At 36.9% G+C, this 72,089-nt stretch overlaps 1 protein-coding gene and 1 non-coding gene across 2 annotated transcripts; both read right to left on the minus strand.

The window, feature by feature from the left end:
* Window positions 1-6,014: 6,014 nt before the first annotated feature.
* Window positions 6,015-6,085, minus strand: TRNAG-CCC (transfer RNA glycine (anticodon CCC)). Its single transcript has one exon. It is a non-coding gene; the product is annotated as a tRNA-Gly (tRNA).
* A 30,646-nt stretch (window positions 6,086-36,731) lies between these two features.
* Window positions 36,732-37,253, minus strand: LOC149562182 (uncharacterized). The gene has a single exon (XM_089827940.1). It carries the CDS (start codon window positions 37,251-37,253, stop codon window positions 36,732-36,734), a length of 522 nt encoding a protein of 173 aa, XP_089684066.1.
* Window positions 37,254-72,089: the final 34,836 nt, after the last annotated feature.

The raw sequence follows: 72,089 nt of genomic DNA on the forward strand, positions 1-72,089 counted from the left end.
ATATAATATATACTATAAAAAAATTAAATTATAATTACTATAATATATACTAATATAATTTAATATATACTAGATGTAAAATAATATATAATATAATATATGCTATGTACTATATAATATAATATAATATAATATAATACTATCCTATAATATATAGCCTATAAACTATATATTAAATATATATATGCAACAATTTGTAATGAAAAAGAGAATTAAAAGACAAATTATTGATTTGTCTCATTCTATGACAATAAAATTTCAACCTCTAATCCATAAATCACATGGAACAAAGAGGAGAGAATCTCAACCTCTCACTATATTTGAATCTAGACCCTCTAATTTCCATGGGATTTTCCTCACAAAGTTTGGGCAATAAAGGATCAGATACCTGATAAGGCTTGGTAATTATTTTTTTGCTTTGGTATTAGGATTGGGGGGAAAAAGTTAACACAACATTTTTAGATTTGTTTGTTTTCACATCACCATTTTTTGGCCCACCATGATCCTGCAAGTATATATACAATGTCCAAGACAATATATTTCTATAGATTCAGTCCTTACACATTCTCTTTCTTTTGCATAACCTACAATTTGATTAGTTAAAATGACACCCTCTAAAACTATTTAACACTTTTTCAGTATAGTATGTCACAATGTCTATGCAAAATTGGAGCCACCCAATACTTGCATCCTAATTGTGATCACAACTTCTTTGCTTCAACCCTTGCTCGATTCTCCCTAGAGCTCAATTTTATGGTCCTTAGATGCAACGCTCTTTAATACTGTTTAGTGGAATTTTGAATGAACTTACTTGGTAGTTTCTTATGTACAACATCAATTCGTGCAAGTTTTATTCCAACTAATATGCTTGTAGTTCAGGAAAATCAAGTCTAAGCTCAGATCTTGATAGTGACAAGTCTAACAACTTAGGGGAAGATCCATTGGCATCACTCAAGAGACTACTAGAAGAAGCACTAGACACCATGAAAGATATGAAAGATGGACTAAGAGAGTTTTTAGAGAAGCAAAAGAAGTCAATGAGAAAGTTGGGAGAAAGTCAAGAGCTAATAGAGAAGCTCAAAGAGGAAAGCTATTCTGAAGAGTTAGAAGAAGCAACAGCATAGCTTATGGCTGAAAATGATAAGCTAAAGAAAAAGGTAAAAGTTCTAAAGAAGGAGAAGATCTCTCTACAATAAGATTAGACAAAGCTATGGATGAAAAAGGAAATTCTATCTTCACAAGAGACCAGGCATATGATGAGCTAAGATTGGCTCAGGAAGCCAACAAACAAGTTGAAGATCTGGTAAAAGAAAAAGAAGATGAGATAGCTCTCATGGAAAAAGAGAACATATATGTAGTACAAGCAAACAATATACTACAACAGTATGATCACGAGAGAATAAAACAACTGAGTTCTCTAACAAAGGAAGCCAAACAAATGAAGGAACAAATTTGATAGTTGATAGTCAAACTCCAAGAAACAAAAGAAGAGTGTAGTAGACTTGCCAAGATAAGGAAGAATAACTTAAAGAAAGAGAAATTAATGGATACCCAAGAAGAAATAACTAGTTCAACCAGTTTAGGATTTTAGGGAATCCATATAGCTGAAAAAGGAGAATCCTCAAAGGAAAAAGATACAAGGATTACAACAAACAAAAGGAAGGCAAAAGGAGGCATGTCACCAAACAAACTCACCTGTCTCTATTGTGGAAAATAGGGACATATGTTAAAAGATTGTTGGCACATACAAGCAACAACTAGTAGAAAGAGCTATGTAATATTTATTCTTAGGATTGTGGATTGAATTATGGATCACATCAATCATCTCCTATTAATAGGAGGCGGGTTTTCTTCGCCTATGGAAATGAAGGTCACGTTGAATCATAATGAAAATGGTGGATTTTATAACAAAATCAAGAAAGACCATGGAACAACATGAGGAAGAAATGCTATAGATGTCACAAGACAATCCATGTAGCAAAAAATTATTTGATAAAACAAAAACTCAAGCAGTACAACAAAGACAACAAAGGAAAGGGCATGACCATTGATACCAAACAAGTCTACAAGGATTTTTCCAAGTTATGGATATAGAAAAGATCAAAAAAATTAGGAGTAAGGATTGGGAAGTAGTAGGCTCATTGGAAAGTGGCGAGTCCTCCCAATCAAGTTAAGAAAGAGAAAGCTTAATAGGGGTCATGCAAATAAGGAAAATCTTGCATTGGTTCCGTCATGCAAACTAGTAAGCCACGACTAGTGACTTGGAAAAAGGGGAAAGAAAAAGTGCATCTCACTTGAGAGAATAAAACATTTTATCATCAAAATTCGGTCATTGGTTCATTTGTCAGAAAACACTTATTGCACCAAGAATGAGGTAGGCAAGAGAAAAAGTTACCATTTATAGTGCATCATCACATTTTCTATCAAATCTACAAATAGATGTTGTGACAACCAAAAGTTTCCATTTACAATCTCAAATTTGAGCTCTCAATTGTGAAACCCTAACTACCTAGAGCTATTACTAGAGTAAGTTTTGTTCGAAAAGTTGTCTGTTGATTCAAAATCCTAAGTTTTGTCATGTAAAAAAGATCAAGAGATAGAGCTAGAGCCGCAAAATCCCAATGGAGCAATATGATAATTTTTTTGATGTTGAACTGATGGATGGATAGGATGAGGAACTTATTGTCTATGAGTCGATCTAGTTAAATGTGGGAGAGAAGAATGTGAATGGAGCCCTATCGTCACTTCCAAGAAATATGATACTGTTGGAAGATGTTGGAGAGTATATGGAGGTGAAGATGGTCAAAATGGGAAATACTTTGATCAGAAAGATATATGAGGAAATATGAGAAAAAATACTAGGAAAGATGACCTCAGGGTACTAGGGACCACAATCCTAGCTTGTGCCATAGATTTTTTAGCTTTCTTCAAAAAGGAATGGGTGAGATTTGTGCTCAACAGAGTGCATGATGATTATATGTGGTTGGACAAGCACTACAAAATCACAAAGGAGGTAGTCAAAAGTGTAATAGGGTTCAATGAAACCAGAGAAAATCTAACCATCAGAATACACACAATAGTGGAAGTGGCTAAACTAATGGGATGTCACCCAAATGGTAGGATGTGTACCTTGAAGACAATTCTAGATGATAAGGTGCAGTTTGCAACAAGGGTAATAGCACATAGGCTTTACCAATCTAGTTGAGAAAACATCATACCCAGAAGAGCAGTATATGGAGCACATCAAATAATAGTTAAGGGAACCAAGATGGATCTTAGTGACTAGTTATATGGACAAGTGATGGGAAGTATTAGGAAGATCAAGACAGACTATGTAGCCTAGACTTCAAATTTGGTGCTATATTGGTATGCATATTTTTTATTTCAAGGGTGAATACCATGGATATAAAGAATTCCAATGGAAATCTAGGAGTAGTGTTACTACACAAATAACAAGCATGCACAATAGGTCTCAAGAGACAAGGGCCTAGAAAAGCTTGATATCTACTTCAAGAAGTACCAAGAAGACATGCAGAAAAGAAGAAGAATACCAACAAATCTGTTAAGTGAATATAGAAGAAGCAGTTTCTTCTTAGCAGACACATATAACTCCATGGTGCAAGCAGTCGAACCAAGAACTCATTGGTTAATAGAAAATTCTTATGAGATTGAAGAGGGACCAAGTAGACACCTGATCAAGGAACTATTAGAAAAACCAGTTGACAAGGAACAACAAAGTTTTGGAATAGTTGAAGAGATAATATTTTCAACAAAAGTTGCACGGTCTAAGGTGAGTTAACTTTCCTCTAACCTCGTAGTCTCCCAAACCCTCTAGGTCACCCTAGATGCCCCACTTGTTCCTAAACCTACTTTATAGATTAGTCTTTGTTTATGTTTTCTAAATCTAATATTAGAATTGGATCTTACTTTGTCAACTATTTTTGTATTGAGAAAAATCCCCTCTCTACCTAACATTTCTCATTTACATTTACACAATCATCCTTCATAAAAGTGAAGGAGCATTGCATCCACTTAGTGCTTAAAGTCTTCTTGAGTTTAGTGGATCATCCTTCCATGTAAGAGGAACCTTCCATATAAGGGGAAATAGGTCTATACCTTTCATGTCCTAATTGTAATTTGGATGTTTGGATATAATTTGTATGTAGTTCATTATCTTATATTTACATAACATCTTTTCTAGACATTTCATACATTAGACAAATAGTTAGATTTTGGATTGTATGTGTCAAAATAATAAAACAAGTACAAAAATATTTCATTTCATACATTGTTGTTAAATTTCATGTATCTCAATTGATTTGTATGTATTTGCACCCATTTCATGTTTGTGTACCTTATTTTCATTCTAGGAATGGAGTTCCTATAATTATGGTGTACTTAGTGAATCACACATTTCTTTATGTTTCTGTATAATTTTCCATATCATACATTTCTTATCTCTAATTTACAATAGTTGTTCCCTAACAAAGAAATAATTTACTAGTCAAATATTACATCTTTAGATGCTTCTATCTCCAAGCAAATTGTTAACATGTATGTGTTTGGAATATCACTCTTAACTATGATAGATATAGTGTAATATTATGTTATTTTTCTCTATAACAACTTGTTAAATTTTTCATTTCAATTTGCAAAATAATCATGGATTGTTTACCTATATTGGCATATAGTGTATTTCTTTGTTGTTTGATTTCGTTTGCCATGGAAATGACTACCACACTATCTCTCACTCTATCTTACAATAATTATTTTATCATTAATCAACTATTTTATTACATTCTTTTTAACTACAACAAGTGCTTATATTTCTTTATTTATGATGATGAAAAATTACACATAAAATAAACTAATGTTTGTGTATCAATTCCTCCATTGTTTAAAACATTATCACCACATTACATATGACAAATTTTAAGGTTCTAACACATGACTAATCATTAGCAATTAAAAATGTGCTTCAAAATGCAATGTCATCTACCCTCTATGTTAATGATGATATTTGTCACTCTTCAGTATAGCAAACAACTTTGTAATATTTCCACATTAGGAGACATGTTTATGATAATTGTTAAACCACTTTTCCTCATTGTACAAAAATGGGCAAATGCTAATTATCATATAGTATGGTAGTCATGGGACCATTTTACTTCAAAGCACCTATTTCATTTCTTTTCAAAATTTCCAAAACCTTTCAACATATTTTTTCTACTTATATTCAGGTTCTATTCTTAAACGTTATACGCTTAGAAAAAAATTAAGCTTGGAAAAAATTTGTCAACTCTAACTATTGAACACTTTTATATAGAAATCAAAACTGATGTTTAAACCATCCCATATATTTATAAAGCAAAACATTTGGTCAAAGCGCTTTAGAACAGTTTACGAGCCTTCTCTGTATAATCACAGAGAACTTCTGTGTGTGTCCTAATGATGCAGCTGCATTTATCTGAAAGTTCCAAAGCCATTTTAATTAAAACCTTTTGATGTATTACCAGAAACATTTCATCAGCAGATTGCATGGACACTGATGTCCTTGTAAAATGACTTTCACATATATGTCCACCATTTTTAACAAATCTATTTCTGCATTTCTACCAACCATTACAACATAGGAACACAAAAGGGAGTGGCCTTAACATTAAACCTGCCAGAGGAAAATGAAAAGTTTTCTTTAAAAAATCATTTCAACAGATTCATAGTTTGCAGATCCTGCAGGCATTGTTTCGACCGTGTTCAAGTGCCGAATATTTCCACATTTGACATAAAAATCTGCTTGCCCAGTTTGCATTTTGTGTATATTATGCAATTTGTAAAATCAGAACTCCTCTTCGGATACTTGACATATAACTCCATACATTCATAATTTAGGAAAAACTGTTTATAAGACTCCATATATTTCTAACACCTGATAGCTTTGAATAATTTTCGAGTTCAGTCGAAATTACAGAAAACAAGCACTTTTCTACCCATCGTAAAATTTTATAATAGAGCTTTGCGCATCCGGGGAATCGAACCCCGGTCAGTACCGTGGGAGGGTACTATGATACCACTACACTAGATGCGCTTCTGTTTTGATATTTCTAATAAAAGATATGTTATTAGCGCTTGCATCAAATAGTGCACGGTTTTATTTAGTAGATCAATTATGAAGTTCCTATGTCTAATAACGTGAATTACGAAGAATTACTTAAACATATACAGCTGTAAATGCAGATAGCATTGGATGTTCCTACTCCTCTTGAATAAATCCATTTCGAACAAACAAATATGAATAGAAAACAAATAAATTAAACTTAGAAGACAATATAAATATTTGTGAGATCGTATATGAATGTAAAGATGCGCCCTCTACGATGCAACATATATGCACCACTATTCAATGGAAGTATAAAAGACTTTCACTATTTTAATCAATGCAAATTGAGGACTAAATACGATAATTGGGTGTGCGTACCTTGAAAGGTTAAACATTAAATGGAAAATCACTATGAATTTGATAATTTATGAGCAAACCTCTTCCGACTGTGTTATGTGACTTATTATTCTTTATTGGTTGCTGCCATTTGCATTCTGATTTTACCAGTGTATTTTAAAATTTATGATGGAAATTAAACTGGCTTTGCTAAAAAAAAATTGTCTTCCATTTGAATTGTAATGTATCAATTCCTATTCTTTACCTTTCAAAATTCCCCAAATATACTTCAGCAAATTCCAGAGCTTTTGACGTGTTTCCTCCCAGAATAAAATAGTTAAGTAAAATTCCTAAATTTAAGTAGATCTTTTCCAGTGTAATTCCGAAATCAAGCCATCTGTTGGACTCATTTGTTCAGCTTAAATTAGTAATTAATATTCTTTGCGAGAGCTAAGTGAGAAGCTTCATATCAAAGAAGCAGCTAGAAGTTTTGAACCTTTTCTCCATTTCCATGGCAATGAAGCTTTTGGGAACAATCTATCACTACAACCAGGCCTGGAATTTGACGGGTGCCCCTGTCTGTCGTATAATTTTTTCATAACGATTAAATTTATTTCTTACCTTTCATTTTACGTTTTAAGAAAATGGTTGAGTGTCAAATTTTTTGTTTTAACGTAAATCATTTTAAGTTTAACTATTTTATATTTTAGAAAATAATAAATATTAATTAGTAATATATGTAAAATTTCTATCAGTAACAAATAATTATAAATTAGTAATCTATACAAAAGTTTCAAATGAAAGAAGCAAATTTCTAATTTAATGTATTATTAAAAAAATATTAAAAATATATATCTAATATTGTAAATTATTAAAAACAAGTTTTTTAAATTTATTATATTCTATTTCAATAAGTTTCTAAATTAATATAAATATGGAATCACCAAAATAAGAAAAAATGAGAAATATATAATTATATTATATTTCAACAAGTTTCTAAATTAAAAAATAGAAACATGTCTTTAATAGAAAGAAAAAAGAGAAACATATAAATATAAAATAATATATATTTGAAATTACATTCATGGATATTAAATAAAATACTAAGTTGCCTATAACAAATATTGATGGTTTAGTAATAAATTTACTTGTCATATTGACAGTTCTAAAAAAATTTAACCTATCAATTCATACGGCCTTTCAATTTTTTAGCCCGTCATATACAGTTCAAAAGTACAAAAATGACCAATACGACCATCAAATTCAAGACCTAACTACAAGGAAGGGCTCACTGCACATGAACTATCTGAAATAAAGCCTACAAGCTTGCCAATCCTGTGATCTCTCCATGCTTGTGGCAAGCAGGAACACCAATATTTGACACGTGGTAGGAGAAAAATCCAAATAAACTTTATTATCTGTGGGGTTATAGGAATACTTATGGGTTTGATTTTTTTTATCACCTTCCCCCCTATTGACATATTAATAATGTTACAAAACATTATTTAAACAAAGATTTATATAAAGTACACAAGCCTCATAATCTTAGGAAAATTCAAAGAAGTCCGACACTAGGGGGTCTAATGATCATGAGGGTTTTGTGATAGATATTCTCAATTACTGCTTTAAAAAAGTTCCAAAAAATGATAACATGTGTACTCATAGCCGATCACACATGTACTAATAGCTCATCACACATTTACTAATAGCCAATCATTATTTAGCTTTCTTGGTTGTTGATTGGTCCATTTGTGCCTAAAATACTATTTTTTCTTGGTGAGTGACTATTGGGAGTGAACATAACACATATTGCGGAGTGCTTTAAAATGATACTTGTTTACCACTTTGCACTCCACGACCTCTATAGAGAGATCTATAAATGGCCAAATGCCAAAATATTAGCTTTAAGTCTTGAGTCACCTACGACGTTACACCCAAAAAATCCGCATAATTCAACTTATAGTTTAGGAGATCTAGGTGCATGAAGTTAGCCTAGGTGACTACTGATCTCTTCCCCTAGTGCCTTCACCATTTACATGGGCCCACCCCTAAATATTTATTAATGTTTTTTTTTGAATTATGGTATAAATAGGTCTTATAGGGACCAAAACCCAAGAGTTCGAGATACAAAGATAAAAAATCATGATGTCCAAAATTACAACTATGTTGGATTAAAATAAAACATTTCAAAAAACCAACATCCTAAATCCAACAACCTGCCAGACATCACTAACTAGCACAAACCAAACCAACCAGAGCAAAATGACCAAAAAATAAAATAGAGAGCTAAGGCTAGGCAAACTCCTTAAGGAGCTTGGCCGCCTAGATCTCATCTACCTCTAGATTGTCCTCCATTGCCTCCGTAGCCACAATAACCTTTCTATTCAACTTCCCTCTTGTTCTTTTACTAGGTTCACCCGCTGCATCCACGTACTGACCTTTATCTTCTCTAGTCAAGTCCACCCCAATCTTAATCCCCTCGACTTCCACTTTGTCTTTGCCAGTGATGAGTTTTTGGACCAAACCTTGGATTTTGGTATCAATATCTCCAATGACCTCTTTACTTCTGAATTTTCCCTGGGATACCATCTTCCAATTTTTTTCTTGCTTCCACCTCTTGTTGGAAATCTTTGGTTGTTTTACCCAGTTTCTCTTTAATGACTTTGATTCCATTGATGATCCAATTGTCAAAGGAAATGGAGGCCTCCACTTTATCCTTCACCTTGCCAATGTTTTCAAGACCACCTTAGATAGAAATCGAAGGGATGTCGATCTTCCCCTTCACAGTATTGTCTTTAGGGTCATCTTTAGAATCAGACACTAGATACCCAACTAGATAGCCATCTTTCCCAACTTTCTCTTCTCATCCTCTTTGGAATTCTTCCTATCGGAGGGGGATATAAAGGAGTTCTTACTTCTTTTGGTGGGAGGGGTGTCTTCACTCTCTTCCCCTATTTCCATACCCTCTTCATCTCCAGCCCATAAGTCCTCAAAAACCCTATCGTCCTGATAGTCCATAGACTCATCCTCCTCACCCGTCTCCATACTTTTATCATTACCATCCTCATATTTTTTCTTCTTGCTAGCACAGAATTTTCTTTTTCCCCCCAGCCCATTTTCCAATTTCACATTAGGGCTTGTAGTAAGGGTTTTGGCTTTACAATAATTTGCGAACAAGATAATGTGGCCCTCATGAAGAATAGGCTGGGGGGACTTCTTCCTATGGCTAGCAATGTTATGGTTCAAGAAATGAAAAATATAGTAGGCCAAAGAGATTTTGTCCCCATAATGGAAATGATTCATAAACATGACATAAAACCAATATGTGCTTTCATTAATTAAATCATAAAGACTTATATTTTCAGTAGCTATTAACTTTAAAAAATAAATTAAAAGGTGAATACATAGCTAATATATAAAGTGTATGTTGGTTATTTTTATTAAACTCAAATTTTCACATTCAATACATTTTTTATTTGTTCTAATTTTTTCTAGTTATTTTAAACTTTTTCTAAGATATAGTTTGTTGAGTTGTCTTTCAAAAAAGTTTACAATGCATGTTTTTATAATTCTTTGGCAGTTACATGTAACAATTATATCCAGAAAAGTGTAGAATCCAAGGGCAAGTTCAATTGAAGCTTCTTGTGAATTTTTTTTAACTAGTCTGATCTATTTGATTTATTGCTCTCAAAGTGAATAATATATTTATATTTTTTATGGATACATTTTTTCAAATGACTCTTAGCTTTGTGCTCCAACATTCTACTTGTAAGTATACTCAATCTTCATTTTTATTCTCTTCATCTTATTCCTTCCTCTACAATAGATTTTCAATTATGTCAAGTTTAAAATAGTATGTTGCAAACTTTGATTTATTTCAATGTTTTATTTCAAATTCTACTTGTTCAACAATAAGGATTAACATTTATTTATTAATTATAATTAAAAAAAAGCTATCAAAATAATTATCATTAAAACAAAAACCATCCAAACAAGGGAAAGTTCAAATTAGATATCTAATTATGAATTAGTGTTATTGCATATTAGTTTTCAAAAAGAATAGAGCTGATGGAAATGACATCTCTCAGTGCAAGATTGTAAGAACCATGTCCTCTTTAAATTTGTCACATCATCAATTGCAAAAAAAGCGGAACACAACCAATCAAAACATAGTGGAATAGTCAAACTATTTAACCCTTGACAATTAGTTTATTCACATAACAAAAACATTAAGATGTTGATCAGCAATTCCACTTTTATGCATATTCAAAAAAGTTTAATGTTACATCAATAATGGTGACGACTAATTACTCATCAAATCTCATTATTTATCAAGTATCATTAACCAAATTGCTAATCCAACATACAACAATTACAGTAATTTTACATAGTTTACATATCCTCATTTACAATGTACATAGTTCAGTTCATCTCATGGATGAAACTTACAATAGTATGAAATTAACCTTTCCTATTGTGTTCTTCAACACAACCTGTCTCCAAAGTCGTCGGATGTCATCCATCTACTAACTGAGACAGTAGTGTGGCTCGGGCACTTTAACCTCGCCAACCATAGATTGAATACTCCCTCAGGATTCTTCCTAACATTAAGAATTCCCCAACCATGGCACGAGAAGCCTAGCTTCCTAGAAAAAGATGGGTCGGATGGATCTGGTGCGGCCGTAAAACACACTACATGCAACCATGTGCTTATTAGCCTAATCACAGAATGTAGTAGGGAATAAAATAAAACTACACATCTACACATATGCAGTAAAACCAAATAAGCATAGCCACATACACACATATGCATTATCTGGAAATCAAATAGCTTGGCCAAGCACTTATAAAGCTAGATTTAATGATAGAAGAAACAAGAACAACATGTATCCATTCTATAGAACTGGTAGATAGAGAAACTAAACATGAAGTATCCATCTATCTTTCCCATGATTGCTACATTACACCCAACCATGAAGGAAATTACATGTCTCAACATTGCTCTACAACAAGATGTTCAAACAAAATCTTATTTACATCTGAGAAGAAAACACATATAAATTCTTTTGTAGATGAAACACATAACACATTTGTTCATTCTTTTCTATGGTTCAACCATTCATGTTTAATTTGAAACTAATGAAGAACACATAAGATTTTCATTTGCACATGGGACAATCAAACATATTCATGCTATATTTAGGCTTCAAATATCCAGCAGCAATGTATTTACACTGTTATGTAAGAACAAAGATATGAAAAAGTCTAAATTCTACTTAACCTTAAGATATACTAAAATTCACTGGTGAAATCATAACATCAACAACAATACATTTGAAGCTGAAATTCTTTAGACATCAACAATTTTCCAAGTATTATCTTATTACTGGTTACTATATATAAAACATTAACAGAACTCTTACAGTCACATGCCACAATTCATTTATTTTACTCTAAGCTTTCATGCATTAAAGAAGACTTTTGTAATGATAAGAAGCTCAATTGTCTACAAGAGTTTTATTCATGTTACATCACACATAGTTCAAACTATAGAAGGACCAGTAGGTCCCCCCCCCCCCCCATTCAGATATTCTTCTCCATGATTCAGGTATCTTTTGTGCAATCTACAATTCATTTCAAAACCAAATCTTTGGAAATGATGATAAAAACCCAAAAAAAAAAGAGTGATATTTCTGTGGGAAGGTACACCAACTAAAAGTTCACTCTAATTATATCTTGAACTATAATCTTCAATGGCTTTGTTTGGATAAATCCAACAAAAAGATTTGAGTATGTGACTTTTCAGATTGACTGGATTGAAACTCTAAGATTTGAACAACAATTTATAGTAGAATGGGCCATCATAAAGCTTTGTGCCCTTCTATGATGACATTCACACATGGATGTATTAGTGTTTTGTTGTATGTTCAATGAGAGTCATAGGGTTTCACCTCATTTTTCATCGATGTGTACAAATTTCATGAGCACATTAGTGTTGTGTCATAACAGAGCTATCACGAGATTTTCCAAGGGTTTATAGTTTCCATACAATTGTTAATAGCAAAGCTACCCTATGCAAGAAAGAGTAAACCGAGCTATGCCTTGACTTGACCATGACTTCGACTAAACTAATCTCAAGATGTTTCAATGAGCAGCAAACAAATAACATTCTAGAAATTGGAAACAAGCATACAGAAAAGAGTAATATAATAGTCAACAAGTTTCATTTCGCTCAATGCCATATTTATTTCCTTAATCTTTCAAGCGATAAGTTTTAGAAATCAGAGGATAAAATAAGGAAAAAAAAAACATGGTAATCTTGTTGTGATGTCTTCTCTCCTTCTTGCCTCTAACATTTTCTTTTGCCATAACTGGTTCCTCGAGTTTGTTGTCACTGTCTTTCCAAAACCCGCAACCCCCACTTTTTAAATAGTAATCCCCCAAAACAAAAATAAATAACTGACCTAAAAAGAATTTCTCCCCTGTGCAATGATCTAATTTTCTCTCTAGTCCCCTTATAATATAATAGTTTTTTTTTTTTTTTTTTTTCATTTTTTGCTATTTCAGAAAATGAAGGAAATAAACTTTGTCTTTAACAAAAACAAGTTTTTTTTTTAATTAACATACATATATATTGTTTTAATGAACAAACATATCTATATTCATTTTGTTATTTTTATTTTTATTTAATTTTTTTTTGAAATACTTCTAAGTTTCTATTCAAATCAAAATAGAACTTTTTATTTATATATATCAAAGTCAAATGTCAAAATTCTTCTATTATTGTTTCAATGTAATAAAAATCTTCCTATCCGTCTTTCACAAAAACCAATCAATTGCAATATCCAAATTCCACTCTATACTTTCAAGAAGAACTTAGTAAATGTAATGAAGAAAAAAGTAGGCAACATGAAATTCTATGTGATGTGTGTGTGGTAGCAAGACATCCAATGCATCCCCTTCTGAGAGGCTAGCTCTCTCTACCTCAACCACACTCTCATTGTGATGATCGTTGCATCCACTCATAAACTCACAACCAAAAAGAGTTAGTATCCATCATAATCAATATATCACATCTTAATTATATCAGCATTAAGAAGTAAAAATATTAGCATAATCACATTATTAAATCATGACATTTAAAACACTTTAATGACGTCATCATCATAATGTAATATCTCATGTATATCCATTAAATAACTCATTTAATTTTGGTATAATCTAAGATTTTAACTTTCATTTATCTTAAATTAAGATTAATCCATTTTGACCAAGTCAACATTTTCCACATAGGAAAGAAAAGAAAATGATTCTAGGGCAAGACATGACATCCTTCCCCACTAGGAAAAAAACATCATCTCGATGTCTTTCACAACAAAATTTAGTATACACATACCAAAACTGTTATCCAATCTGAAATAAAACAACTATACAAAAAGATGGGGAAAAGATTTCTATAAATCCTCCGCATCTTCCCACATGGCACTATCTCTGCCAAATTGGTCCCATTGGACCTTATGTTGAAGTACATCCCTATCTCGTACCCTGAGGGTACACTACTTAATGATTTGGGTGGGCTGAACTACCATCACCCCTAGATCCTATACTTGCAACACATGCCATGTTGGAAATATAGATGGAGTAATTGAGAGGGGGGTGAATTAGTTACCAAAAAAATAAATCCATAGATCCCTTAGATGTTTGATGAAACTAGTTACTATCGTTGTAGACACCCAAATCTGATTACATCAATAAGTAATCATATTTAGTCATCTCCTAGGACATTATTGATTAAATATTTACTATTTAATTAATTAATCATCATCCCCTAGTTAATTAATTAATTAAATTAACTATAGTCCAATTGATAAAATCAAATGATCACCCAAAATCAATTTATCAATTAAATCCCTCTTCCCCTATTAAATTGAATAAATCATCAAATCTATTCAATTTGACTCCATACTCCCCATTTTATTAAATAAATCATTTAATAAAATATCTAAAATCCTAAGAGCCTCCCTAAATCCTATCCTAACCCCTAATCCAACCCATTCACCCTTACTAAACTCACTTAGCCACCTAACTAACCCATCCCATCAAAGCCAAATCACTCACCACCTAACCCCCCTTCTAAGCTAATCTTAACCCTCTTCTAATCATGTGCACAATCATAAACATGGGTTAAGACTTGCTAACCCAAACTAAAGTCAACAAATATCTTCTCCTCACCCTCCAACATAAATGACCCTCAAATATCTCTTACACTCCTCTTAATGGGTCTTACACCTTCATTTATGAGTCTTGCATACTCACCCTCCCTTCATTACTCCCTTTGACCACCTCATACCCTATCCCCTCACATGCACTCTCCTTGTGACACTTGTCACCTCCTCATTGGTGCTAAATAAGCACAATCCTTGTGCTCCCTTTAGAGTTCATCCTGACCCTCCCTCACCATCTCATCATCTTGACATCTTGGCCATCCATTCCTTCAATCCTTGGCCTATAAATTGAATCTCCTCCCTTCACAAAATCATCCATCCTCCATGCAAAGTTATAATGATATTTTGAGAGCACACACACTACCAAAATACGATTATAATGGCAAAATCACTCCATGACTCCATTGTTGCAACCTTATTTCACTCACCCCATCCATCCATTTGAAGCTTGAGCTATACTTGTGAGCACACATACCTTAAATCAGGGATAAATCTATTGCATCATTGTGTTATACCATTTGGAGCTTACCATTCTTGGTTTGCCTTCATTTGTGGTGATAAAAAATCAGTCTTATCTTAAATGTTTACTCATTTTAGTATTGTTAATGCTTTCCTTAATAGCTAGTATTCATGTTACACTACTAAATTAGGTGATACAATCGTCACTTGGTAAACATACTTAAAATGCTATAACTCGGTAAATGTAGTGTATATTATCTTTAACAGATTCTAAACATTCATAGTGATTAACATGTAAGCATAAAAGAAATAAGATGAATACATGAGACACCAAATTTAACATGGAAACCCAATATGAGAAAAATCACCAAGTAACTAGCTACTAGTTTTCACTCTTCTGAAGTGAGCCCTATTAGGAGCCAACTTGGTTAAAGGTTACAAAACACACTGTTAGGTGTGACCTTGTTAGAGGATTTAATCACCTTGTAAGGAGTGGCCTTGCAAGAGGTCTTTAGAATAATTCAATGGAATTGTTTCCTTCTTAGAGGATTTACAAATGGCTATTAAACCAACTCTGCTAAGAGATTTTGGAATCACTACTACAATGGTAAGAAAGTAACAATGAAATGACCTAAATGAGATGCAACTAAATTGCTGATTAGAAATCTCTATTGTGCTTGACACCAGATCCTTCCTGATCAAATATTACTTTGCTACTCCTCAAGGATATTTTCCCATCCTTCAATGTTCGCTCACACTTTCCTCTTCAAACAATCAATACACTTGCATACTCGCTCATACATTTTAGAATTTTAACTTGACCTTTCATATATACCATTCAAATTATCAAGTCAGCTTATTTACAACTTACAATTACTAATAATCATTGTCTCAGTTGGCTAGAATCAATACTTCAAATAATTACACTTTATTTCTCAAATTAACAAAATCCTTCATTTGCTGATCGTGCTCGGTAAACACTATTCCTAAAAATATTTCTTGTGTTAACCAAAAAAGGCTTAGTTAACACTGTGAATCCTACAAAATCCTTTGGAGACCTAGTAAATTCGGTAAACACTAACTTTCCTTCGTTAACCATGTGAGCTCAGTTAACACTACTTTCTTCCACATTTTCCTTCGATGCCCGTATGAACTCAGTGGACACTATGTATGCAGAGTAATTTCTAGGAATGCTCAGTAGATACAGAAATTTTCTTTGCTGACCAACTGAGCTTAGTAGATACTGACTGCCAACTAATATGATATTTGTGTAACATCAAAGAAAACATAGAATTAGACAATTGTATCCAACATGCTAGTCAAGAATGTGAGATATCTCAGGATGATAGGGCTTAAGCAAGGACACATGGAAGATGTTATGAATGCGGGTGAAAGAAGGTGGCATAGCAAGTCAATAAGCAACTAGGTTGATAACTTCTAAGACCTCAAATAGACCAACAATTCTCGGGGCAAGCTTTGAACTCTTGCTAAACAAGATTAAACTCTTGTTTGGCCTAACCCTCAAAAACACTTTATCCCCCATTTGGAACTGGTGAAAAGTACATTTCTTGTCTGCATAACTCTTCTATTGATCTACTACCTCCTTCGGCCAACTATGAATTAAGATCACCCGCTCTTCCATCTCTCTTAGCATCTCAGGACCCACAATAACCCTATACTCAACCCTATCCTAGTTGATAGGATTCTGTCACCTTTCAAACCCGCCGAAATAATTTCTTGTGGGAACGCGTTGAAGTATACTTGTGGGATTTCTTGTCTGTGGGATTGCCCTGTGTTTTTAAACCTATGGCCTCAATTTTTATTGTCACCAATTTTCTGTCCCGCATTCCTGCTAACTGTTTTTGCATTTCGTTGACCGCGAGATCACTACATTAACCCGTAGGATCACCTTGCCTTTCTGACCAAAACTCTGCTTCACATTTTCCGCATTCTTGCTAATAGTTCTCACATTCTCATGCCTATGGGAATGCGTTCTTAACCCACGGGTTCTCTGTGAGATTTGTTTTTCTCAAAGTTCTAACAGTTTTTCATTTGCAGGTTTTATGCTGTGCTGTTTTGTGTAGATTTTATCATCATCAATCATCTTTTGAATGGCTTAAAATTGAACAAATCTTGCTTTTCATGGAATGAATGATTAGTAATTAACCATTGTGATGAAAACTTTATTTTAAGGCGTTAAAGAACATTATGTGCAAACACTTCAAATTTGGGGCTTAAAATAAACTTGATCAAATCTTGAATGCCTTAAAGATTTAAAATGCTCTTATTCCCTCCTCTTTGAAGCTTTGGCGTGCGATTTCCCCTTTGTTGACTTGATTTAATTTTGTTGGCGACATTGTGAAGTTGGAATGATTCTTATATGCTAAACACGTGTGTTTTCAAAAGTTGTAGAGTAGAGCATTAAAGTGTCCAAATAACAATGAACCCCATGTCTTGCGTGTTTTGAGATTGTGCATTTTCACGCATCTTAGACTTCTCTCTTTTCATGCAAAGTAAGACCATTAAAGTATGTGATGCATGTACCAAAAGTTGTTAGCAAGATCATCCGCAACAACTTAGGAGTGCTTCTAGAAAGTTCATCCACCTCTGGGAAGCGCATCCCCTTTGGTGAGAAACTCAAACCGATAAATAGTCTGGCCGGTATATAAATGAGGGGAAGGGTAAACCTTCTCGCTCCATCTCTTTAGTTTAGGCAGCATGTTTCTGGGGGTAGTCTGAGGTTGGAAACCTTTCCCACAATTTCACCATGTCTGAAATAGACCCTTAAGTGGATCACAACCATTAACAATTGTTGCAAAGACTCCACAGACCCATTTACAACCCTCTTAGTCTAAAGTATCTCACTTTCTTTCATGGTATGTTATTCACGGTGCAAGGGAAACAACATCCCTCAAGATTACTCACCATTGTGCTCCCTTGGTAGAGGCATAAGGCCACTTGGGTTTCATCTCCAAGGGTTGTTGTTCCCATAGAAGGGGAACTTCTATTTGTCATGCCTTGAAGGTTCTCTGATGTGTATCCTTTGTCAATCGATTCTTGTATCAAATCACCTCTTCGATTAGAGGGAAATATTGCACTAGCACCAGGAGACATCAAGCTATGGGCCGTTGAATAACATATGACAATCAAATTCTGACTTGTAGGGATAAAGTGTGTGTTTGAACTGTCTTAAATTGTGCTCAAGACCTGTGAAAACAATCTCGTGAAAACATTTGTTGAACATACACAATTCAGTGGTTACTATAAAAAAAATCCTTCTGCTAAAGAGATCAACTGTTTGTATTTCTCAAAGTTGCTTTGTCCTTTGAGAAATTGTTTGCTCATTTATCCTTGTATCAAAAGAAAGAAAGTTTCACCTTCGTCATTTCAAAACAACGGTTGTTAGTAAGTCCATTCGCAACAACTGCTTGTCTCGTTGGTCCAATTTGTCCATTTGTTTCAAAGCGATCTACTTATTCCCTCAAAAATCACCAAGAAGAACCTAAGTTATAAATCCTTTTGTTGGCCCAAAGTCTTGCTCTTTTTCAAAAATACTTTGCCATTTACCCTACTTGATTGAAAATATCATAAATTTTATCTTTGAGAGACCTCACCTTCATATGTAAGAAATGGTTGTTAGCAAGCCCACTCGCAACACTGTACTTTTAAGTTTACCTTTTGGCTACACTTATTACCTAGGAAATACCCCACAAAAGTCTAGTTACCAACGAACCCCTTTTGCTCTAAAAAGATCCAACAGTTGCTCTTTTCAATATACCTTTTGCTACCAATCTACTTGACCGAAAAAGACACAGTTTTCCTTGCCTAGAAGATAGTTAGCCAAATTCATCATGAAAAAGATCCAAAACTTGCTATTTCTCAATTGATTTATGTTCCAACCCAAGGTCTAGAAGGTATACTAAGCGTAGTCACTACCTCCAAAATCCCCATGGTTGTAATTTTAATCCTTGGAAATATCTCATGTCAAGCCATCCCGAGACTAAGTTTAAGAAGGCTAAGCTTCCTCAAATACTAACCTATAAGGAAATCGAAGCAGAGCATAGGAAACATACCCCTAACCCTAGGATTGCCAAATTGGATCAAATTGAGAAAGACAAAGCTGAGGTAGCATTGCAAACTGAATGAGACTAAAAAATCCAAAACCTAACCCTTCAACATGGTGTTAATATGAGCCTTATCAACAACTCTACTATTACTCATTTTGATTAGGTCCTCCCTTTTTTCCACACACACTTACACACTTATAGGTTTAGTCTCTCATCTAGGAATTGCACTATCCCATTCAAGCATTTGAAGTTAAACCATCTCCTCTCATCTTAGGTTGTCGAAGAAGAATCCTCCACATGCATTGTTAAAATCTTAGTGTTATTTCCTCACTCACTTAGAAATTTTTTTGCATCACATCTCTCATCATCTTGAGTATCCTTGAAACACAACACTTTGCTAGCAATAGGTTGTTATTGGTGTCCCACATCACCTTGAGCCAAAGGTTAGGGTCACAAATTTTGCATCACCATAACCTTTCCCACATTCATATTTTAGGAAAACACAAGTTTCTTGCACTTAGCACCGTATCATTTAGACTTCCTTAGTATCATCCCTCGCTGCATTTACATCTTTAGGAAAAGCATCCTTTCATGCCACCCACCACATGTTTTAGTAGGAACACATGGAAAAAAGACATGGATCCTAGTCATAGTGGTAACACATCTCAAGCTTAGCCATACTCTATAGTATCCATGACACCATTAGACCTACCACCACAAATCCCAAAAGAACCAGGATCATCCATAGATATTGAGGCTTTCATGAACAAACCTGGTCATGCTACCATCGTAAATGCCATCATAGATCACAACAAGGAAACCATCATGGAAAATTTATTACAAGATAATGTTGGTGTCTTTGAGTTTGGATGTCCACCACCTATCAACATAACAGATCCTACTCACCCATTGTTTGGATGGCAACCACCTTAGGTAGAACCAGTAGACCCAAATATACCCTCGATCTAGGTGCTAGTTCCCATTCCATAGAACACTCATCCCATTCTCACTCAACCATTAGTACATACTACATCTCAACCAACCTCAAGTATACCATCTGCATCTGTTGCCACCACTCATTTTTTTACTCCACCAAATCCTCCATTTGCATCTAGCAGCACTACCTTTTCGCTTCCACCCCATATCACATCTAGTCCATTTGCTACTCAAATAGCACCATTAGGGTCCAATACCTCATCTTCCATCCCACCAAACATCACTATCAACCCCTTTGTAACTAGCAAAAGCTCTTCAGCCGCATTTCCTTTGGGACCTTGGAATACTACTGTGACACAGGCACCTATCACTAGTCTTCCCCCTAGCATTGCATTCATGTCCACACCTCTGACATTTTCATCTACTACTTCACATAGCTATTCACTCCCACCCCTCACCAACTATTTCTCCATGCCACCTCTAGGAAATAGCCCAAATCCACCACCACTGCAGTTCTCTACAATAAACTCTTTGCCGTAAATTAACTACCTTGTGCCTATTCCAAATCATTCCTACTCTCAAGAAGGTGCACAACCCACATATATTGGGCATGGTATAGATTCCCAGAGCATAGCACAAGCATTATCCATATTACCACCATTTCAGCCATAGTCTTCACATCAACAGTATGCCCAAGCACCCACACAGAAATATCTCATAGGGTAGCAACCTCATAGTTATCTACTACACCAACCTCAACAGATGCAACAGTATGCACAACCCACCTTCCAGCAAACCATAGCATCCACTCCACCGGTTATGCAAAATATTTTTCCAGAGACACCATATGGTCATCAGAGTTCTCCATATTACACTTTAGATTCTGGCTCGTATCCTACATTGGGGGCACCTGGATCGGGGGCACTCGCTCCTCCACCTATAAATTCTGAATGGGAAGAGATGAAAAATGATCTCAAAGCCCTAAAGGATGGGATGGACACCAAAAATTTCAAATTTGAAAATGATTTCCCATACCCTTTTGATAGGACTATCACATTGACTCCATTTCTTAAACATTTCAAGATCCCCAAGTTTGACAAATTTAGGGGGAAGAGTGATCCAGTCACACATGTTAAGGAATTCTATATGAATTGTTAGGAGGTAGCTTATAATGATGTGTTCCTCATGCGACTCTTTCCCAAGAGCCTAGCAAGACCAGCCTTGGAATGGTTCTATCATATCCCTCAAGGTACTATTAAAAATTTTGCAAAACTTTTTGAGGCCTTTGTTGCTCAGTATACCCATCTCGTTGAAACTAAATTATCTGTAGTTGACCTCATCCACACTAAACAAAAGAGAGGAGAAAGCCTTACAAAGTACTTACAACATTGGCAGATCCTTACAACAAGGATCTCTTGTACCATCCCTGAGCCCCATCTTGTCAAGATGTTCATAAACAATGCACACCCTAGCCTCGCTCATCATATGGTTATGAACTATTTGCAAACATACAAGGACATCAAAGAAAAAGGAATGGGCCTTGAGCAAGCCCTCATTAAGGATGGTGTCATCAGATTGTACAAAGAAAATAGCCAGGACCACGGTCTGAGTAGTGACAAAACTCGATATTGGAACAAAAACAAGAATATAGTGATAGATGGTTCCACTGACACTCGATAGGTCCATATTGTTGGGGCAGCTACCAATGTTCCCACCACATTTTTCCAACAAAAAACTTATCAACAACAACCCCTATGTATTACCAACCACCCATGCAAACTCATCAGTAAATACCTATTCTTCATAATCAAACTAATGCTATCACACTGTCAGCAGGTAGTAAACCTCATGTTCAGAGGAAACCACAAACATACACCCCATTGGGGGAACCTCTTGATACAATTTTTGAAAAATTGACCAAAGATAACCTTGTTCGGTATCCACAAACACAACCCTTGGAACCCAATCAGTCTAGAGCATCTTGGTACAAAGATAATGAATATTGTAAATTCCATCGTGTCAAAGGGCACACTACCCTTAAATGCATGCAACTTAAGGATTATGTACAGGACCTCATTGACCAAAAAGATATCACAGTGGGGGCACAACCCTCACCTAATACAAATTAATGATGTATCAAAATGCTTTCCCTCCTCATAACACAAACCTGGGAAAGGTACCTGCAAACCCTCCTATCAACAAACCTAACAATGCTCTGGGTAAACAAGGTGACAATCGAGACACATCTCAGAATTATACCTCAGCATACTTAGACTATGGTAGCTTAATTGGTTGCATATCACAAGTTGAACCATCCGTCAATGTCATCAATATCAAAGGCCCAGACACTTAGTGTGCAGCTTCTACCTGTCGGACATGACTCAATATAGCTGGTCCACATGTATCCACACAAATCAAACCACCATCAGCATCCATCTCGAGCATCTCCATTAGAATCACCTTCACTAGGGCCACAGTATAACATCTTGGAATACATTGGAAACACGCCGGCCCAGATCTCCATCTTGGATCTCTTACGAACAAGCACACTTTATCAAGAGATCCTTGACAGTACCCTACATGAGTCACACGTCCCCTCTGACATAAACGCCACTAAGTTTCACAACTTGGTTGCCCATCTTTCAACCTCATGTGCCTTATCTTTCAAAACCACTAATATCCTAGTAGTTGAACCTAATCACATCCTCCCACTTCGTATCGCTGTCATGGTTTCTGAATTTGCAGTTAAATGTGTCATGATAGATAATGGATCGACTCTAAACCTATGTATTCTAAATTTTATCAAGTAGGCAGGATATTCTGAAGTAGATATCATCAATGAGGTGATCACCATCAAGGCATATGAAAATTTGGAGCATACTACTGAAGGAACCATCTTGCTCCCTATCAGAGTTGGTCCAACCACTCAAGAAACACTCTTTCATGTAGCTAATCTTAATCGTCCATATAACATCCTCCTCGGTCGTCCATGGATTCATGCCATGAAGGTCATTCCATCCACATATCATCACTGCATCAAATTTTTGCATAATGGCATTGAGATAACCATCCATGCAGATCTTGAACCCTTTGCTTATTGCAATGCGGTTGAAGCTTCATACACCAATCACTATCCTGCGATCAAAATTGGCACCACTATGGCTAGTTCCTCTGGCACCTACCATGATCCGGACACCATTTTAGCCTCCACTCTTTCCATAGTTAAGATCAACTACCAAGGTTGTGGCGAGTATAGTCTCATAGATGCTTTTGCTGTTGGCGCTCTACCACTTGACCCACATACTCAAGGACACCCAGCACATCAAGGGCCTATACCAGAAACCACCTCTCGACTTCATGAGTTGGGCCCTACCACATTTTTCACCAAAGGTATCCTTGATGGAGCAGAAAACACACCAGACATTAACAAATGGCTATACAAAGAGCCACCTCCTAAAAGTGAAGCACTTCTTGATCACTTTAAATAGAAATATCCCTGGTCACATCGCTTGGCCATGGAGCAATGAGATTATCAAGGAGGTTGTTTAGGCTTCTAGGAATTAGGTATCAGATAGCCTATAGAAGCACACCAAGGGCAGAAAACCAAAGGCTTGGGCTATGGACTCCTTGCAACTGGGGGCACTACAACAGAAGGCCACGCCTTTATGAACATCTAAAACACTCTCATTGAGGTTGAAAACATCCTTGAGGAAGTTGAAAAGAAAGCTTATGATGATATTTTCCTTGACGAAATAATCCTTGGAGCTTTTGTGCTCTGCCAGTTATCCTTGAATCTCATAGAGCTCCCCCTCGCTCACCCCAAACTCATAGATTGGGACCAACCAAGTGTCATTCATGTTGATGAGTTCTCTACCGAGCACGTGCTCCTTAAATTCATGGGGTCAGAAATGCCACATAAACGGCTGCCTCCACCATCGACATATGTCTACAAGCTGGATCCTGTAGGTTACTTTGAGGAGGAGGAAATCTTTAGTCGCAAAAATGAAATTCTAAAAGAAACAAAAAAGAAAAAAGACAAAAGAAAAACATCCCATGGTGAAAACTCCTCTGGAGCACCATTGGGTGACTCAAAAATGAAACAAAAATAAAGGATGTATCCAACAGTGAAAACCACTTAGAGGTACCTAAAGATGGAGATTTCATCCTCCCCCCACAAGAGCATCGACGTCCTATATCTTCAGTTTTGATAGAAGAAACTCGGCTTGTAAATATCAGCTTGACAGAGATAGCACATATCACATACATTGCAGCCTCTCTACCACTTGAACAAACAAATCTTCTTATTGAGGTTCTCCACAAAAATGTGGGCTGCTTTGCATGGTCATATCAGGACATGTCGAGGTTGGACCCCAAACTAGTCGTACATGATCTGGCAGTGGATCTAAGGGCCAAGCCCATCAAGAAAAAACTTTGAAAAATGCACCCCAAGGTGGCTTTATTAGTCAAAGCAGAGCTAGAGAAGTTGTTAGAGGCTAAAATCATTCAGCCAATAGATTATTTTGAATGGATTTCTAATATGGTACCTGTTACCAAGCCCTCTGGTGATATCAGGATTTGTACCAATTTTAGTGATCTTAATAAAGCTTGTCCAAAGGATGACTTTCCACTACCAAATATCGACATGATTGTGGATCTCACCGTAGGGCATGAACTCTTGTCACTAATGGATGGTTTCTTTGGGTATAATTAGATTCATATTGCAGAAGAAGATCAACATAAAATGACATTCACTATACCTTGGGGCACATTCTGCTACACCATGATGCCATTTGGGTTAAAGAACACCGAGCAACCTATTAGCGCATGATGATGGTCATCTTCCATGACCTAATCCATAAGATACTTGAGGATTATGTGGATGATATTCTAGTCAAGTCTCTCAATGCTTTAGATCACTTATCTCACCTCGAGGAAGTATTCAATCGACTGGCAGAATATCATCTCATGCTAAATCCAAAGAAGTGTGTCTTCGGTGTTACTTCAGGGAAGCTCCTAGGCTTCATTGTGTCATAGTGTGGTATTGAGATTGACCCTAAGAAGGTCAAAGCCATCATGGATATGGCTCCTCCTAAGACACTTAGGAACCTTCATTCTTTGCAAGCAAAACTCCAATCAGTCTGGTGGTTCATTTCTTAGCTTGCTGATAAGTGTCAACCTTTCACTCACTTGCTTAAGAAAGATCAAAATTTCAAATGGGACTCAGCTTGCCAGTGCAATTTTGAGCTCATAAAGAAATACTTAGCTAATCCACCTATTTTGGTTCCTCCAGTTGTAGGGCGCCCACTCATATTGTACATCACAACTACTCCCATAGCATTAGGTGCTCTTCTAGCACAACTTGATGATGCAGGAAAGGAACAAGCTATTTATTACATCAGCCAAACATTAGTGGGCTATGAGCTCAACTACACACCAATGGAGAAGGCATGCTTAGTAGTGGTGTTTTCCACCCAGAAGCTACGTCATTACATATTGAGTCATACCGTGCAACTAATATCAAAGATTGATCCATTGAAATATATGCTCTCTTGTACAGTACTCACCGGGCACCTAGCAAAATGGGTTATGCTTCTTAGTGACTTTGACATTCAATATGTTGATAGAAAGGCCATCAAAGGCCAGACTATTGCAGATCACTTGGCTGATGCACCCTTAGTTACAGATCACCCACTCATCATAGAATTTTTAGACAAATACATTTGTTTGATAGAAAAACAATCACTTTGGAAGCTATATTTTGATGGCTCCGGTGTGGGTATACTCTTGGTTACACCTCAAGGCAATTATATTCCTAAATATTTCAAGCTAAAATTTTGATGTACCAATAACATTACAGAGTATGAGGCCTTGTTGTAGGACTAAAAATCACCATTGAATGGAATATCATAGAGCTTCAGGTCTATGGTGATTCTCAGCTTATCATCAAACAAGCTTTGAAAAAATATCAAACCAAGGATGACAATTTACTACCTTACAAAGATCTAGTTGATCAATTAAAGGATCATTTCACTCAGATCCAGTTCATACAAGTACCTAGACTCCAGAATAAGGCAGCTAATGCTATGGTTACTATTGGTTTTCTCTTGGAAATACCATGTGAAGCTACACAATATGAATTCTTGGTTGAGCAGCTGCACAAACCTACATATGAGAACGATGAATCAACATGAGTATGTGTCTTGGTTGGTCCCCAATCCCCATGGTACCACAAAATTCATGCTTACCTACTAAATGGTATCATATCTCCTCACCTCACATGAACCCAATGCCAAAACCTTATACGTAGAGCTTCCTAGCACACTATCATTGCCCAAACCCTATATTTTCATGGTTATCATGATACTCTCTCTCGATGTTTAGATCAAAATGAGGTTGCGATGGCTCTCAAAGAGGTACATGCTGGACTTTGTGGTGCTCACACGAGCGGGATGGTGCTAGCAAAGAAGATCCTTTGGGCTAGATATTATTGGCCTACTCTAGAATAGGATACATGTGAATTTGTGAAATGATGTTTACCTTGTCAACAACATGCTAATTTAATCTAGGCTCCAACATAGGACTTGCAACCCATTGCACCACCCTAGCCTTTTGCCTGCTGGGGATTTGATCTTGTTGGTCTTATTGCGCCACTTTCTTCAGAGGGTACAAGTGAATAATCACTGCCACTAATTATTTCACTAAGTGGTTTGAAGTAGTTCCCCTTGTTACTTCCATGGGAGTTCAGGTGTCCAAGTTTATATTGTATCATATCATATGTCACTTTGGCATCCCATCTACCATTTTCATAGACCACGAAGGTAATTTTGAAAATCTAAATATGGAGGAATTGTGCACTTCCCTTCACATCCATCACTGCTTTTCTAGCTCGTATTTCCCACAAGGTAACAGTCAGGCAGAGGCAACTAATAAAACCCTGCTCAGAATCCTCAAAAAAATTGTCAATGACTCTGATCGTGATTAGCATTTGCAAATTAATCCCGCCCTATGGGCATATCACACTTCATTTCGTATAGCCATTGGCACAACTCCATACTCCTTGGTCTATGGTGTTGAAGCAATCCTACCTATTGCGGTTGAACTCCCATCACTCTGCATTTCTCTCTGAGGATAGATATCTGATGAAGAATATAGAGTGGCTCGACTTACTCAACTTGATCTACTTGATGAAAAAAGGCAATAGGCCTACAACCACCTCATGGTCTATCAAAGTCACCTCAAGTGCAATTTTAGTAGGAAAGTCCATCCATGTAGTTTTTAGGAAGGTGATGTGGTCCTTAAAGAGAATATGAAGGTTCAAGCTGACAGAGAAAAGAAAGGCAAGTTCGAGCCCACATGGCTTGGTCCTTATGTGGTCACAAAATCTTTTGGCTAAAGAGCCTATTAGCTATCTACCCTTGAAGGTGAAGTCCTAAATGATCCTACCAAAATTATTCACCTCAAGAAATTCTACACCTAAGGATAGAATTTGCAAATCAAAGAAAGAAAAAAGGCAAAAAAAATAAAAATAAAAATAAAGCATCCAATGGCGAAAACTTGGCAATTCAAGAGGCTTGGATAGGTCCCTGGTGAAAACCTAGAAACTAGGCGCCAAGTGTACTATAGCTCTTCCATTATCTATCACCGACATGCACCCCTCTATCACCCCTCCATATTATATCACTCATCCCCCCCACTTTTCCAAGGTGTTCCTTATTATTTTTTGCCATGCTTTGCAACTTCATCCTCTAGCACTTTGCACTATGCAACATCCCACCTCATTCCTGTATTATAGCATCCCATGTATCATACATGATGTATTCTATCCTTATACTCTACTAGTTGTACCCTATCAAGTGATTTTTTATCAAAGTACTTTACCATATGTAGCATGTACAACCCATATAACATGTGTCTCATACCCCTGCACTAACCCTTGTCTACCATGTACCATACTTATGTGAATGCAGCAATATCTGGACCCTTGTACATAAATCATGCTTTACATAATCCCACCTAAATAAATCCATGTATCATAGCAATGCTATCTCCTCATCCTGACCTTTCCCCTGTCATGCATATACCTACTACTATGTTTTGTTATTGCGAGTTCCCATGTCCTTAACTAGTCATACTTGTACATACTATCTAGGTCTTGTTGCAACCCGTTAGTAGCTCATCAATTGATCTCTTTGGAAAAAGGTTACTTTTTCACTTTGCAAAATATTTTGTTGTATATTTTGGTTGATCGTTTCCACGTATCTTTCATTGTTTCCTTCTCAAGATCACCATGATCATTTCATATCATGGTGTGTTTTGAGTGGGGCAACTAAGGAGGTTGGTTTTGATCATAGTCTTTTGCTAATTGAGAGTCAATTTGATATTATCCTTGCATATTTCCTACATGTTTTCATCTTTCGATAAAACATGATGCACTTGGGTAATCTCGTTTTCTTGTGGATCACCTAGCATCATTCCAATACTGATCTCTCCGAGACTCATGTGTGATGCTGGGGCAATCCTTGCGTGCTTGTTTGAGTCAATCCTATGAAATTTTGGGGAAAATGCTTTGACATTCTTAGTAACCTTGGCAGATCCCTAACAATCCTATATCAAATGAAGTGCTCACACTACATAGTGGTACTTCCTCACGAAGTAACCCATGCTCAAGCTTCCCCTACACCTCACTTTTATTTTTTTTAGAACCCCTGGTATCCTCCTCCTTGTCATCATCCCTCTCCCTTGAACTATCACTTTTTCCACCCTTAGAATCATTTGATTCAAAACTTTGAACATCAATTCTTGTTCATTCTCATCATGATGTGATACCTATCATGAGTTACTATCCTAGCTCTAAAATCTCTACTATCCTCCTGACTGCGAGTTTGTTGGTCACTCTTTTTCCAACATTATTCTCCTTAGAGTCAGTATCTCCTACGTTCACTTTTCCTATCATAGAACACTATCATAAGTCAAACATTTGTCCACCATCATCATTTGTCTTGCATCTCCTAGAATCTAGTATGTTGTATTATCATAGCTTGTATCCTTTTATCATATATCAAAATATCATTGCATTCAGTTTTTTTATGTTATTCTCAAATGCTTATCATAAATCTTAAGTGTATCTTTTAGTTTGTGTTCTTTTTAGCATATCATAAATTTCCTGTTCTCTCTTTTAGTTTACTTAAGCTTTAGCATTATAGTCATTCATCATTAGATTATGATTCATTTTAGCATAGTCATTCATCATTGGATTATAATTCATTTTAGCATTGTCATTTATCATTAAATCAGGTTTCATTTTAGCATTATCATTCATCATTAAGTTATGATTCATTTTAGCATTATAGTCATTCATCATTAAGTTATAATTCATTTTAGCATTATATTTCATCATTAAGTTGTAATTCATTTTAGCATTGTAGTTTTTGATTAGGAAAATAGGTTTTACAGGGATCCTAAAACCCAAAGTTTTACAGAAGAAAACAACTTAAAGCAAAAAAGACAGAAAAAAAGCTGCCTCAAAAGGCCAGAAACAAAAAGGCCCGAAGCTTGAGAAACAAAGGCCAGGAATAGAGCCTAGCGGGCAGACTAGTGTCCCTTCTTTTCCATTGCCTATAGGGTTTCTACAATGTCACTTTCCTTCTGGTTGGACTCTTCCTCCTGGATTGTGGGGAGAAAATGCATCTGGTCCCCCTGACTTTCCTGGATTCCAGTCTCTTTCTGAGGATCTTCCCGACTGGTTCCATGCTTTGTACTCTGCTCCACATTCCCCACAAGACCGACATTGGTCAGATAGTCCCCCAAATTAACAATGTTTTCATTCAAGGTATGGAGGGTATCCACAATCTATTTAGTCACAATCTGGTGGACAAAATCCAGCCTTTGGACCTTCTGCTCGAGTTGGGTGATTTTGTCCTCCTGATTGTCTCTGGGGTCCTAGCTTCTGTCTTTTTCCTGGCTGCCCACCTGGTCTTTACTACCTCTAGCCTCATGATCCTTGACATGCCCCCTATTGTTGGTTTGGTTGGACCTGTCCTTCAGAGTCTCAATTTCCTGAAAAAGCCACTTAATGGAGTCAAAATTGTCAATCAGGCTGTTCTTTGCATTTTTGAGAAAGTTGAAACCCGTTTCACGAATATTGTCAGAGAGAACTAGAAGAGTCGGGTCAAGGAGCTCGTCATAGTGGGTGCTACTGTCGAGATCCCCCAACACTTGGATTTTAGTAGGTTCTCTAATAATGCCCATACTGACCCTATCCACATTGAAGTTGCTCTAGGCTCTTCTCTTATTTTTCCTGATGGCCTCCCCCCCTTTTCAACCATGATTTCTATCATCTCTTTTGGGGGCGAAATGGGGACCTCTAGGGGGGAGGTGGGCGCAGTAGGGCTGGGGGGCAAATCAGCGTGGTTACTAAGATGATCATGGGTTGGAGTCTGGTTCAATTTTATTTTCTTGGGGTTATCTTGGGTTACCAAGGGGGTCAGCTCCTTCTTGTCATTATCTTTCTCCTTGTTGTCTTCCAACTCATTTTCCTTCTCTGCCACCGAATCCGCCTCCTCCAACTCTGTATCTGACTCATCACTAGACTCCTTAGGATGAGGGGAAGGGGGGTTGGGGGAGGGCACCTAGGGCTCTTCCTGCTAGGGAAGTAGGGAGAGGGATTGGCTTTTGGGGTTTCAGACTTGACAGATTTCACAATGTCACTTCCCTTGAGTCTGAGCTGGCAGTGTCCTCCAAGGAGCCACCCGAAACCCCAATGGACTTGACTCTTTTCTGGGTTTTCAAAAACTCAAAAATGAGGAGCAGAAGACCTTCGTGAAGGGCAAGGTTCTTGATAGGAAATTTCTTGTAACTCTCTATATTCTTAGTCATAGAAGTATAAATATAGAAAGGAAAGGAGATTTTCACTTTATGTCTAAAATGATTAAGCAGAACAAAATGATGGGTCCTGACTCTATCAAACCTGGGCTCCAAAGTGACATACTCTATGATGATCCTCAGAACATGCCCCTAGGTCTTCTTGATGGACTCAATGTCATAGTAGGTGTCAATCTTTACCAATTTTCTTTTCTCCTTGTCATTCTTGAAGAAAGTGTTGACAGCATTGGCGGACATCTTCTTATCCTTGAAGAAGCTCATGCCTTCCTGGGAGAAGCTTGTCACCTCCGCAATGAGACCCTCTATGATTTGGTGGGAGAAACCATCAATTTTGACCTTTTCATTATGCCAGGTTTCAACCATAATCTTGGTAACCCCCGCGTCAAAACCATGGAGCCTCTCCATGAAGCTGATTATGCCGCCCTTCTGGAGTTTTTTCCAAACCTTCCCTTTTTCTTTCCAGCTCTCTATTTCTCCCCATGGCTCTCTTCTAATAATTTCTCCCACCATTGCGATATTATGCCTCTCTAACCCTAAACCCTTAATAGAATTGTAGAGCTCAAAGATGAAAAAATTGCTAAGGACAAGAGCTTTAATGCGCGTGTTATTGGGTTTAACTCTGGCTTTCTTCTGCTCGTGTAATCTGTACACGTTATTATGAAATGGTGGGGGTTTCGCATAACTCCAAATGATTCCCTTTTTAAAACATGATTTAGCATGTCTCATCATCATAAAAAAGATTTTGAGTTGGTACTTTGAATTTTCTCCTTTCAGATGAGCTCCATAGCTGCCACCGAAAAATGATTATTGTTTCCCCATGTCATCACCAAACTAAATGTGACCGCTGTGTTTGTGAACCAATCAACAACCACGTTAGCTTCATGGTAGACATGGCTGACGTGGTAATTTTTAAATTTTCTCAAGTCCATTTTTAGGTCCTCAATTATGCTTTCAATGGTCCATGATGGTTTGGTTACTCCTAAAATATAATTTATTATATTTAGGGAGTCTCCTTCAAGCCACAGTTGTTCGATCCCTGAGTCTAGGGACAGCTTAACAGTGAGTCTGGCCACATTGGCTTTAGCCAAATGGTTTGTTTGGTGACCAATAGGGGAGAAGATAGCAGCAATGCCCCCTCCCAAGCTATTTCTTATGATTCCACTGCATTCGATGGGACCAGGGTTCCCCTTAGCCGCCCCATCGAAATTGTCTTTATGCCAATTTTTGAGGGGGAAGGACCAAGTAGCCTGCTGTCTTCTTTTGATCCTGTCTTCTTTCCTAGTCTTAATTTTCCCTTTGTCCTTTATGTTTCCATCTCTAGTTGTGGAATAGTTCTCTTTCATGAGGCCATCAATTTTCTCCACTATAATACCCTCAGGAGCTTCTCTGTCTCTGAATATCCTATTGTTGTGCTCCTTCCAGATTCCCCAGCAAAAGTGTGGGATAATCCAAGAACTCAAAATTTGGGAGTTCAGGCCTTTATGGTTGCTACTCCACTGTATGAAGAATTCTTGGATATTGGCTGGCGGGCACCAATAGAAGTTCATATTGGAAGTCAGAAGACTCCACACTCTAGAGGAAAAGGGCTAGTGAATGAAAATGTGATTAACCATTTCCAAGTCATGCTTACAGAGGCAACATCTGCTGGGAATAATTTGGCCTCTCTTGGCTAAATTATCTAGGGTAAGGATTTTGTCTTGCAAGAGGAGCCAAAAGAAAATATTGATTTTGGGCGTTAATCCAGGGGTCCAGGCCTTGGCCCAAATATGTTTCTCCCCTGTGCCCACAAGGGAAAGATAGCCTGAGGCTACAATATAATGGCCTCCAGAAGAGTCTCCCCAGACTAAGGCGTCGCCTATCTAGTTGATGTTGATAGTGTTCAAAGAGGCCATCAAAGGCTCGAGATCCTGCAAAAGCTCTGCTAGATTGTGCCATTCATTCCCATTTCTATAGTTCCTAACCAACATACCATATCTGCTTATTGCTTGATCAGCCCACCTACCGAATGAAGGATGGTTATTGAGAGGTTCTTGAAAAAGCCAACTGTCTTGCCAAAAAAGGATTTTGTCTCCCATTCTAACTTTCCATTTGGCCCTAGATTTAGCAAGGGGAAGGGCCTTCAAAATACCATTCCAAATGTTAGAACCCAACGGTAGCTCAGCCCCCTGGAAAATGGAGGAGAGAGACAGGCCTCCCAAGTACTTCTCAGCCAAGATGTCCCTCCAAACCCTTGTGCCTTGAAAGATGCGCCAAGGGAGTTTAGCTAAGAGGGATTGATTGAGGTGAGAAATTTTCCTGATTCCAAGACCTCCCAAGCTTTTGGGCAAGCAAACCTAGTCCTAGGCTACCAGGTGGTATCTCTTGTTGTCATCAGTTCCAATCTAGAGAAAGTCCCTCTGAATCCTCTCCATTCTGTCCGCAAACTTAATTGAAATATCAAAGAGACTGAGGGCATAGATGGGGATGTTCTAGAGAATCGAGTTACCCAGAGTGCATTTACCTGCCTGACTGAGGGTGGCCCCTTTCCAACCAGAAAGTTTCTTGATGAAGTTGTCAATAATGCTTGTCCAAAAGGAGTCCAGGGGTTTGGAGCCTAGAGGAAGCCCAAGATAAGTCGCCGGCAGGGACCCAATGCCACAACCTAGAATTTGAGCAATTTTCCTCTGCCTCTCCAGAGAAGTGTTGAGGAAGAAGACAGAGCTCTTGTCTAAGTTAATAGCTTGTCCAGTACCCCTAGTGTAGGAATTAAGAATGCTTTTGAAGGTCCTAGCCTCCCAAACTGAAGCTTCACCCCCCAAAATCATGTCATCCACAAATTGTTGATGAGTGAAAGTGGATGGACCTAAAGAAGGCCTCAAACCCACTAAACACCTATCCCTGATCTTCTTCTGGATGAGTCTGCCAAGGCATTCCACCATGATAACAAATTGGACTGGAGAGATGGGGTCTCCTTTCCTTAGACCCCTAGAGGGGGAGAAGAAAGGAGAGGGGTGGCTATTGACCAGAATTGACAAAGAGGGTGAAGACAAAAGCTAGGAGATGAGCTTGCAAACCTGATCATCGAGGCCAAAGGCATGAAGAACAGCAAAGAGGAACTTCCAGTCAACCCTGTCGTAAGCTTTTGAGAAGTCCAGCTTAAGAAGGAAGCCTTCCTTTTTGCCCACCTCAAGAGAGTGGATAACCTCATGAACCAAAACAATTGAATCAAGGATCCACCTGCCTGGGACAAAGCTGATTTGTTGAGGAGAGATAATTAGAGGGAGAACTCTGAGGAGCTTGGAAGTGAGAACCTTGGCAATGATCTTATAGAAGGAATTACAGAGGCTAATGGGCCTGAATTTATCTAGAGAATCAACACCCAATATTTTAGGGATGAGGACCCGAAAGGTAGCATTAAGTTCTTTAAGCAAATTCCTGGCTCCAAAGAACTCCTGAACCACTTTAACCACATCCTTTTTCACTACATTCCAAAAGATGTGAAAGAAAAAAGTTGGGAAACCATCCAGGCTCGGAGCTTTATCCCCCAGGAGAGAGAAGAGGGCCTGATGGATTTCCTCTAAGGAGGGGATTGCCTTCAGCATGGAGTTGTGGTGAACTTGAAGAATAGGGGGAATGGTCGCTAGGATTTCCTCTTGTTCAGACCCAGAGAGGGAAGGATCAACTGAGAGGAGAGATGAGAAGTAGCAGACAACTTCCTTCTCAATTTCATCCTCTTTGGTAACCTAAACCTGGCCCTTAACAATGTTGGTTATTCTATTATTAGCCTGGTGCTTAAGGGTGGTCAAGTGAAAAAATTTGGTGTTGCGGTCTCCTTCCTTCAACCAACTGACTCTTGATCTCTATTTCTAGAAAAGTTCTTCCTTAGATATGATGTTGTGCATATTTGAAAGGATGGCCTTTTCTTGCTGGCTATTATGAACATTGTATCCTGAATGCTAGATTTCATCCTAAATAGAAGAGAGCTGATTAGATATCTCGTCTTTCTCCTGGAAGATGTGGCCAAAGTCAGTTCTATTCCATGATTTGATGTTTCTTTTCACATTTTTCAGCTTCTGGGAAACTCTGTATATTGCAATACCTTCAACCTCAATGCTCCACCAATGGGAAATATTACCTTCCAGCATAGGGTGTGAGAGCCACATTTTGTCAAAGCAGAAAGGAAAGGCCTTGTTGCTGGAAAGGTGGGAGGCAGAAAGAGAAATCGGGGAATGATTAGAGCCCACCCTAGGGAGGAGGGATAATCTACAGGAGTGGGAGAGGAGCCATTCGGGGGAGATGAGGGCTCTATCAAGGCAAACCTAAATACTATCACCCTCGATTCTTTTGTTAGACCAAGTGAAGCTACCACCTTGAAGGTCCAAATCCAGGAAGGCAAGATGCTGAATGAATGAAGCAAGGTCGCGTTTACTATCCTGATTTGGGGCACGACCCCCCTTTTGTCTGCATCAGATAGAGGCGAGTTGAAGTCCCCCATTATAATCCCTTTATTCAAGTTACAATTAGATAAGATGCCAAGGAGCTTGGTCTAGAAGCAGTTCCTTTCTTTCTTGGTATTGGGGGCGTACAGGTTAAGGATTAGCCAAGATTCATTGCTTTGGAAGTGAAAAACCTTACAGAGAAGAGCATTAGTAGAGCTGTGAAGAGTAGTTAACTTGAAAGCTCTGGTGTTATACAAGGTTAGGACACCACCTGAAGCTCCATCCGAATCAGAAGCTTCACAGCAAAATTTTTTACTAAAAGATATCCTTCTTACCAGGTCCCTTTTCATCTTAGTTTCCTGTAACATCAGAAAGTCAGGTCTTTGGTCTCTAATCATATTTCTAATGAGTTCCTGTTTGTGAGCCCCATTAAGGCCCCTTATGTTCCATGAGATAACTTTCATTTCTTACTTCCTGAGAAATCCTTGATGGACCTCTGGCTTCCATCTAGCAGGTTCCTTCTTGTTTCTTCTTGCAGAATTTGATTTAAGTTCTTTCTTCTTGCTCCCTTGGGGGGTGACCCAATATTAGCTTTAACCCTACTTCTAGTTGAAGCAGGAGATAGGGGGGGGAAGTTTTCTTCTAGTTCTTCTTTTTCTTCTTGACCATGCACCAATCATCAAGGCTATCCGTCGCACTATTATCTAACCTATCTTCCCATAGGACGAACTGTGTTGGATCAGTGTTCTTAATGAGTAGATGAAGCTTGGCCTCAATTCTTATAGGGGCAAAAGAATCTCCCCTCTTGCCAGTGATGACCCCCAGAGAAGCCAGAGTGTCCTCAAGGGGAAGACACTTAGCTTGGCTATCCTTTTCCTAGGCCAGGGATTCCCGTTCCAGGCGATTCAGCACTATAGCTCCCAAAAGAGGGACTTCCTCTACTATGGGAGAAGACTGCACTATAGATTCCAGAGGGAGATTCTGCTCCACAATGGGACCCGTGGCAATGGAGGGGGAGCTTACCTGCACCTTTGGGTCCTCCAACGGGTCTGAGATTGTCTTTTCCAAAACATGACCCTGTTCAAGGGGGGGAACTAGCCTTCTCCTTGGGGGGATCCTTCGTAATAGTATATGTCTTTTAGGCTAACAACCTTTCTCCCCTGTGCCACAGAAAGTTTGTGCCTCCAGAGTAGCTTCATCTTTCCCTTTCCGGAAGGGAATGTAGCAAGCTTCATGGTATGATCAGGGATGACTGGTTTCATGATCTTCTTCTTTGCCTCATTGGGGCACTGGTGGGCCTTATGACCAGCCTTTAGGTAGAGGAAGCACGCAAAGGGGATCGTTTCATAGATAATTTTGTAGTTGTGCTCTCCAAGTTTGGAATGAAAATGAACTCAAGCATGTCTGTTCCTTCTCTCACCCCAATGCAGATATGTGAAAAATTGAGGCAACGCTTGGAAGCAATAATCGGATCTGTTGAGAGGAGTTCCCCAAAGGTCCTAGCTATTCCCCCAAAGACGTCCTCATTCCAGTATTCAAGTGGTAGTTCTGGCAGTCTTACCCACACAGGAGCTTGGGCAAAAAAAGAATCATTCAAGCTCATGCCAGATGACCACTTATGGAGCACAAGGGAAGAACAACCCATGGCCCATTGCCCTTCACTCAGAATGCTAGCAAGGTCTTTCGAGGAAGTGAAATCGAAAGACATAAAGCCTTTCACCATAGCCGTGATCGAGACCTGGCCCTCGAGAGCCCATTTTTGTTTTATGAGCTGCCTAACTTCGTCAATGCTCGATCTAGGCCCCAAAAATTTCCCAACCAAAGTAGAAGCCATAGTCTAAATATTGTGGTCCACAATCTCATTTAGGATGGCTATCATACAAGAACCTTTCACCGAATTCTGAATAGTTTTAACAGGTAGGAAAGAGGACTTACCAGAAGATTTTACCTCAAAAAGTGAGGACCATTTTGTAGTTCCTTGCACGTTTGTTTTGGAAACCAAAGGAGACTTGGCTACTTCCTTGATTAGGACAGCTGGACCCCCAACTACGCTTTTCAACCTATCCCCAATGCTAGGAGCAGCCAAACAACCTCCATCTTGCTGTCTGTGCTCCAGTCCAGGGACCCGAAATAGACCATCCAAGGAACTCCCGCTCTTGCATGAATTCAAATTTTGAAAACACCTACTCCCTTTGCTCCCGTTGCTATCGCTTCCCATCTCTCACCTTGTTTTACATATTTTAGCATTGTAGTTAATCATTAAGTTGTACTTCATTTTTTGTATTCTCATTTTTTATTTTGTAATTCATTTTTCAATCTTTCATCCATCTTTAGTTTGTGTTAACATATCCTAGATGTCATGACATTATATTCATTTTTCATATCATAAATATGTTGTTTATCCTTTAGTTGGTGATTCATTTTACATTTTTCACTTATGTTTTTTACTTTCTACTTATCATTATACAACAACATATTAGATACTCTTAAAAGAAATCACATTCTTCGAGATCACATCACATCCATCATAAGCCACATCACATCATTAGGATTGTATCAAAACATATCACCCCACATAACATCTATCATACAACAAATCTCATCATCATCACATCTACAATATCATAAGGAAAATCATGTCATCAAGGATCACATCAAATCACATCACATCTGTGATATCATAAACAAAACATCACATCAAATCAAAATCATATTGTATCATATATACAATATCATCAAAAATCCTATCCTGAATCAAAAACTGTTAGCACAATCATAAAATCACAACACATATCACATCCTGCATCACCAATCATTAGCAATATCATCAAAACATCACTGCCTATCCAACGCATATCAAACACTATACATAACATCACCAGTCCATAACACATATCTCACTAGAATCATCAGATCTATATATCAATGAAAGAATAAAAGAATAGCAGCCTATCAGTGTACAATGTCCATATCATACAAACAGGTCTGAGCCTGTACAAAATCTGTATGTGTCTCAAAAAAGCCGATATATACAGAATACTCAATATCCCAAAAAAATCACCGACTCATCGATGGTCAACCCATCATCCCTTCATCATCCATCTCATCCTCTGCCCCTCTCCTAGCCCCTGGTGCTGCTAGTGGTGGAGGTGGTGGCCTCATCAATCCTCCCCCTATCCCAAAGCTCTCTACCTCCTCCCTCCTCCCTCGCCACTGGCTCGGCCCTGCCCTTTGACTATGCCCTGTGAATTGGGACCCACCTATACTCTCCCCTAGTGCTCCATCCACTCTCCCCTCCTCCCTACATCCCTGTGTGGGTACCTACTATCCCTGATTGAGTAGGCCACCTGTAGTGCTCAATCTACGATGCTGGCACTGCGACATGGTACCTCCCCCAGTAGAATCTAGCCCTCTCTCTCAAATCCTCCATCTTTGCTCAAAGTCTTTGCAGCTCATCCAAATCCCTCCCATTGCCACCTGTGCTCGTAAGGTTGCCACCTCCACCACCAACCTATCTCACTCTTGCTAAAGGGCATCTAGTCTCGCCTGCACCCCCCTTTTGCTCCAAGGTCATGACATCCAACCTCCCCTCCACCTAGCCCACCTCCTTCAAAGTAGCCTCCCCACCTCCCCACCTCCACACCTGCCCTATCTGCCTACCCCTAGGCTGTATCCTACTCTTGTCTAAATTGGTCCCGCTCTACCCAGATCTGATCTCTCTCCTATTGTGTATCACGGAGCAGCTAGCTCATCACTACGTGTGCCTGCTCTAGCAAGGCATAGCAGGCCACCAATCCGTCATCTCCTCCCCCAGTAGACGATCCCCTTGCATCTCCCCCTATTGCCCTCTATTTCCCCTATGCCTCCTCTCCTCCTCTCTCTAGCTGGGCTCCTCTCTCCTTTGCTCGCCTCTCTAGTTGAGCTCTCCTCTCCTCCCCCCCACCCTCCTCCTCTGTCGAGCTGGCTCCTCCTCCTATGCTATCACTGTTGCCCGTTGCTGCAACCCTCTTGCCACATACCACCCCTATCGGGTTGCTCGGGCCAGCTCACCTGCCACCATTACTGACCTCATGCCCTATACTCTCCCCACTGGTCTCGACTGCACAAAAGTATCTCGGTACTCCTGTGTGGAGCCTGCATCTATTACCCCACTAAACCAATCCCACTGGTCTGGCTCTAGCTCCAGCCATGCCCTCAACAAACCATCCCTTTGAAGGGCTGGCCTATACATCAATATTGGCTTATGTATCACTCGCTGATACTGGTTCAGCTCCCCTAGCGCTGTCTACTACCATCCAAACTGTTGTAGCACCTTGTCTAGCATGTACTGATCTTCCACATACTCCCACCTCTCAAACACAAAACATGGAGAAATAGTGTATGGGAGCTGCTCTCCCTCCTCTACCCATAGTCCTAGGCCCATGTATGGCCTCCACACCACTGTCACTATCTCATCGATACACACTCTCTAGTAGTCCACTAAATTCGTGTGGTGGTATGTCAATGGCTCAACCTAGCTATATGCCACTAGCTCCTCTACCTACCTATCTCTGTGCCCCAATGGCCTGAACACTACAATATGCTCCCACACCCATACCTATAATAGTGTAGGAAACCCAATACTCCTCCCCTGTCGACCGCCAACCTAGTATACTATCTGATGTAGGTCCTGGTATAGCTCAGCCAACATTAGAGAACCCCATGTCACTGGGCATTCTGCATCCACAATCTACATCACTACTAGAATCAACACTAGTGTAACTCCTGTACCACCTATATCTGGGGCAATGTACCTTAAAACCAGCCCTAGCACATAGAAATAGATTCACCTCTCTACCGTCACACGATCCAAATGCTCGTCTAGTGAGAACAATCCTTGTTGAATCCTATACTCAACTCCAGGCTCCACCAGTCTCTATATGGCCACCTCTGTTGTCATCTCTCTGGTTGCCATGACTGGCATCCACTGCACTGGCAGTCTGAATATGTGATGCACATCCTCCAGTGTCACCTTCATCTCCCCTGTCGATAAGTGGAATGTTGTTGTCTCATTATGTCATCTCTCACACAGCGTGGTGACCATCACCATGTAAGTGCAGGTATGGGGAAACCTTTCCAAGTAGCCCAGTTTGATTGCCTCGATCTGTGCCTAGTCAGCTGACATCGGCATCTCTCTAGCATGCAATACTACTACTCGTCACTCATGTGATACTAATGCATCTAAGGACCACTACACACCACCAAAAAAAATCCAAACGTCAGTTTTCTATCTCCTTATTTATCCTCCCACCCTCCCTTTCCTCAACCCCAAATTTTTCTGCCTTTATTCTGCACAACGCTTATTCCCATGGAATAGTGTTCCCACGAAGCCTACCCTTTCACATTCCCATGGACCTATCTTCTAGTGGGATCGCGGTGTTGACATTGGTATTACCGCGCCCTTTCCCCTGTTCCCACTAGCACGTTCTCACGATTCATGCACTTGGCAATCTTGTTGATTTTTGGTCCCGTGGGATCGTGTTCCCACACTTTGCTCATATTCCCACTTTCCCACTGTGCAAAGCTGTTAAACCACCGATACATGTTCTCGCTACCTAAATTGCATTCCTTTTGGTGGGGACACGATCCCGTCAACTCTACCCCATTCCCACATAATTTCCCACTCTGGGATTGCTTTTCTGCATTATACTATTTGGCTCCCTGCACACCTCCCACCCAATGCTACTTTTGCGAGATCACAATCCCGCTAATCTTGCTTGCGTTCTCGCTGGACTCATGCTCGTGGGATCACATTTTTTATTTCGTGGGAATGCCCTCACAAATGCATACACAAAAATCACAAAGAGGTTTTAGACCCTACCGATCGATCGAGCCTCCCTCGTACTCATACTCATCACACTATGTCCTCTCGATGCTCTGGTCGCCCAATACCTACCATCATCCTCATACTTGTACTCGTCGCTCTATGTCCACTCAATGCTCTGGTTGCCCAATACTCGCCATCATAATCTCCACTATAGAGCTCCTAACCAAAAATATCTCTTCCTCAATTTGACTACAACTGACCCATTCTGGCTCCCTCTTTGCCCCTTATAGCCCACCGCGGTGCCCTGGCTACCCCTCTCGGTCATCCAGCCCTCTAGTTTTCCCCGCCCCTTTGCTTTTTTTTTTTTTCATTTTTTTCTCTGTTTTTCCCTCTTTCGCACCTTTTAGGCCCTTAACAACTTCCTACTTTTTTGTCAAGATGTCATTGTGTCGCTTTTTCTTTCCTCGCTGCCTTCTTGAGGGGGCATCATGCAGTCCATTTTCTCCTCTTCTACTCAAAACTGGGGCAACTATGTTGCTTTAAAAAGTCTTCTTCATGTCGTTTATGTTTGAACTTCTTTAAAATAGGGTTGTTTCAACACTATGTCAAAGAGGGGCAAAATGTAAACACCTAAATCTGATTACATCAATAGATAATCATATTTAGTCATCTCCTAGGATATTATTGATTAAATATTTACTATTTAATTAATTAATCATCATCCCTTAGTTAATTAATTTATTTAATTAACTATAGTCCAATTGATAAAATCAAATGATCACCCAAAATTAATTTATCAATTAAATCCCTCTTCCCCTATTAAATTGAATAAATCATCAAATCTATTCAATTTAATTCCATACTCCCCATTTTATTAAATAAATCATTTAATAAAATATCTAAAATCCTAAGAGCCTCCCTAAACCCTATCCTAACTCCTAATTCAACCCATTCACCCTTACTAAACTCACTTAGCCACCTAACCAACCCATCCCATCAAAGCCAAATCACTCACCACCTAACCCCCCCTTCTAAGCTAATCCTAACCCTCTTCTAATCATGTGCACAATCATAAACATGGGTTAAGACTTGCTAACTCAAGCTAAAGTCAACAAATATCTTCAACTCACCCTCCAACATAAATGACCCTCAAATATCTCTTACACTCCTCCTAATGGGTCTTACACCTTCATTTATGAGTCTTGCATACTCACCCTCCCTTCATTACTCCCTTTGACCATCTCATACCCTATCCCCTCACATGCACTCTCCTTGTGACACTTGTCACCTCCTCATTGGTGATAAACAAGCACAATTCTTGTGCTCCCTTTTGAGTACATTCTGACCCTCCCTCACCATCTCATCATCTTGACATCTTGGCCATCCATTCTTTCAACCCTTGGCCTATAAATTGAACCTCCTCCCTTCATAAAATCATCCATCCTCCATGCAAAGTTATAGTGATATTTTGAGAGCACACACACTACCAAAATACCATTATAATGGCAAAATCACTCAATGACTCCATTGTTGCGACCTTATTTCACTCACCCCATCCATCCATTTGAAGCTTGAGCTATACTTGTGAGCACACATACCTTAAATTGGGGAAAAATCTATTGCATCATTGTGTTATACCATTTGGAGCTTACCATTCTTGATTTGCCTCCATTTGTGGTGATAACAAATCAGTCCTATCTTAAGTGTTTACTCATTTTAGTATTGTTAATGCTTTCCTTAATAGCTAGTATTCATGTTACACTACTAAACTAGATGATACAATCGTCACTTGGTAAATATACTTAAAATGCTATAACTCAGTAAATGCAGTGTATATTATCTTTAACAAATTCTAAACATTCATAGTGATTAACATGCAAGCATAAAAGAAATAACATGAACACATGAGACACCAAATTTAACATGGAAACCCAACATGGGAAAAATCACCAAGTAACTAGCTACTAGTTTTCACTCTTTTTAAGTGAGCCCTATTAGGAGCCAACTTGGTTAAATGTTACAAAACACACTGTTAGGTATGACCTTGTTAGAGGATTTAATCACCCTGTAAGGAGCGGCCTTGCAAGAGGTCTTTAGAAAAATTCAATGGAATTGTCACTTTGTTAGAGGATTTACAAATGGCTATTAAACTAACTCTGCTAAGAGATTTTGGAATCACTTCTACAATGATAAGAAAGTAACAATGAAATGACCTAAATGAGATGCAACTAAATTGCTGATTAGAAATCTCTATTGTGCTTGACACCAGATCCTTCCTGATCAAATATTACTTTGCTGCTCCTCAAGGATATTTGACCATCCTTCAAAGTTTGCTCACAATTTCCTCTTCAAACAATCAATACACTTGCATACTCGCTCATACATTTTAGAATTTTCACTTGACCTTTCATATATACCATTCAAATTATTAAGTCAACTTATTTACAACTTACAATTACTAATAATCATTGCCTCAGTCGGCTAGAATTAATACTTCAAATAATTAAACTTTATTTCTCAAATTAACAAAATCTTTCATTGGCCGACCTTGCTCGGTAAACACTGTTCCTAAAAATATTTCTTGTGTTAACCAACAAACGCTCAGTTAACACTGTAAATCTTGCAAAATCCTTTGGAGATCGAGTAAATTTGGTAAACACTAACTTTCCTTTATTAACCATGTGATCTCGATTAACACTACTTTCTTCCACATTTTCCTTCGATGCCCGTGTGAACTCGGTAGACACTATGTATGTAGAGTAATTTCTAGGAATGCTTGATAGACACAAAAAATTTCTTTGCTAACCAATTGAGATTAGTAGATACTGACTGCCAACTATTATGACATTTGTGTAACATCAAAGACAACATAAAATTAGACAATTGTATCCAACATGCTAGTCAAGAATGTGAGATATCTCAAGATGATAGGGCTTAAGCAAGGACAGATGGAAGATATTATGAATGTGGGTGAAAGCAGGTGTCATAGCAAGTTGATAAGCAACTGGGTTGATAACTTCTAAGACCTAAAATAGACCAACAATTCTCGGGGCAAGCTTTGAACTCTTGCTAAATGAGATTAAACTCTTTTGTGGCCTAACCGTCAGAAACACTTTATCCCCCATTTGGAACTGGCAAAATGTACATTTCTTTTCCACATAACTCTTCTATCGATCTGTTGCCTCATTCAGCCAACTACGGATTAAGATCACCTACTCTTCCATCTCTCTTAGCATCTCAAGACCCACAATAACCCTATCCTAGTTGATAGGATTCTGACATTTCTATCCATAGAGAGCCTCAAATGGAGCCATACCCAAAGAAGAACGATAGGAGTTATTATAGGAAAACTCCACTAATGGAAGATACTCCTCCCATTTGTATTGTTGATCCATGTAGTACATGTGTAACAAATCTTCTAGCACCTAATTCACTTGCTCTATCTATCCATCATTCTTAGGGTGGTATGTTGTACTAAAATTTAGAAGTGTACCCAAAGTGGAGTTCAAGTTTGTCCAAAACCTTGAAGTCATTTGGGTGTCCCTATTAGAAATAATGGTCTCTAGAATACCATGTAGTCAAAAAATTTCCTGAACAAACTTCCTTGCTAACATTGGAGATCTATCCTTCAGACTGCCAAGAATAAAGTGGGCAACTTTGATTAATTTGTTGACTATGACCAAGATGACATCATGCCTATGTCGAGTCATGGGTAAACCTTGTACAAATTCCATGTTGATAATCTATCATTTATACTATGAAATCTCATGGGGGTTATAAAAGACTTGCCAGATGGGCATACTCAACCTTGACACATTGACATTCCAAACACTGGGCCACATATTCTATCACATCCCGTTTGAGTCTTGGCCAGAAGTATAAAGGACTCAAATCAACCATCATTTTGTTTACCCTTGGGTGACCTAAAAATGGAGTGCAATGCATCTCCTCAAGTACAACTTTCTACAACCCTTCACAGTTGGGAAAATAAATCCTATTCTGGTATTTAAGCACACCATCTTCATCAAAAGAATAATCTTCAAATTGTGAGTCAGAAGCATCAGTGTCCAAGATTGACTTCACCCATTCATAATGGGCATCTCCAAGAAGGTATAGAAGGATATACTCTCTCATATGAGTTCAAGATGTAGAGATAGCAGCAATATGTCTCCTACAAATAAATGCATCAACTACCCTATTCTCTTTACCTTTAATATACTCTATGCCGAAATCATATTCACTAAGGAATTCGAGTCACCACCTTTGTTGGGCATTCAAATTAGGTTGAGTGAAAATGTACCTCAACCTCATATGATTAGGCTTGAGCTCAAATGGCTTCCCCAATAAGTAATGCTTCCACATCTACAAGGCATGTACTATCACAACCAACTCTAAATCATGAGGAGCATAATTTACTTCATGCAATTTGAGTTTCCTTGACTTGTAGGTGACAACCTTACTGTCCTGCATCAATACACCTCCAACCCCATCTCCAGAAGCATCTGTGGTGACAAAAAAATGTCCATTTGGGTCTGGTATAATCAATATAAGAGTTGTAGTAAGCTTTTTCTTAAGTAATTGGAAGGCTTCCTCATATGCTTCCATTCACTCAAATCTTTTACCTTTGCATTGAAGAGATGTAATTGGTGTTGCTAGGTAAGAAAATTCCTCAATGAATTTCCAGTAATACCTAGCAAGACCCATGAAGCTCCTAACTTTGATTACATTATGTGGAGTTGGCCATTCAAGGATGGCTTTGATCTTTGCAGGATCCATTGCTATGCCTTTTTCTAATAAAATGTGTCCCAGGTAGTGGATCTCCATCTAATAAAAGGAGCACTTGGAGAGTTTTCCATATAGTTTCCTATCTCTTAGATGTTAGAATACTATGCACAAATTTTCTTCATGCTCTTCTAAATTCTTGGAGTATATTAGTATATCATCTATGAATATCTCCATGAATTTAGCAAGACAATCTCTGAAAACACTATTCATCAGGTTCATAAAAGTGGTAGGTGTGTTTGTTAGTCCAAAAAGTAAAACTACAAAATCATAATGGCCATATCTTGTTCTGAATGTTGTCTTAGATATGTCTTCCTCCCAAGTCTGAAGTTGGTGGTATCCAAATCTCAAATCAATTTTTGAGAATATAGTTGCTCCCTTCATTTGATCAAAAAGTTCATTGATTCTTGGAAGAGGATACCAATTATTTATGGTTACCTTATTCAACATGTGGTAATCAATCCACAACCTTAAGGTACCATCCTTCTTCTTGATGAAGATTATAAGAGCTCCCCATAGTGATACACTAGGGTGAATAAAACCTTTATCCAAGAGTTCATGTACCTGAGTATTTAACTCATACATTTCTATAGAATTCATATGGTAGGGAACCTTTGATTGAGGTTCTACTCCTGGTACAAGATCTATGGAGAAATCAAACTCCTTCTTAGGGGGTAGTTCAAGTGAATCATCTGGAAATACATCTCTAAATTCATGCAAAATAGGGTGATCCTCTAATCAAGGTGGTGTCTCTTCGAGACTCTTAACATGGGCAACATATAATTGACATCCTTTCCTCTTGGCTTTCTTCAACTACATTGCTGAAATTTGCCTCAACTCCAAGGGTTTTTTGACACCATTTAGCATCACTAAATACCCTATGTCATTGAGACATTTAATCACCTTATCTCGATAGTCTACCAAAGCCTTATGTTCATTTAACTAGTTGATGCCTAGGATGACATCATATGAGCCCAAAGGTGCTATATATAAGTTGATCTCTGTTTGGAAGCTAGGGAGTTCCAATTCACTACAAAATAAATATTGCTCACCCTACATTCAGCCTTGTTATGATACTTTACAATCCAAGGTTCAACTATAATTAAACTAGCCCTACCAAGTATCTTGGCTACAATCTTAGGATCTACAAAAAATTAGTAGCACTAGTATCTATAAGGATAGAAATAGGGTAACCAAAAAGTGTACTAGTCATCTATATAGGAGTGGCCTGATAATCTGCCTATCTATGATCAATTGTAGCATGAATACAGTGCTACAAAGGAAAGTCCCTCTTATTGGCTCATTGTGGTCACTTAATAGCAAAATGGTTACCACGACATACATAGTAGCCTGCTCTAGGGCCTCTTCTATCCTCATTCCTATTCTAATCACCTCAGTTGTTTCCCTTACTTCCACTCCCATTTCTAAGATTTTGATTTTCATTGTTGTTCTAGTTTTCCTTGTTCCTATCAAAATTTTATTGTCCTTTATCCTTCATGTTTCTGATTTGTTGCTTCTTTCCATTTCCCTTTTTCTTGTCATCTTGATAACCCTTGTTATCTTGATATAACCTATTATCTTGGAACTTCCTCTTATAGTTTTGGTTGAAGGATTTATATAAAGAAGCATCCTTCAACCTCTATTCCTACTTAAGGGCCTTACATAGTACAAAGTCCATGGTTTTAGGCTCCTGGATCTTGACCTCACTATGAATCTCTAACCACAAGCCCATTACAAACTTTTGAGTTCTAAATAGCTCATCATCCTGATATTGAGGAACATACTTCACCAAATGACAAAATCGTTCATGATACTATGTAACATTCATGTTCCCTTGAACTAGTTTGTAGAAATCTATTATTTTCTTGTCATAGTACAACTGAGGTAACCATCATTTGTGGAAAAGATGCAAAAATTCTTCCTAGGTTACCTACCCATGCTGGAGTTTCTTTTTAACGATGAAATTTTCCCACCAAGTAGTTGCTTCACCCATTAGCTGATAGGTGGCCCAAACTACTCTATATTTTTCCATATAGTTTTGAACTAGGAAGTACTTCTCTATGCTGGTAATCCATGCCTCAACATCTTCCCCAGCTCATGAAACATAGGTGGAGTCACCTTCTTGAGATCTTTGCTCAAGTCAGCTACTATCTGAATCCTATCAAAATTAAGGAGAGAACTTCAACAATCAGTTTCTATCTTTTGTTCCATCTCAGATCTCCTAAGAGCCTTAGCCAACTGCTCATCCTCATGCTTATTTCTCAATTCCTCTTCCTATTTACATAGGTCTTTGGAGCGTTGATCTTCATCATGCTTCCTTGCTTCTTCTTTAGTGTGTTTACCTTGAGCCCCTTGCTCTAGGTTATCCATCCTCTGGCCTTGTTGCTCTAACAAAGCCCCCTATTGGGTCAATAATTCCATTATCTAATATAACCTCTCATTAGGTTCCTCAACCCGTGTATTACCACTAGACCCACTTTTTTGTTTAGATCTTGTGGCCATGGTGATAATTCAAACACCTATCAAACATAGGTGCAATTAGCATAGTATGCTAAGAGCCTAGGTTTAAACCATGCTCTGATACCCTATGTAAGAACCATGTACTATTTAAATTTTCCAAATCATCAATTTCATAAAAAATAGAAGTGAACCAATCAAAACATAGTGGAACACTCAAATTGTTTAACCATTAACAATTAGTTTATTCACATAACAAAAATGTTAAGATGTTGAACAACAATTCCACTTTTATGCATATTTAGAAAAGTTCAATGTTACATCAATAATGGTGATGACTAATCACTCATCAAATCTCATTATTTATCAAGTATCATTAACCAAATTGCTAATCCAACATATAGCAATTACAGTGATTATACATAATTTACATTTCCTCATTTAAAATGTGCATAGTTTAGTTCATCTCATGGATGAGAGTTACAATAGTATGAAGTTAACCTTCCCTATTGTGTTCTTTATTGTAACTTGTCTCCAAAGCCATAGGACATTGTCCATCTACTAACTAAGATCAGAGTGTGGCCTAGGCACTTGAACCTTGCCAACCATGGAGTGAATTCTCCCTTGGGGTTCTTCCTGACATGAAGAATTCCCTGACCCTGGCCAAAGAAGCCTAGCTTCCTAGAACAATATGGATCAGATAGATCCAGTGTAGCCATAAAAATCACTACATGTAACCATGTGCCTAGTAGCCTAATCACAAAATGTAGTCAGGAATAAAATAAAACTACACATCTACACATATGTAGTAAAACCAAATAAGCATAGCCACATACACGCATGTATTATCTGAAAATCAAATGGCTCTGCCAAGAACTTATATAGCCATATTTAATGGTAGAAGAAACAAGAACAACATTTATCCATTCTATAGAACTGGTAGATAGAGAAACTAAAAGTGAAGTATCCATCTATCTTTCCCATAATTGCTACATTACACCCAACCATGAAGGAAATTATACGTCTCAATGCTACTCTACAACAAGATGTTCAATCAAAATCTGATTTACATCTACGAAGAAAAGACATAAATTCTTTTGGAGATGAAACACGTAACACGTTTGTTCATTCTTTTCTACGGTTCAACCATTCATGTTTAATTTGAAACTAATGAAGAACACATAAGATTTCCATTTACGTATGGTATAGTCAAACATATTCATGTTGTATTTAGGCTTCAAATATCCAGCAACAATGTATTTACACTAATATGTAAGAACAAAGCAATGAAAAAGTCTAAATTCTACTTAACCTTAAGATATACTGAAATTCACTAGTGAAATCATAACACTGACAATAATACATTTGAAGCTGAAATTCTTTAGACATCAACAATTTTTTGAGTATTATCTTATTGCTGGTTACTATATATAAAACATTAACATAACTCTTACAGTCACATGCCGCAATTCATTTATTTTACTCTAAGCTTTCATGCATTAAAGAAGGCTTTTGTAATGATAGGAAGTTCAATTGTCCAGAAGATTTTTATTCATGTTACATCACACATAGTTCAAAGTATAGAAGGACCAGTAGGTTTCCACCCCTATTCAGATATTCTTCTCCATGATTTAGATATCTTTTGTGTAATCTACAATTGATTTCAAAACCAAATCTTTGGAAATGATGATAGAAACCCAAAAATAATAAACTGATTTTTCTATGGGAAGATACACCAACTAAAAGTTCATTCTAATTGTATCTTAAATTGTAAACTTCAATGGCTTTGTTTGGATAAACCCAACAAAAAGATTTGAGTATGTGACTTTTCAAATTGACTAGATTGAAACTCTTAGATTTAAACAACAATTTATAGTAGAATGGGCCATCATAAAGCTTTATGTCCTTCTATGATGCCATTCATACATGGATGTATTAGTGTTTTGTTGTATGTTCAGTAAGAGTCATAGGTTTTCACCTTGTTTTTCATCGATGTGTACAAATTTCATGAGCTCGTTAGTGTTGTGTCCTAACAAAGCTATCACAAGATTTTCCAAGGGTTTATAGTTTCCATACAATTGTCAATAACAAAGCTATGCTATGCAAGAAAGAGTAAACTGAGCTATGCCCTGACTTGACCATGGCTTCAATTGAACTAATCTCAAGATGTTTCAATGAGATGCAAACAGATAACATTCTATAAATTAGAAACAAGCATAAAGAAGAGAGTAATATAATAGTTAACAAGTTTCATTTCCCTCAATGCCATATTTATTTCCTTAATCTTTCAAGCAATCAGTTTCAAAAATTAGAGGATAGAACAAGGGAAAAAAACAAGGTAATCTTGCTGTGACGCCTTCTCTCCTTCTTGCTTCTAATGTTTTCTTTTGTCATAACCGCTTCCTCTAGTCTGTCGCCACTGTCTTTCCAAAACCCTTAGCCCCCACTTTTTAGATAATAATCCCCCAAAACAAAAAGAAATAGCTGACCTAGAAAAAATTTCTCCCTTGTGCAATGATCTAATTTTCTTTGTGGCTCCCCTTATAATATAAGAGGTTTTTTGTTTTGTTTTTGTTGTTTCAAAAAATGAAGGAAATAAACATTTTATGTTTAACAAAAACAAGTTTTTATTTTAATTAACACACATATATATTGTTTTAATGAATACACATCTATATTCGTTTTGTTATTTTTTTAAAAATTGAAATACTTCTAAGTTTCTATTCAAATTAAAATAGAACTTTTTATTTTTATATATCAAAATCAAATGTCAAAATTCTTCCATTATTATTTCAATGTAATAAAAATCTTCCTATTTGTCTTTCACAAAAGCTAATCAATTGCAATATCCAAATTTCACTCTATACTTTCAAGAAGAATTTAATAAATGTAATGAAGAACGAAGCAAACAACATGAAATTCTACATGATGTGTGTGGCAGCATGCTGATGCATCCCCTTTCGAGAGGCTAGTTCTCTCTACCTCAATCACACTCTTGTCATGATGATCCATGCATCCAATGAGACACTCGCAACCAAAAATGAGTCAGTATCCATCATAATCAATATATCACATCTTAATTATATCATCATTAAGAAGAAAACACATTAGGATAATGACATTATTAAATTATGATATTTAAAACACTTTAATGACATCATCACCATAATGTATTATCTCATGTATTTCCATAAAATAACTCATGTAATTTTCATATAATCTAAGATGTTAACTTTCATTTATCTTAAATTAAGATTAATCCATTTTGACCAAGTCTACATTTTCCACATAAGCAAGACAAGAAAATGATTCTAGGGCAAGATGTGACAAAGTTAGGGTGGTGTAGGAGCACCTAGTCAAAGCCTTCATTTTTGGTTTCTAGTTGGTTTAAATTTTGGGCATGTACTAACTCTAGCCAATAGAGTAAACTTCAAGAAACCCCCTCTAGAAAAATATATAAATTATTGGTGAATCTTTCATTATTTTGAAAAACCAAATTGTTTTTATCTACAAATCTCTCAATTTTTTAATTTTAAATATTATTTACATTGGCGATTATTTTGGAATCATAATTTTTTAGTATAAATTATTGGTGAATCTCAATTATAATAGGAAGTTCACTAATTGTCATGAAATATTACAAATCAAAATTGAACATGTTTTGTATCATGTAAATTATGAGGATAATTACATTATATTTTAAATCAATAGTGAAATTTAAATATTGGTAATATATACCTAAAGTAACTAATAGTTATGATAATTATTGGCGAATTAATTTTAATTTCTTTGATAATATATAATATTTAGGTGAATCAAATCTAATCATGTATCAAAAATTGTGGCAAATCTTTGAGTTTAAATTTTTAATAAAGTAAATTATTGAGCGATTTCAAATATTTTAGAACTAAATTTAATAAAAATGTGGTGATTTAGGTTGCATTAAATCTTAAATTATTAGCCAAATTATGAGCAAAAAATTTCTACAATTTGCAAAAATACGAATATTCACCACTAAAAAACACCTTACTAGCCAAGTCAGGGGTGTGAGTGAGTTTGGATCTTGTAAAAGTCATCTTTTTGGATTACAGAAGTTAGTAGGTAGATGTTTTTGGTTTGTGTTTGTGAGTGTAGCTTGTGTTAGGGGGCATAGGTCTAGGACCATAGGAAGTATGAAGAAGGTGTAATTTTAACCCACCTTGTCCTCTATTATGTGGTTTAATCCTCTTGCATGGATTAGAACTCCTAACATGTCACTTGGGAATTAGAAAGAGAGAAGATGTCAAAAGGTGTCAATTGGGCAACAATTGGGAAAATTGTTAGAAGGAACAAATGGCCTAAATCATGCATATTTATTTCCTAGCAGATTAATCATGCCTAGAAATCATTTATGGATCAAACTAGACAGTTTGGAAGTTCCCAAGTGAAGGAGAAAAAAGTTGCTCAAAGATGCCAAAAGTTGTCAAGATTGTGCAACTTTTTGAAAAGTTACTTGACAACTTTTTGGTAGAAAAGTTACAAAAATGAAAGGAGGAGTTTGGTGGTTATTTGAACAGCATACAACCTCTTTGGAAACTTATAAAACTATCAACTAAACACATCCCAAGGGTTGGGAATTGTACTTAGCAATCTTGTGAAATCGGATTCATGTTTTACAATTCAGTTTTAAAATAGTTTTTAGAGTCTTGATTGCCTATATAGAAAAATGTATTCAATAATTCAAGTTAGTATTGGATTTGTGTTTATTATGTTAGTAAAATACTTTTCTATTTAAGTTGCAAGTTTGTAGGTGCTCATCTAAGTAGGTTTTGAAATTCATTTCTAAGTATCCTATGTGTTGTTCCAAGTTTTGTCACTCTGAGCAATAATGGCTCCCCCATGAGTTCCTACCATGAATTATTCATGGCTTTAGGGGACATGGGAGTAGAGCTAATGTACGTACTATATATAAGTTTTTGGGGCCCTAGATAAAATGGAAATCTTTTTAAAAGTGATGCCCTAAGCAAGTTTGCTATACTTGGTTAGGTGATCACAACATTGAGAGAGATTTTGAGGTTTGAATGTATTGGAGATTTCAAAACAAGTGTTGCAGAATGAGGAGGGTTGAGAAATGATAATACCTAGAAAAGGAAAATATTTCATGACAAGCTTTTCAATGGGAAAGGCCATGCCTTAGTTAGACCTACCATCCTTACTGTGAAACCCTTAAATATAGGCTTAAAAGTTATTTTTGGGTGTACAAACATCATAGGGACTTGAGACCAACAAAATCTTGGAGATTTTCTAAAATGGTACTCGAATCTAAAGTTTGTTTGCCACCTTATTAAGGGAAAATCAAGAATAAAGTCCAAAAACTCAAGTTGGAGGGCTAATCCTAGTAGCCCTATTTTTGGCAGTTTTGGTGTAGGAGTAAGGAACTTGGGGGTAACTTGTAAAACTAATATCTAGAAGTCTAGGGGAAGCCTTACAACACTTTTAAGATCCCTTCCCTCTCCAAAGGTGAGAGAAATGGTCAAGGAAGACTAAAGAAGTAGGTCAACAAGTGGGCTTGAAGAGGTATGTGGAGAAGAAGGAACCAAAAGGAACCCTACTAGGCTAAGAGAAAGCTTGAGCCAGTCCCTAAAAGGGTAAGGACTAAAAGAGAAAGAAAACCTAGAATTACATCACAGGGGAACCACTAGCTACTCCTAGACTCTTCCTTTGTGTTTCTAGGATGTTAAAAGAGGATTTATTCATGCACTATGTTTGAAGATGCCTATTAATTTTTTATTCAACCCTTTCTTTTTCTTCTACATTATGTTGAATGAGGGAGTCTCATGTTGGAGATATTTGTGTGTGAATTTTGTATAGGATCCAAAACTATATAATTGGGTTAATAGTTGGAGTAGAAGTTTTGCTTGAGGTAATGGGAGAGCTTTTATTGAAAATTCTAATGTTGGGGGTTTGTGAGAGGTAGATGTTGATAGTGATGGTGCAGATGTAGATGTTATGTTTGTCAAAGTTGAAAGGAAAGAAAAACTTAGATCTAAAATTTTTTACAGTGCTTAATTCAATTTAAAAATGCCATGTAAGTCTCTGATATCATATCACTAATAGAACCAATTTGATGTATGTTAGTACTAGAACCTTATCCATTACAATATATGCATAGGCTATCTAATGGCCTTAATTTTAGTCAAATGAAATAGACATTATTATATTTTATCAAGTCTCCCTTGAGTCCCCATTCCAAAGAAAATGTAGGTTTTGTAAAGTAGCACCTGTCTTAGATTTTTTTTTTCTCAGCATCTCTTTCAATGTGGGGTTAGATGATATTAAGAAGGTCTACATGCAGCTATAAAAGGTATGAATTTCACTCTTATCAAAATCTATATTACCATACTCAAATATTTAATGAGGTGAAAAAATATGACCCCAATTGTATACTATGTGTACAAAAAGTGTCACACTTCTATAAACCATTATTCTTGAGAATACCCATGAAAGAGGGCATCTGAAGAGGAAAATTATAGCTCTCTATCTATGATTTGAAAAGGTTTTGAGATAGTGGCTCTCAAATGAACCAAAGTATGCAACCCTTGCAAGGTGCACCATAGAATGAGAGATTCAAAGAGTAGAAGCAAGAATGCCAATAACCAAGAATCTAGAATAATGCAATGCAAATGCAAGCTATCCTAAATGAAATGAAAGCTAACAAAGAGAACTAAGCTAAAGTATAAAGGGAACTAAGATAAAAGAAGTATGTCATAATGTAAGTAGAATGAGAGCTAAGCTAAAATGCAAAAATGCAAGAATGCTCCAAGCCTCCAAAATCACCAAGAAAACTTGCAACATAACAATAAAATGAGAGACTAAGATTTTAGAATGAGGAGAGAGCCCCCCATTTTAAAAAGAAATGGATGATAGAGATCATGAGGCAAGATGCATGTGATCAAGGGCATATTCTAAAAGTGGGAACAACCCATGTGCACAAGCATTTCCACTAATCGTAATGAAGAGTTGACTTTTGTCCCCCATGTGGGACAAAAATGCATTTTCTTTCATTTCTTATCAAGAGAAATGTTTTTATGTGTGCAACTTAGGATAAGAAATGAGTGGAGAATTTTATTTAATTAAAATGAAACATGTCCTTTTAATTAAATAAGAGACTTGGGTTAAAGTGGTCACACCACAGGGTATAATCAAATAAATAGTTTTTTTGGAGATTTGATCAAGGATAAGCATTGGATAAATTATGAAAAAATGCTAGAAAAGGGGCTCATAGTCTAGATAACCATTTTTAGGTGATTACATTTGCCCCTCTTTGAATAATGTGTGATTGGTCTAGGAACACATTACATCAAAGAATGAAGAAGCCAAGATGATAGAGAGATATGACTATGACTAATGAAGTGTGGAGAGATAGAAGATCATGAATGCACAATATATTTAGTGATAGTACAAAACACTAGGAAAGAGAAGAGACAATATCAGTACCCAAGATGAGCATCAATATGTCAAGAAAAGAAAGTAGATAGGTCAAGAGAAAATAGATAGTTGTAGTAGAAATCAATTTGCAACAATGATATAATATTCCTACCCCCCTCAGGATTGAAATTGAAATGAGTTAGAGGAGTTGCAAAAATAAGCTAGATTTGATCAAATCAGAGCACGTAAAAGTTCATGATGATAGATAAGAGATTAAGATGAAAGAGTGACCACCAAGAAATGAAGATATGCCCCAGTTTGACTAAGTTTAACCAAGAAAGATAAAGCAAAAGAATTAGGTCAAAGAAAGAAGAAAGATGAAATGAGATGAAATATAAATGATGAAGAAATGAAGAAATGATGATTGCCCCAACAAGATTCAAAGATTAAGCCTCAATAGGTCAGCTAACTACATGACAGAAGGAAGAAATTTTGACTAGCAAGATGAATTTGAATTTGGATTTCAATCTCAAAAATGGATCTAGGATGTTGAGATTAGAAAAAATAGTTCAAAAACACATATGAGATGGTAAGATAGAAAAGAAGAAAGAAATAGGAAAGAAGAGATAAGATAAGATTGAGAAATGACAAGAGAAGGATAAACATAGTTAGTTGACATGTCCATGAAGATAAAGAAGAGAGCTCTCTCGACATGCAAAATGCAAAGCTAAGCCAGAATGAACCTTGGAATGCAAGCTAGGATGAAAAGGTGCAATTGCAAGGGTTACATAAGTAGGTCCTAGCTTTTATCATCAAGCCTTATTAGGGACTAGGTACTAGTAAAATATGAGGATATGAATATGATCTATCTCACATAGAAATGTGGGAATTATACACTCGAAAGTGTCCCACTCTAAACCCTTCTATCCCAACGATTCCATGAGTTTGGAATGCTTGGATGCCGGCTTAGAGCTCCCTATCCATGGAGTGCAAGAGAGTATATTTCAAGAATAAAAAGGCTCTTAGATGAGCCTTAGAGATACTCTTCTTGCTAGTAAACCATGCAATGGGAGTTTCCAAAGACAAGATGCAAGAATGCAAATGTCCCAAGGAGTTCCTCAAGGATGCAATGCAACTAAAGATTAAACTAGAATGAATATGAAAAGTGCAGCTATTCTAAGCATGGATGAGAGTGTTACAATCCAAATATTAAGCTATGTGAGATAGATTATTGCAAAATAGAAGCTAAACTAACATGCAACATGAATCTAAGCTAAAATGCTATGGTATGAGAGAATGTAGACAAGAAATAGAAGTTCTCCACAAAGCTCCAAAGAAACCTGTTAGAAAACTTGTAGCATAAAAATATTCAAAATGTGGATGGATCCTTTGAGGGGGAAAGCTCTCTCCCTTTCAAAGTTGTACGGATGGTAGAGATCAAGATGAAGATGGTGGATGATCAATGGTGGAATTTAAAAAGAGGAGTGATCCATGTGCACACACAAGTCAACCAATAGAATATAAGTTGACTTGTCATATAAGACAAAAGTCACAAAGCCTTTTCTTTTAATTGCAAAATAGAAAAAGGACTTTATGTGTGCACTTTAAGTGGGTTAGAAGAATGGGGTGTTTTATTTAATTAAAAGGGGACATGTTCTTTTAATCAAATAATGAACTTAGGATAGCATAGTCAAACTATAGGTTATAATCAAATAAATTGATTATTAGCAATTTGGTCTAGGTAAATGATTAAATTAATTTAGCCAAAATGTTGAAAAGGGGGCTAATAGTCTAGATGACCATTTTTAGGTGATTAAATTTGCCCCTCTTTGACTAATGCATGATCAATTTGGGAACACATTATGTCAAAGAAAATTGAAGCCAAGTAGGTAGTGGTAGATATAGATGTCTGATTTCAAAGAGTGAAATGCAGAAATAGATAGCAAGTCCTGAATGCACATCCTGATAGCAGTAGTACTGAACACTAGGAAAAGATGGTGTCAGAATTCAAGAAGAATGCTAACACTTAGCAAAGTAGATAGATCGAGAACAAGTGAGAAGATCAAACAAATGTTCCTAAGATATAGATAGTTGTAGCAATCAGTGATAGAGTATTTTTGCCCCCTTGGGATCGAAATTGAAATGAGGTAAGGGGATGCAAAAACTAGTTGGACATGAGAAAATTAGAATATAGAAATGTCCAAGATGATAGGTAGATGATTAGAACCCAAGAATGACTATAAAAAAATTGATAAAATGCCCTAGTTTGACTAGAGTTGACCTTGAAGGATATAGCATAAAAATTAGGTCAAAATGAGTAGAAAGGTGATTTTAGACATGAAACAGTGAATTGAAGTAGATATGAAGTATGGAAATGATGAAGACATGAATAAATGAAGATGCCCCAGTGATGATTCAGAGATTAGACCTCAAAAGGTCAGCTAACTGCTCAGAAGAAAGTAGAATTTTAAAAGACAATGTTGACCATCAAGATGAACTCGAATTTGGATTTCGATCCCAAAAATGAATCTAGGACATTAAAATTATTTAAGAGGTCAAAACTTTATATAATGTGATGATAAGATAGAAAAGAGATGAAGTGAAAGATTAAGAAGGTAAAGGACATGAACAAGAAGAAAGTAAAGAAATATATGAAAGGAGTTAGCCGATATGTCTATGAAAAGATGAAGAGAGAGCTCTCCCCATATGCAAGAATGCAAGACTAAGCTAGAAAATGAACCTAAAATGCAAGCTAATATGAAAAATGGTTTACCAGCAAGAAGTGCATAACAGTTAGACTCTTAATTTCATCATTGAGCATTTATTAGGGACATCATGAGATCATAAAACCATCACTAGTATAACTATGAGGATATGAATATGATCGATATTAGATAGGTATGTGGAAACCCAATCTAAGCATCAGAGACATGTAAGTCAAGATAACTATGTGATTAGATTCCCTAAGTTTAATTTAGCAATATTACACCTGTATCAAGGCATAAGCGCTAGGATAAACCCCAAGTGCGGTCTTGTGAAACAGTCAAGGATGATACATTTATAAGTCAAAGTGTTGAATAGGACAAGCACGAATGCTTACAACACTATAGAGAAACAAAGTATACCCACAAGAAGAAATCAAGAAAACATGCCCCATGCCCCCAGTCTTCTAGTCAATGACATCCTCGAAAGACTATTAGGGAGGGAACACATGGCAAAGAAATCATCATAGACAACACACAAAGTAGATAAAGATCAACATAGCTTAGTCATTTAAGTGTTAAAGTGCGTGTGTGTAAGTCACTTGGCCATTTCTTCAAGACTTGATTATGATAGTGAGAAATATCATGACATCGGAGACCGTAGGTAAACTATCTGAAAAATGTTGAAAAACACTTGATGTCAAGGTGGGGGAAGTGTTGAGAAACACTATTTTGTGAGTTGTCCAAGAAACCCTAATGCACAAGAATAGATCAATAGGCTAAGCAGTTGTGCCCCCAAGACGAGGACAAGAAACAATTCCAAGCTAGGAAATGTGTAGCAAAATAGGTGATTGAGACTGATAGACAGAGGTGCAAGGGTCTCAAGTAGCACCTATTTCCAGATTTCCACCACTTGACAGATTTTTTCAGGACTTTTAAAAAAAATTTGTATTTTTGTATTTTTTATTTTTTTGGTGATACATCAAAGTACCTATTGCTAGGTTTTCACTAAGAAGATCTTTTTTTCAGGACATTTTCTAATTTTTAGGATTTTTTCAGCATCATATATGATTTTTTGGATTTTTTAGAAGGTTTTAGATATCACTAGTTCTCAAGCAAGATCACATCATTTTCTCCCAATTTCTAGCAAGGTATAGGATATGATGGAGCAACGAGCCAGTGGATAAGCAAAGATGGATGAAAAAAGAGTATGAAGCAAGTGAAAGTGATCCTCAAGGACTGACTCCTCAAGAGTACCCAAGCTAGGGAAAGAGGTGAAATAGTCATATGAAGCATATTTTGGATAAGCAATGGAAGTAATGAGAAAGATAGCATGTAGGATAAGAAATGAATCCAAAAATTGAGATAGCATGAAGTGTGTAGTCCAAAAGAGTAGCCATGTCAAGAGACCTATGAGAACCATGTTTCATTTATTATGATCAAGACCAAGGGGTCAATTAGATAGTATAGCAATGGGATAGAGAAATAAGAATAAAGCTCAAGATAGAGGCTATGAGTGAATGGGAGAGCACAATAGAAAATCTGGTGGATGAGATAACCAATATGCAAAGATAGCTCAACATTGTCAAGATCAAAGAGAGAAGAAGGGATAGATGGATGATGGAAGAATTATGCATGATGCTTGTTTGCCAAGTTTTCATCATGGTACTTATCTAAGGTGCCACAAGAAGTAGTTTTCACCATAGGATAAATTTATTTCTTTTTACTTTTGCTACCAAGGTGCCACAAGAAGTGGTTTTCACTAAGACACATTTTCATTTTTTTCATTTTTTCTATTTTTTCTTCTTTTTTTTTTGAATTTTTAGAAAGAGCTGAAGCTTTTTTGAATGTAGATGATGCTCCTATAGAAAAGACAAGTCATGACAAGCCAAGACCATAGAAAGGTATGCTCAAAGATGTTGATAGGGTGATGAAAGAGAAATGGTAGTAGGAAGAGTATATGTAGGATAATAGTTCATGTATAGAAAGTTAGTGTAAGCTTTAGAGGATTTCATGAGGGTAGTTGAAATATTGTACAAGATCAACATTGACACACACCTTGAAGGGTATTGGAATGATGGAGGAATCATGGATGAAATAGCTTGAGGTTTAGATGTATGAGGTGGTAGAAGAGATTTGGAAAAAAGTGGAGTGGAAGGCTTTGAAATAATTTTAGGAAGATTTTTGGAAGAAGATGGAATAGAAGCCTTTGGAAGCTTGAATGTCAACTTTGAAGTATTTTCAATATTCAAGTCTTCTAAAAGAGACTTGGGAATCCATATAGCTTTAGATTTTCCTTTGGATACTTCAAAACACATTTCTTCAATAATGGGTTTAGGAACCCATATTTTCTTTGATTTAGCTTTTTTAATAGTGGACCTTTCGAGTCTCTTGAATTTTTTTTCCTTCCTTAGCTTTCACATGTCTATTAGATGGGACATAGTGATCTTCATTTTTCAATGGATTCTTATGTTTATTCTCACTTCCAAAGGACTTGGGATTTGTGGATGAATAAGGATGATATGACTGGTTTAGATGGATAGATGGGTGAAAAGTTATCAAGGATGAGTGTCTTTGTTGATCTTGAGGTATGATGGGGAAGCTAGGGAATAAGCTATGAGTGAATGTAGGAGATGTAGGAACATAAGGCCCCAATATGGATGGAATGTTTGAATTCTTTAGCTTAGATTGATAAGGACCAAGGATTGATTTAGAAGATGCAAAGGGATAGTGGGAAGGGATATCAACATCTTTAGAATGAGCAAGATGGTCAAAGCCATCAATAGACTCATAAGTACCTTTGATAGGAACAACATTTTTAATAGAAGCACTTGAAGCTTGAGCGCAATTTTTAAGTGGATGTGGAGAAGTAGAACATGAGGCGATGCTTTGATCTTGACAAGTAGCTTTGGATAGCATAGGAAGAGAACTTTTCTCATAATTTTCAGTAAGCTCAAGGAAAATAGTGGAAGTTATGTCTTCATCATACTTAGGAGGTGGACAAGATATAGGATTTGGAGGGGAAAAATCTTGAAAGAGATGAAAGGGTGCTTGATCTTGATCTTTCTTGACATTTATAGCTTTTTCTTTTTGAGAGTCCTCTTGACATGAAGCCACTTCTAAGGACAAGGGAGAATGAAGAGTGAATGGAGTAGTGCTTGGATTAGGCATAGTAGTGCATGAAGGTTGAGGATATTTAGGATTAGTAGCATGGAAAAGGTTTGCAGCCAAGTGAAGGTTAGCTTGAGTTTCTTTTAGAGGTAGCCCTTGAGGATACACATAGTCAATGTGGAAAGCATTAGGTTATTTATTTGATGGAGGCATGTTGGAAATCTTTGAATTTTTGGGAGATGCATGAGTGTTGGAAGAAGTGGAGGTACCAAGGAAATTATCACTAGACATAGGTTCATTAATGTAATCTTGCTCAAGAAAAGTATCCTCATCGCATGAATCATTAGAGGTATCAATAATTCCATTACCAATAAGATCTTGGATTTTATGTTTTAGCTCAATGCAATCTGAAGTACTATGCTCATTATGTTGATGATAAGCACAATAGATATCCAAGAATGGGTTTCCATATGAGCTAGAATTTGGTAACATGATGATCTTATTGCTAAATTGTTTTTGCAAAGTGTCATCATAAGAATCTTCCAAGGGAGCAAAAGTTCTATTAGAAGTATGTCTAGGATCTTCTTGTTGTTTCTCAAGTGAATAGAATGCATTCATGTCTTCATCATTATCTTGGTCAAAGATAGGTCCATCATGAAATTTTGGAATAGGCTCAAAGTAGGTATCACTTGCTTGTCCTCTAAAGAGGTCTTTAGATCTAGAAGATGAAGACGTTTGATGTCTTGAAGTAGAGCATGTAGACTTAGAAGAAGAGGATGACCTCAAATAAGGTGACTCACATGCATGTAAAGACCTTAAGGAAGATTCATGTAATGATGAAATATTCTCCTATAACTTTTTCTCAAGTTTAGACTTCATTTCTATCATGCGCTTAGAGAGATGAAGTTAAGAAAGACCAGTTGTCTCTTCTAGTTCTTTGTATTGTGCATATAGATCTTGAAACTCTTTAGTGACATGGAGGATATCATGATCATCTAGATTTGGTTGAAGTTTGGTAGCACAAGGTTTAGATCCCATAGTTTTAGATGCAAAGCCGAGCATAAAAGAGCCTAGAAGATAACTTGATGTTGAAACTATAGGAGGTAGAGTGTTCACTTGCCAAGATAGTATAGAAAGATTAAAGTGACTTGTCAAACAATATTTCCAAGAAACTTACAACATGAATGACTCAAGTCAATAGCTAGGCAAGATGCCCAAATAGCCAAATAGATAGAGCAAGTAGGGTGACAAGTGAACAACTTTCCCAACCCAAGAGTGTAGTCAAGAAATCAAGGTAACCATTTTAGCAAAAGGATAACTAGCAAGCATGCATAGACCATGAAGACAAAAAGACCAAGATCACTAAGACCAAAAAGCCGCTTTAAGCATGTTTAAGCACTAGAGACATAACAAATCACAGCCAAATGATGAAACCCCCCTTAGTAAGTAACACAAGAAAATATTTGCACTTGATGTTTTGACTTGGTTGACAAAGTTTGACAATAATTGATAGCATAGCAAGTTTGATGTTCAAAAGCAATTTCTTTCCAAGCAAGATAGTGACACATGGAGTATTCTTCAAACAATCAAGCAAGGGACAAAGCAACCTTGCATGGTACAAGCATATGTGAGGTCTTAAAAGAAATCCTTAGAACTATCGTCATGTGTATGTTCAAAAGATTTTCACAGGTATACCACATTCGAGAACACATCAAGCAATATCTACCTAAAGGACATGGTTCATTACTCAACAACTTGGCCCATGCTTGATGCTCCTTCACCTCACACCAAGTGGTTTCCCACAAGAGATATTGGCTTTGTCATGGAAGTTCCATAAGCACAACCAAGGGAACACATATGGTGAGTGTAAATCTTGGGGTGATCTAGGTAGTCCACTAGGATCGATCCTTGCACCAAGAAGTTGAGCGGCTAAAAAGGGTAGTTACTAACTTAGGGTTTTTAGATCGGGCTTCCATTCATAGTGTTCCTCTTGCACCCAATTATGGGACACCTCACCTTGCAATGAGCAACCGATCTCACGATCACAAGAGTACCTTAAGCATTCTTGCCTAGTGATCTCCCTATGGTCGAAATCTCATAAGCGATCACACTAGGCGAAGACAAACACTACATCTACCAAAGTTTTATGTCCTTGGTAGCCTTGAGTTTATAGTGGGTTGGAAGAGCCAGGTAATCGACTTGTCCCCACTTGGGTCGTTCCTCTTAGGTTGTCTGAGAGCAGGCCCTCTAAAGGATTCTAACTACACAAAGTGGATCAACTTTCGAAAGTCAAGATTTCTAGTTCACCACAAGGGTGAAGAGCATACTCTCCTATTCCAATCATTTTCTCCCAAACATGCCAAGAAGATTCAGTTACCCCTTCCTTTTGAAACCAAATGGCAAGTCAAGATTTTTGATTCACCACGAGGGTGAAGAGCATACTCTCCTATTATCAAAAGGCTCCAATCACAAGTTTTATGTGCCTATAAAAATGAACAATTATTCAATGCTGCACATGAAAACAAAAAAGTAAGAAAGTTTGGGTTTTTATGCTTTGAGCAGCCCTACAAACAATGTTAGTAGCCCTTGCACATTTGAAGCTTTTACAGTGTTCTTTTGTATGCAAGGTTTCAAATTTCTTTTTTCCACAAAGAGGGCAACTTGAAATCACAACTCGTTAGCCCACAAGTTAGCATGAAATAATGACAAAAACTATGAATTAAACCTCTGTAAAATAGCCTAGAAATTTTCTTAAAAACAATAGTCAGCCAGCTAAGAAGAAATTTGATCACAAGCCTCAAGGAACGAGCAAAAAAATTGTCAGGCAATACTTTTTGCTAAACAAATGTCGCGCGATACTTCATAGTATAGCGGGGTGATAGTTTTTGTTCAGGTGAAACTTCTTCTTCAGCCATGCGACAGAGTCTTTAATAGAGGGCAACAGAATGCAGGATTAAAGTGTGACACTATTTCCAAAAAATTGTCGCACGACAGTACTGTGAACTATTGCATGATACTGGAAAAATGTCACCCAAAACTGTGACTGTAAAAAAAGAAAAAATGCAAAGCAGTAAGGGAAATGCAAGTAGAAATAGGAAAATGTAGGGTGAAACATACAGTCCAGCCCCACGGTGGGCGCCAAAAATGTACACTCAAAAGTGTCCCACTCTAAACCCTTCTATCCCAATGATTCCATGAGTTTGGAATGCTTCGATGTCAGCTTAGAGCTCCCTATCCACGGAGTCCAAGAGAGTATATTTCAAGAATAAAAAGGCTCTTAGATGAGCCTTAGAGATACTCTTCTTGCTAGTAAACCATGCAATGGGAGGTTCCAAAGACAAGATGCAAGAATGCAAATGTCCCAAGGAGTTCCTCAAGGATGCAATCCAACTAAAGATTAAACTAAAATGAATATGAAAAGTGCAGCTATTCTAAGAATGGATGAGAGTGTTACAATCCAAATATTAAGCTATGTGAGATAGATTATTGCAAAATAGAAGCTAAATTAACATGCAACATGAATCTAAGCTAAAATGCTATGGTATGAGAGAATGTAGACAAGAAATAGAAGTTCTTCACAAAGCTCCAAAGAAACCTGTTAGAAAAGCTGTAGGATAACAATATTTAAAATGTGGATGGATCCTTTGAGGGGGAAAGGTCTCTCCCTTTTAAAGTTGTACGGATGGTAGAGATCAAGATGAAGATGGTGGATGATCAACAGTGGAATTTAAAAAGAGGAGTGATCCATGTTCACACACAAGTCAACCAATAGAATATAAGTTGACTTGTCATATAAGACAAAAGTCACAAAGCCTTTTCTTTTAATTGCAAAATAGAAAAAGGACTTTATGTGTGCACTTTAAGTGGGTTAGAAGAATGGGGTGTTTTATTTAATTAAAAGAGGACATGTTCTTTTAATCAAATAATGAACTTAGGATAGTATAGTCAAACTATAGGTTATAATCAAATAAATTGATTATTAGTAATTTGGTCTAGGTAAATGATTAAATTAATTTAGTCAAAATGTTGAAAAGGGGGCTAATAGTCTAGATGACCATTTTTAGGTGATTACAGGAATCTAACTTATGCATTAAGGACATATAGCTCAAAATGACTATGCAATTAGATTCCCTAAGTTTAGTATAGCAAGCTTACACATTGTTGCCTAGTTATAAAATTGTTCAATTTTATAAGTCATGGTTAATTTTTGAAACTTGCCTTGTTTTAAGCTTTAAATTGGTCATTTTATCTCTATATCTTTGTGAGTTTCTAAATATTCATGTCTCTGGCTCATTTCCAGCTTCGTACAACACTTAAGATTTTTAAAATCTGACTTTTGAGCCTCAAGTTATTGCAGGTTAATGGAGAGACCCAAAATATGCATTTTCAAGTCTATCATTAACCATTAACCTCTCAAAAGGTTAATGATAACTTTCAAATCATGCATTTTGGAGTAGGTTAATTAACCTCTCCAAAAACACATATTTCTTAACCTCTATGAGGCAGTTATTAACCTGTGTCACATGTAAGTTTTAAAACAAAGTGGTAGTTTTGATTTGATGGCATTATCAAAGAGGAGGAATATCTTATTTTCCACCTTTCTATGATGATAACGCACTCACAATAAAGACAACTCTCATCATATAAGCCATATGAGCCTTCAATCCATAGAACTGCTAAAGCAAGTGGCTTAACTATATCAGAATTGTGCTCGAAAATATCAAATTGTTTGGTTGCTGCGTGGAGACACCAGTTCCCTTGTTAGTTTATGAATACATCTCAAACAAAACTCTATTTGATCATCTTCATAGTGACAAATATGAGCACCCCTTTCACTAGGAAACATGACTCAACATCACTAGTGAAACTCCAGAGGCTTTATCATACTTGCATCCCGCTGCATCAATACCCATTGATCATATAGATGTGAAATCTTCACTACTTGATAGTGGTTACAATCCCAAAGTTAAAAGTTTTGGATTAATATTGTGTGCCAAAGATCATGATAAATAGTGCTATCTGATGTCCCTTGAAATAAGATAATGATCACTGTTGTGGCTTGTAGAGAGAAATGTCTGCTGCTTTCCATGTGAGCAGGCACAATCTACAATATAAATGGAGAACATCTAGCTCAGGTGTTTCAACAAGAAAGCATATAACATTTGTACTTCACTTAAACTTCAAATGGGATAAGTTACTCAAATATGTTCCTGCTCCTTAAGAATGCAAACAAATAACTAGAGCATCACTAATCATCACAATGAGATCATTGGTATTTTCCTTGACTTTGGAAACCAAGGTTGCAGTAGCATTGCTTTTCTTCAAACCACTCAGACAGCTATCTTGATAACTCTATATCGCACTCAACCATTCTTGGACATTTGATATAGCTTCTGCAAAATTCTCAGACAACTTCTCTAACTCTAAGTAGGCTTGAAGAGCCAAAACAGTGGGGTTTCTCTTGATGTCATTTTCCATGAAATGAGTAATTTCAATTTTCTTGCAAATCTATCAAAGCATTTGTACTAACATTTTTACTTCACTAATAGCATTTTCAAATCCATGGATATGTGACGAGGAATGCAAGTGAGGAGTGATATTGTGCTTGACTTGTTTGACATAATGTCAAAATAAAAAGGTGGTGAACATGAATAGAAAATTTAGAGTGTTAGAAAAGTGTTTGAAAAAATGAAATATTCATTCCTGACCAATAGCTCTGAAAGCTTCACTCATTAAGTTATTCAAATTCAGATCAACATCCTTACTTTCTTCAACAATCAACAATCTACATATAGACTATAGCATCATTAATGTCATGCAGATTTGTGAGTAAATTATAGTTTGGGCATGATCAAATTCTTGTGAATGTTTAATATGAGACATGGTAATCTTTAGTCCAATGTAATGTTGATAGATCTTTTTGGTTGAATAGTTGGTTTGTTACTTTGAAGCTAGAAATAAAGAGTGTAGTGTGAGGTTGAAGGCATCTAACATATTTGATAAAAAAGGATTGATAATCAATCATGAAGTACAAGTATCAGAGGCCAAATTATGCTCTTTCTTAAAGAAGTATGCTTCTAGATATCGGTGATACCATTTTAGGAAATGTTTTCCTTCGAGACTTCTAGTCATCTCATGTAAATGAGGAAAGGACCCCATTAGCCAAAAAGATATTAGAAAGTGGTTTAGCTCAAGCAGGTGGACATCCCATTTTAGCACAGTGCCTAGACTTGGTATTGGAGTGTGTGAAGGCTTATCATTCAAATACTAGAGAAGTTATTTCATCAAAAAAAAAGTTATTGTCCATCTAGATCCTGCCTCTATTGCTAGTGTTTTTCGATTGCCTACTCGGATGCAATATGCCAACATCAATCTAAGAACCGCCAAAGAGTATTTTATTTCACATCAAACTCAATGTCTAAACACCATTGCCAGGTCATGGTTCTCACAACCAAGAAAAGGGAAATCTCAATTAGGAAAATCCATTCACAGGTCACTATTAAAAGAAGATGTGGCAAACATGGTGACCCTATTAAGTAGCATTGTTGGTCTTTAGGATTCACACGAGTTTGAAGGTTGGATGTTCTTGTTTATCAACATGATCTGTGAAGGAAAACAACATATTGATTGGGCTAAAATTATCAGTGACTCACTACATAGACAACTCATGGGACTTCAAGAAAATGACTACTTTTATATGACTTCATATCTTTTCTATGCTATCACAAGCACCAAAAGTTGGCCAGGACTTAATCAGCAAGGTGTTTATGATGATACGACCATCATTTATAATCATCTTCCTCAAATTTAGTATGATAATAGCCTGCACCATTTTAGGAGAGTGAATGATGTATTCACAATGCTAACTGTAACAGAAATTCAAGGGAACATTGGACTCATAATTTCACTGAAAGCAACGATGAAAGTACAAAAATATGGAAGTGTTTTCATACAATTCCCAAAGTTTACTTTTACCAGGTTAGCTGCCTATGATGGGTGTCTGTTGATGCTACCTAGATTTTTTGATGATAAATTGGTCTTAATTGAAATGTGCAGGTAGATTACTCAAATCAATAAACTTTGCAAGAATAGGAGGATAGATGAAATACCTTTTCCTATCAGCATCATATATTATAGTTGTGATACTGCATCAGATGAAAGGAACATTGAAAGATCTATTACCACAATAAATTTTCATCCATACATGATGTGTTTCCCTTATGACAGTAAGGGCTATGTAGGGAACGAGTCAAAGTTAAATCCTAGTCTTGGTCACTTCTCGGCTCTAGAAGACTTTTGGCAGGACTGTGAAAATGATTTTGAAGTCAGGAAGAGAGATTGGATGTGGCTTACAATATGACAGGTGATAGACTTCAAGTTTGACATTGATGTGACGGGTGTTGATGACAATGAGGTTTCTTTGGTTGATCCTTACTATTATGAGAAAATTGAATTGCTAGATCTCCCTCCTATTGATTGGTCAATTCCAGAGTTAAAAATATTGAAGGAGAGGACTTCCTTTGTTCTTAAAAGGACAAGAGACTGGGTCAGTAAAGTCAAAACAAAAAGGGCAGCTACTGAATTCCAAAGTAGGGAGAGAAGAGACGATCGAGGAGAATCATCTCAAATGGCATTAAAGAAAACTTCTAGTGAGAAAATGCAGCAATTAGATGCCAGTGTTCTAGATCAAGATGAAAATTTAAATCATCTAGCTAAGTTTATAGTCAAAAAGAGGAGGACAAAGATGAAAAGTAAATCTACTAGATCAAATCAGGAAGGAAATGAGCCTAATATGAAGGATCAAGGAACTCCCCAAGCTGTTGAACCACACATTCCCGTTACATCTTCTCTTGATGTAGCACTCCCTCATTTGAGTCTCTCTCCTCCTAAGGTGTCATTAATAGACATCACATAGCTGGATAATCAATTATCTAATTCAAAAGATTTAATGATGATTTTTGAAAATATAACAGGTGATGTACAAGTTTCAAATACTATGCATTCATGGTTCCAGAACAGTCGTTAGAAGAAGAAGAAAGTTGTTCAAATGATCTAGGTTAGCTATTGATAAAACCTCAGGCAACCTATGCATAGAATTATCCAAGCCTATAATTGAAAAGAGTGTTGATGAAGCATCTGAATCAGATTTCATTCTAGATAAGGTTGATCTTGGTCCTTCTAATGTGGAAAGAAATTTTCAAAATTTTGAAGTGATTGTTGCCCAAATGTTGCAAAGGGCGAAGAAAGAGAAAAGAACCAAGGAGCAACTCAAGGAACAAGTTCAGATTTTGGTATCATATATTAATTCAATCAATGATCCCTCTGATGCAAAATTAGTGGTTACTTCACCAATTCTAATAGGCCTTGATGGTATTTTAAATCATACTATTGTTGAAAGAATAGACAAACACAAGTCACATAGCATGATGATCAAAGCTTGGATAAATAGGATGATGGAGGATGCTTCAAAACTTATAACTAGAGTGAAGGAGATATATGGAAAAGCCATCAAACAAATACAAGAAATTTCTAAAGAGATGGAAAATAGAAAGGAACAAAAATCCACCTGGCAAAAATTGGCTAATGAATTAAAAGAAATAGCCAAGTTAGATACAAGCATCTTACTTCTTGAGAAAATTATTGCTGATCCAAGTGACAACCAAACACATATCTAGAGCAAAAGTGTTGGTTGGAAGATGATAAACATCAGCAAAGGGATTGAAGAGTTTGAAAAGCTAATAACTTCTTGGGAGAAACTAAAAATGAAAGTTACAAATGAATTAAATCTCTACTATTATAGGTGGGTTGGTAGTAGGTGATCTTCAACATATTGATTGCCAATTTCTCCTCGATTCCTTTAGTGTTCAGATTCATTTAGAAATAGAGAATTGTGTATCAAATGTTGAAACTATGATGAAGCTCAGCTTGGTTGCAGTCACTCTAGGAGATTGTAACATTTCAGCCTATCGACAAGAGTTAGAAGAGATTTAGGATAGATACTTCACAACTAAACTCAGGATGGAAAATGTGTTCATTCTGAACTATGAATCAATGATGATCATCCTAGATGCTTATAGGGCTTTCTGAGATAGATCAGTTGTGTCCAAATAGATAGAGTTATTAGCTAGAAGATCGATGATTGAATATGTATACATTCTTAGGAATTCTAGTTGAAAGTTCTATTTTTGAAAGTCTTCCTTGTGTAGGTTAATTTTCTTGAGGTTAATTAACCTCCCCAAAATCATGTATTTTGGAGGTGGTTATTAACCACAAAAAGGTAGTTATTAACCTCTATGTCTATATAAGGACTCCTTTTGGCTTTGTAAAGGGGACTTTTTGGTTTTAAAAATAAGGGAACACTATGCTGAAATTTTGATCAAGAGATAAATTTTGGAAAGTATGTACACTTTTTATCTCTAAAATCAAAAAATAACTATTGTCTTCTTGGTGCAAGGAAATAAAATGAGATGTGTTTTTGGTTTCTTGTTCTAAAATCAAAATTATTGCATGTAGTAGTAGACATTCTCATGGTACTGTGTGAGTGTTTATGAATAATGAATGTGCTTGGTAGTACTGGTTGCTTTCAAGTGTAGTTCTTGATCACCTTTTTTATCATTCTTGTTTACCCAAGAAGGTTGTGAGGGCATGTGGTGCATTCTTCTTGAATGGATTTCTCTTGATCTTTGAAATTTTAGATTCTTTATTTGGAAATCTTTTTAAAATTATATCATATGAGGGAGTTGCCCCTCTAAACATAGAGGAAGGCCACATACCAAGGGCCTATCCAACTATTGTGAATGGTTTTCCACACACTCCATTCAAAAAATTCTACTGTGACAAATCTGTTTACCAACAAATTTTTGGTGACTCCACTGGGGAGACTAAACAAGAAAGATTGACAATGACCTATAATGAAGCACAATGGTGCTACCGCATGAGAACATTTTTCTAATTCTCCAACCAAACCTTGGCTTTCAAGACACCCAGGAGGATATCATTTCCAACTTGAACACTCTAGCTTGGAGGTGTAAACAAAGTGCACAACAATATTATCAAGTAAATCAAGTTCTTGAAGAAGAAGAAGAGTTTGGGGAAATCTTGCAAAGGGCTCCTATTGGTCAGAATGTTGTAGTTGTTGAAAGGATAGTAGTTATCCCAAGAAGAAATAGAAAGAATCTTGGTCACATTCAAGGGCAAATAAATAATAACCACTAAGCTGGCTGACAAACCATACACTCGGGTTGATAGACAAAAGGGTTTGGTAGACGAAGATTTTGAAGCCCTTCGAAAGTTAGATTTCAAGCTAGTCACTCCTAAGAATAAAAAGAAGGTTAAGTCTGTTAGTAGGTCATCTTCAATAACCAAGGCTACTATTTCTCCTGTGGCCTTTCAAGCTTTGATTCTA

Source organism: Cupressus sempervirens, chromosome 4, assembly GCF_028749045.1.
Source record: "Cupressus sempervirens isolate cs-2001-9-10 chromosome 4, ASM2874904v1, whole genome shotgun sequence".
Classification (NCBI taxonomy): Eukaryota; Viridiplantae; Streptophyta; class Pinopsida; order Cupressales; family Cupressaceae; genus Cupressus; species Cupressus sempervirens.

What these genes read in the sequence shown, in the direction of transcription:
- LOC149562182 (XM_089827940.1), bottom strand. Translation starts at nt 37,253, where the DNA reads ATGGCTTCTACTTTGGTTGGGAAATTTTTGGGGCCTAGATCGAGCATT.